Raw genomic sequence first — 72089 nt, forward strand, 5'->3', positions numbered from 1 at the left:
CTCTAGAAGTGGATTTAGGCAAGTTAGGGAGACTCGAGATGAGCCTAAAATTCGGCCCATTTCCTAAGGCATGATTCAGATGCGGCGACTTTGAGCATATAGCAAGAAACTATGGTGAAGGTACACATTTAAAGCTCGGAGGTGAAGAGAGGAAGGCTAGAGAACAAAGTGGGGATAGGAAAGTAGGGAATAAGGAAAATAATTTGAACTTGATGAAGGAGGGGAAAGGGAAGAAGGTGTTAGAAGCTGAGGGAGGGGGACAGGTTGAAGGAGGATGGATTAAAGTGACTAACAAATCTATAGAAAAGGCCAACATTAGGTAGATCAAGGAAGAAGCCAGAAGGGCAAAAAACAAACCTACATCTAGGGAAGTTAGAGGCAGTAAGTCTTAGAGTAGCTTAAGTCCTTTGATATACTCAAATCCCTTCAACCCTTTGGGTGAGGTAGATAGAGAAACATCCTTCAAAGATCAACTAGTTGATAGAGACGGCCTGGAAGGATATACAGAAAGAAACCCGAGAAGAGGGAGGGGATGAGGAGGTAGACATGGTCCTTGAAACTATCTTTATTTGAGTAGCTTAGTAAGGAAGTCAAAGGTTGTCCTTGGAATGTAAAGGGGATTAAAGATAGATAGAAGAATGCTGCTTTTTGGGGATTAGTTAAAGAATGGGGGCTTTCTACTATGGCTATCTAGGAACACAACCTTTTTGGACTGAAATCATTTAGGAGGGATGGTTATAAGGATTGGATAGTGTTGTATGGTGGGTTCATAGTGGGGTGATGACTATCATGATGAATAAAAAATAATCTATGTCCCTGCATCGTAGAAAAACATCCGAATGGTAGGATCCTAGTGGTTGAGGTTCAGATTGATAGTGATAGGTTGTGGGTTGCCCTAGAGCTTTGGGAGCTTTGGCCTTATATCTGATCTAGACAAGACTTTGCACCTTCTAGACACTTATAAGGTCTACCCAAACATCAACTCAAAACTTGGAACAGATTCCTTGTGCATCCAAGAAACCCAGACCAAGAAACCATCCTAGGAGGCTAGTTTTCCATGCCTTCTTCTGTATCTTTCTCTAATGATTCGATTTTAGATTAGAAGGCAATTACACCTTGCTATTTGCCACTAGCACTAGGCCCTTACCAAGTTTGGTCCCATTGTGACAAGTTTGGACTTCAACCATTCTAGGTGCCTTGGTCCACTTGCATTTCTGAGCCAAGCCAAAAAAATGCAAAAGGGTTTGTGAGAGAGCAACATAAAGTGATAGCAATATTGTCCATTATAAAAACTACGTGCCTACCAAGTTTGGTGCCAACCAACCTAGTTTTCTCCCAAAAATGGATTGGACCAGGAACCTTTCAATTCAACCTAGTTTCCTCCCAAAATGGATTGGACCAAGAACCTTTTGCATTTAACTATTGTTGGCTAAAAATTGGGCAACTTACATTCTCAAGGCAAATGGACTAATTTCCTACCAAGTTTGGTACTAATCTATCCTAGTTTGCCCCCAAAAGGGGTTAGAAAAGAACCTTCCGTATTCAACTATTGTGGTGGCTGAAAATTGGATAACTTGCATTTTTGAGCCAAGATAAAAATAGCAAAAGGCTTTATGGGAGAGCAATCTCAAGTGATAGCAGTATTGTCTATTATACAGAGTAGCTGCCTACCAAGTTTAGTGCCAATCCATTCTACTGTGCCCTCAAAACATATTGAACAAAGAACCTTCTCCATTCACATGTTCCCTGAAAATTTGTTTAAGTTTGAGTTATAATTCCTACATTTCCCCACACCTAGCCATAACTTTAAGCCTAAATACCCAAATTAAACAGAACTTTGCACCAAGTAGGCTCAAAACACATACACTGACCTAAGCTAGTCACTTTGCGGTGTTTTGAATCTAGATAGGAGGTTTTACATGGCTCCAAAATCTTTCAAATTCCCACACCTAGCTTTAAAACTCTCCCTCTAACTAGAAAAAAGTGTTAAGGATAGCTTGAGGTATCCTCACACCAAGTTTGGTCTCGATCAAACATTGTTAGGTCACTGCCTATTTTTAGCCATCCTAGTTCTTCATCAGAGATTGGATTTAAAGCATCCACAATATTGTAAATTCCTAGGCATCCGCATTTTTAAGTTCAAAACCATTCCAATGAGATCTAGAACACTTATAAGCCTTTTTTGGTCTCTTTTGAGGAAAAGGGCAAGAATTTTTCTAAGTCAAAAATAATTGGGAAAAGAGCATTTAATGCTTACTAATAACTCGTAGCTGATTGATCATTTTCAAATAAGGATTTGCACAATGCCCATACATCGTAGATGCTATCAACTCAAATTTCAAAGAAGGAGATGGAGGTGATTGATCGGGCCTAGCTCAAAAACCCATCAATTTTCCACGCCCACCTCTAAAATTCTCCTCTTTTGGTCTTTCTCAATTTTGAGTTTCCACATGTTATCTTCAGTGTGGATTACCCTCGTACCAAATTTGGTACTGAGAACAGACACACTGTCAAGTCATTGCCTATTTTTAGCAATCCTTGTTAAAATTGGCAGTTATTCTCAAAAAAGTGGGTTTGTAGCATCCATTGTGTACTTAACACTTTGAGAAATCCACTTGTTAAAATTAGTCTTATTTGAAATAGTTTGGACAAGTTAGAAGCCTTTTTGGTTTCTTTTTTAGTCAAGTCTAAATTGTTTTATCTGTGGAACTTAGAAAACCTTTCGAGAAGAGCACTTTTGGTAAGACTACAACAACTAACCTAAGAGTTTATTGCATACAAGGTTTTATATAGAGCTAGTCTATAATTCAAAGTCCAAATTTATCAACTTGCTTCTTTGAGAGGCAGGATTCTGAGAGCTTACATGGACTAGTCAAAGAAACTACCAAGTGAGGTTAGTTTTCTATGCCCAGCTCTAGAACACTCATTTTGTGAAAAATTGATGTTAAAAATTGAGCATAGGGGGGTGGTTGCAAGATGAGGGTACTCACTTTCATTCACTCTCTCCAAAATTGGGACATCCATGCATCTCAGGCAGAGTACCTCGATCGTGATAGTGCCGCGAATTAAAAGACGACACGTGCCTCCCGAGCCTAAATCGACATATCTCGATCGAGATGCCAACTAATGCCACGCTAGCAGGTCCGGGTTTCCAGGCGTCATCCATGTCACCAATACATGTCACCGCCACCACATTATCTCGATCGAGATATCTATGCCACTCGGATCCACATCAGGGCCACGATGTATCCCCCTAGGCATATTTGACTAGCACATCTCCATCGTCCACGTATCTCGAACCAAAAATTAACATCAAATCGCGACCATTCATTGTTTGAGGTAATGGGATACAATCTTCACCGTTCCCATATCTCGATCGAGATACTGAGATCGAATCTCAGCCGTCCAAATATCTCGATCGAGATACAGAGATACAATCTGCACTGTCCAAATATCTCGATCGAGATACGTAGATGCAATATCCACCGTCCAATTATCTCGATCGAGATACGTAAACGCAATCTATACCGTCCATTCACGTACGTTGGAAGATGCGATCTCGGCCGTTTAAATATCTCGATCGAGGTATATAATGAATCTTGACCGTCGAGATACCTTGTCGTGGTAATGCCTTTAAATCGTGGCTGTCCATGTACCTCGAACGAGATAGTAATATCAAATCTCAGTCGTCGATCCTTCCCCAACCCTAAAATTAGGTGTGTATCTTGGCCGTACGTTGCACTAACCCTAATATCCAGAGCGTTAATCTTGCAAACCCTAAATTGCATGATGTTACCGAACCTTGATCGAGGTTATAAAACCGGAAAACTTTTTTTTTTGCCCTCATTGTCACAAGTCGTTTTCACTCTCCTTGCTCTCTTGATTTGGATTAGCATTAGTGAGCCCATTAGCATTGTTTTATAGCTTCATTAGTGCTACTTAGCACTAAGCATTAGACCCTTCACATTGGACCCTTCACATTTGGCTTAGGTTTTAGCATGGAGTCACACGAGGAGGGCCACGAGGAGGGCCACTCATCTATTGCGGACCTCATCGTGGAGATAGACCGCGAGTTAGCGGCTATCCATAGGAGTGCTAGAGACACTCCGTCTACATTACATATCGTGGCAGACTTGGACGCGATGCTTGCGTCCCTTCGTAGCCTTCACGATATTGTTTATGTAGATGAGTGGATAGCCCACCATCGCGCTGCTCGTGTGTCACATGGCCTGACATATCGTCAGGTCTGTGGTCTTGCTCCTATTAGGGATGGAGCCTACCTAGATCTTTTCCTCGATAGTCGTGGGATGAGGCCTGGGGCGGGCAAGCCCCTCACTATTTCGCGGTGTTCGCATCCTCGTATGGCGGCACATATCTATAGTCGATATGTTGCCGCATATGGGAGGACGCCGAATAACCGCCAGATTCCCATATACTTCGCAAAGCAGTTATATGCGGAGTTTGTCTTAGGGGAGGAGGTGGATTACACCAGCCATCGTCCGGGTGGTGGTGCTGGCCGAGGCCGTCTCCAAGACCAGGGTAGGCGGCCTCCACTAGCCCTTCGTGTAGCACCTACCACAGATCCTTCATTTGTGCCATTGTCGACAGTAGAGGCTCTTGGCACCCAGGTCGGCATTGACGTACGGAGTACCATGGAGAGCATCCAGCACGTGGTGCGCCTCTTCTCACGATCTATACCGACGACAGATGTCGAGGTATTTACATATATATTACGTCTTAAGTTTTTTTGGTCATTTATCTTCATGTTTATATATACTTTTCTATATTTTTACATGAGCAGCATGGTTGATTGTGTCAGGTAGGTTCCCACACCTACCACTGAGAGGCTCACTCAGGAGTTGGTAGAGGCGAGAGCGGAGATTGACCACCTCAGAGCTGCATTACAAATGGCAGAGGCAGCTACTGCAGAGGCACAGCATCTGAGAGAGTCCGACATCCAGCAGGTAGGTTTCTCTTGCACGTAAAATAGTTATAATTAAGGTCCTAAGTTATAAATTCCTTTAAGTAATACCTAATGAGAGACTAATCAATTATTTTAATGCTTTACTTTTTTGCGTAGGCTCAGACCGAGGTAGAGAGCTCCAGAGCTGAGGCATAGCATCATCAGATTATGGAGCAGATTGCCCAGCACAGGGCAGAGTAGCTGATGCTGCATGTTCGAGAGTTTCGTAGATCCTCGGACGTGACAGTGCCTTACCTACCTTTATATCCACGGCCTACTCACAGAGGTTTTTCGACGACCTCTCCCACAGGATGCACCACCCTTCCTACGTGATGCGTGCTGCTCTTTATGTATCGAGGACATTGATAGTACAGGTGGATATGCCCTGGGATGTGGACATATTTTCCACTTGTCTTGCATCACCCAGGAGCTAGTCCGGTTCTCAGCATGCCCCTCCTGCCGTGCACGCGTCGACCTAGCGACATACATGGTATTGGGCATCGATGATCTTCACCCAGGCCTCGTTCGAGTAGATGCCAGGACTGGCAGGCCTGTCGACTTTACATCAGCTATGGACTTGGGACTCGACGCCTTCGACGATAGAGCCCAGGAGCCTGAGGTGCCTCCTGAGATAGAGTGGAGCTCACATGAGTTCAACGCTTACCAGAGAGTCCTACATGAGAGCCAGGTCACAGCATATGAGCGCGTGGGTGGTGCTGGCCCTAGTGGCACCTCGGGTGATGGTGCTAGCAGCAGTGCTGCTTGTCATGAGCAGCGTGTCCTTACAGCAGAGGAGCTTACACGAGCAGAGTGGCAGACACGTACCATTGCAGATTATAGATTTTGGGTTTACAGACAGAGGCGTCTTGCATTAGCACGACGTAGAGAGAGAGAGAGGGCCATAGCAGCTTTTGGGACTCGTGAGCTCCCGAGTACACCGGCACCAGCTCACGATCCTGCCTTTGAGGCAGACCTCCCTGCAGACATTGGACGACCCCCGCAACCAGCACAGCCTCCTTGACGTGCACAGCAGCCTCGACGCGCACGTCGACCCCGGCAGTTAGAGATGACGATTTTGATTGGGTTGCTGTTGATAGTGACTAAACTCAGACTAGCTGGGTTAGCTCACTTACATTGTACTTAGATTTTTGGGCAGTGACTAACCTCACACTAGCTGGGGTAGCTCATTTTCATTCTGATGTACTTATTTGATGTTTATATCATTATGAGTTTTTTCATTATTGAGTATCATTACATTTTAGTTGATGTTCTTGATTTTATTATATTTTTTAACACTTTGGCTATCATATTGTTTGTTGAAAATCTCCATGCCATCGTACCCAAACATGCTCTGATGGGGACCAAACTTTGCAAGCATGGGGGGGCACCCACCCCCACATGCTTGCAAAGTTTGGTCACAATCAGAGCATGTTTGGATTGGTAATTAGCGCCCAGTGCGGGTTTTTGAAGTCTCTTGGTGCTTAAGAGGCCATGGAAAATCCGGGCCTTCCCCATACCATCGTACCCAAACATGCTCCGATGTGGGGACCAAACTTTGCAAGCATGTGGGGGTGGGCCCCCCCCACATGCTTGCAAAGTTTGGTCACAATCAGAGCATGTTTGGATTGGTAATTAGCGCCCAGTGCGGGTTTTTCAAGTCTCTTGGTGCTTAAGAGGCCATGGAAAATCCAGGCCTTCCCCATACCATCGTACCCAAACATGCTCTGATGGGGACCAAACTTTGCAAGCAAGGGGGGGCACCCACCCCCACATGCTTGCAAAGTTTGGTACCCATCGGAGCATGTTTGGATTGGTAATTAGCGCCCAGTGCGGGTTTTTGAAGTCTCTTGGTGCTTAAGAGGCCATGGAAAATCCGGGCCTTTCCCATACCATTGTACCAAACTTTGCAAGCATGTGGGGGTGGGTCCCCCCCACATACTTGCAAAATTTGGTCACGATCAGAGCATGTTTGGATTGGTAATTAGCGCCCAGTGCGGGTTTTTCAAGTCTCTTGGTGCTTGAGGCCATGGAAAATCCGAGCCTTCCCCATACCATCGTACCCAAACATGCTCTGATGGGGACCAAACTTTGCAAGCATGTGGGGGTGGGTCTCCCCCACACGCTTGCAAAGTTTGGTCACAATCAGAGCATGTTTGGATTGGTATGGAGATTTTCAACAAACAATATGATAGCCAAAGTGTTAAAAAATATAATAAAATCAAGAACATCAACTAAAATGTAATGATACTCAATAATGAGAAAACTCATAATGATATAAACATCAAATAAGTACATCAGAATGAAAATGAGCTACCCCAGCTAGTCTGAGGTTAGTCACTGCCCAAAAATCTAAGTACAATGTAAGTGAGCTAACCCAGCTAGTCTGAGTTTAGTCACTATCAAGATAGAGATCTAGTCAGCAGCACCCTCTCTAGCTCTCAACTGCTCTAGAATGCTCTCATGGTCATCCACTCGAAGCCGAAAACGAGGGTGAGAACTGTGTTTTTTCGGCTCTGTACTCGAACAAGAGTGAGCCTGGTAGTAACCACTAGATGAGAGAACTGAAATGCCTCTGACTCCCACTTCCACTGCTGGAACTCAAGACTCCCCCGATGAAGTCGAATCTGCTGGTAGAACCGGCCTGCCACAATCATGCTATGGGCGTCATAAGAAAACCCATGATCATCCACTGTATCCTGGTCAAGCATGCACTTTGGCCTAGTGCAACTCATCAGATAGTAGTCTACTCCCTTGCTATTTCCCTCACTGGAAATAACAGCAAATACATCACCCTCCAGCAGATCTATCAGGTCATCATAACTGACCATGAACGCAGGACCTGTGTGCTCATCAGACACCACTGGGATGCGAAGGATGCTCGGGGGAGAGGAATGTCTGTATCCATGCATCTGCCCATCCTCTCGAGGCACAATGTGACCAATCGCCATCCATACATGCTCCACAGAAGCATGCAAACCGTCGTGTGTAAATCGTGGGGGCCGCCATGCACGTGCTCCTGATGGACTATAAGCCCAAGGTGCCAGGTACTGTGTCACAATCATGGGAGGCTCTACGGTCAATCATGCCACCATCCACATGCCAAAAAAATCTCCTGACAATCCGAGCATCACGTTTGGGGTACGATGATGCTGCACTCCCACACAAATGTTGGGAGCACCACTCGACTACGTGGCCCACATCTCTGAACCGCTGAGCATCCTGTCGCAGCTGATGACGCCTCAAGGCACGTTTCACACACGCGCCCGCACCATCATGCTCTCCCTTCCCGTGACCAGTCTCAAAGAATGACCAAATCACTGGGATACTAGACTGCACATGCCACCTATAAATCCATAAAAGATAGTCTTAGTTATTGTTTTCTTTAAGATGTTCTAGTGAATTTAGTTTAATTGTAAATGTAAGAAAGCCATAAGTACTACCTGTAGAGCCAATAGAATTGACGTGATGACTTGAACTGTGCGCCACAACCATCTGACCAAACCCATCGCTAGACATGTCTGATCCCACAATCTCCTAAAAAATCGTCATGGAGACGAAAACAGTGTTGCACAAAATGTGCATCATGTGAACGATCATCACTGATATAGAAATGATACTCTCGAATAATGACACGGGTCTCGGGGATACTCGCTATCCCATCTACATGAGCCTCTGCATGTCGATAGCTAATGTGGACCAAAATAGCAACCTGGTGAGGTAAGCAATACATACGTTTAGGACACAAAAAATCAATTAAGTAATGTAGCTCAAACATAAAACAAATATTACAAAATATAACCATTACCTGCTCTGAGAAGTAATACTCATATTGTATCTCCTCAAAAGGTGTGAAAGTGTAGTTCTCTGTAAAATCAATCACAGAGACGACCACACCAATAGGAAACTCTGCTAGGCATGCTCGGAACTGACGATCCTGCCACTTGGCACAATGACTGTGCCGTATGTAGGGGTAGATCTGCTCCCTAAATGTGGCTGTGAAGTGACAACGTGGTGTATGTTTGTCCACGAGCTGCAACTTCCTGGACTGTCCACCACTCTGGAGCTGGTGTGTCACATACTCATAACGTTGCCATGCCACTATCTCTTGGTCACTTGCATCAAGATCTACCATCTGTAGATGTGCAAGTGAACCACATGATGTGCACACAAGGCATCCTATGGAACTGGGCATCCTCCGTGCGTGCACACAAAAGAGAGTGGATGAAATCACGTGGACTACGAGGCAACTCTCTATGCCCACTAAGAGAACGGAACACATCATAAAAAAGTTTGAACTCAACATGGTAGCGACAACAACATGTGTCACGCTGACGAGAATACCTCACAAACCAAGGCTTACACCCCTCAAATGACCTTTGCCCAATTTTAAGCTCTGGATACGAAGCCACAAACTGAGAATACAACTCAGTTTGGGTCATTTCAAGAAAGCAAGCACCGTGCTCAATGAACACTCCTCTTGTCACTCTCTTACGCAAAGCTTTCTTGAAAACTGGCGATGCACGACAATTCTCCTCCCAAAAACTTTCTATCAAGGTTCTAGTAGTTTCATCTAGTAGGCGATCATGCCTAGCTACACGACCACTACTCGCCCACATAGCACCAACCTCATTGGCATCTAAACTTTGTCGCCTAATAGACCCAACTCTAAGTGCGTGTGGTGCTATGGAAAGGATGAGAGATGTGGCACTAACCTTACCCTTCATTTGGGAGCTACTTATGGCTGCCACAATAGCCCGTCGAGCAGCCAAAGCGTCCGCAAAGTTCCTCTTCTCGTTAACTATATAGGAATGACGAACACTTTGTAGCACCGCCATGCCAGCTCTCCTCTCTCTTCGACCTCCAATGTCGGAAAGTGCCCTGCAGTTGGCCATGTTGGGCAGATCAATCAAAGCATCAAGCACACATGCCTGTGAGTGATGAAGACGTGAGGTCTTTGAAATAGGAATGGAAGATTGCATGGGCACGACGATGTACCCCTGACTTTGATAGTTCTTTCCTATCCACACGAAGGGCGCCCAAAGGAGGGGGGGTGGGTTCTTGTAGAAGAGAGGACTCAAGAAGGGCGGGTTCATGTGGATTATCTAAACTAAGGGGTAGTGGGGGGGAAGAGGGCGAAGGGAGAGGAAGTGGAAGAGGAGGAGCAAGGCTTGGATCATCGCCAACGGAAGGTGTTGCTCGTTGACGTGCTCTCCACTCTCTCTTTCTCTCACGAGCTACCCTTCTCCTCTCCTCCTCTTGAACTTGGTGGATGGGGGGGAGTCTAGTCCTATCACGTTTCCGACTCCTACGACTTTGAGAACCCATTCTCAAGGAAGCTAAGAGAGAAAATATTATAAAGGCTCAATGATGGGATAGTACTAGAGATAAGTGTGGGATAGTACTAGAGATGTGTGATTATATAGGAAAAATAGGTTATCCACTTCAAATCTCATTGGATTTCCTATCTAAGATTGATTGGATAACTAAGATAAACATAAAGATAATTAAAGATAAACTATTATCCACTTAAAAATTAATATTATTTATAATATTTATTAACAAGTCTAAATATTTATCATTACTAGATATATAAATATATCTTTAAAGATATCTTTTATTTTATAATTATATAACTGCTTTTTTTAAATAAAGTATTTTTTTTAAATTTTATTCAAAGGTTTATTCTACATAAAAAAATTTCAAGAAATATAAAATTAATTTTTTTTTTAAAATTAATAATATGATCTTTAATAATATTTTTATTGATCTAATCCCAAAATATAATCCTTTAAAATTAGTGATTTTAAATTCTTTTATTTAATAAGTTACATATATTTTATTATTTAAATTTCTATATTCTATTTCTCTAAATTACTAAATTAACTTTTCCAAAAATATGTTTTTGAAAAAAGAGGGGAGGTGGGAAGGAGATGCCACGTGTCACAAGCGTGCATGACACGTGGCATTCTCTTGACATGTGGCACTATTATGGTTGATGTGGCAATTCCATGATGTGGCATGCCATGTCACCATGTGCGAGGTGGCATGCAAAGGTGGCAAGATGATGTGGCATTAATGATGACTAGGATGATGAGGTGGGGAGTCAACTAGGTTGACCATGTTGACATGGAGGGTGGAGGTGGCAAGCTGAGGTGGCAAGCTGCTTATGTGGATCCTCTCGATGCTCACGTGGACATAAAGTGGCATGCATATATAAGGTTTGTGCCTACCCAAGCCTCACACATGGAATGAAACCTAAGCTGTGAAGTTTACCAAGCCTAGATTTCCAAACCTAACTAGGATTGGTTTTAGACTTGAAAAGGGGAGAGTGGACACAATATGGGAATTTTTACTTGGGAGGATTGAAAATGGACCTTCCCATACTCAAATCAAGCCAAATTTTTTTTAATAAATTCATGGCAACAAGAGTATTGATCCCTTGAGTTTTTAGATTGAAATATTCAATATTTAATTTTCTAGAATTAAATTACTATTGATTTAATGGACCTCTAATAGTCATAATAAATTTTCCAATTTAAATCTACAAAAATCAAACCGTTAGATTTGTAATTTTACCTTATACCCACATTATACTAATCTTTTCCAATCTAATCATCACTAGATCCATACAATTTGAGCATTTTAAATGGTAGATGTGGTGGGAGGATAAAATAGTATGTTTTTTAACAATTCTAATATCTTTTAAATAATATAGAAAATAGTAGAACACATCAAAAATTACTCGATAAATCAAGTTAATCTCTATGTTATTTGTATTTGTGATATGAAAAGTGGGAACATCATATGAGTAATAATGTAAAAGTTATAGGCAATTTACTCACATTCACTATACCTGTCTAAACCTAGGATAGGGCCTGTATACAAACTTGGTTCCCAAAGAAAAGGGGATTTGCAATTATTGGATATTCGATTAGATTATAGTTTTAGGTAACCAACTTTGCATATGATGTTTCATTAGAAGACCTTGAAGTGAAACTCCTTGGCTAACTATGAGAGATTGGCTATTCTTCTTGAAAAAATGCCTGTTTTCCAGCTAAAGCCAAGGGCGCCCACGACATGAAACTAGATAACCTCATCTTGCAACCACCCAGGGGTATGCTTCTAACACCTTATAGTATCACACCAAGTTTAAGGATGTTCTGAAAGCTTTGGTATACTAGCTTTTTTTAGTAAGTCCAACACTATTTTTGTTTAAACTAGTGTATTTATACCCAGATCAACCTATGAGTGAGCCTATAGGCTAATTTTATTGAGAACAATGGTTTCATAGCTTCAAACAACACAAAAAATAAATATTTCTATCACTCGTCGCTATGAAGGTAGGCCCCCCTTAGTGGGACTCAAAGTTAGAAAAGTCCTTGGTCTTTTATGACTAGCATAAGTTTTTCAAGCTAAAATGGCTAGAGACCTTGGATTTGGACTTTCCAAAGTCATAACAAGCATGAGGAAATTTCCGTATAGTGGGTGAAGTCCTATGAGACTACTGTTTTTAGGTCTTTCTTTTTTACTCAAATTGAAAACTTTAATGGTTCTTGTTAGCTCACAGAATGGAGCTAAACGCTCACACACCCAATGCTCAAAGAATGGAGCTAGATTCACACACACACACAATGCTTAAAGACAAGAATACACATGTGTATAGTCTGAGAGATATTAGCAAGCTCAAAGGAGAGAGATGAAGCTCTCTATAGGTACAAAGAGAAATTATAAATGAGTAGATACCCTAAACTGTGAATGAGGTTTCTTATATACTACCTAACCCTAAGGTTCCCGTTCGCACCTAGATGGCCATGGGAAAAAAACCTAGTGGGACAAAAGTGCCCATGGCATAAGTACATGGCCTCATAGTGTAGTGCTACTATATATCTAATAACACCCCCTAGTAATTGAGATTTACAGAGATTACAGATTAGTCTATGAAAGGAAAGAGGCCCAAAGCTTTGTGCAGCTCGAAACTTTGTGGAAGGCCTCAAATTGATGACAAGTTTCAAGCTGCACTTTGTGAAAAGTGTGGTCTTGAATTAAGAAAGAAAGGCGGTTGTGGAGTAAGTCAGAAGCCCAATGTGAAACAATATGATAACTATTTTCAACTTGCCTTTCATGAGGGAGAAATTTTGGATCTACAAGATGATATTTTTAAGCTACATGAGCAGGGAAGTTAAAAGGTCAAAAGTTTAGTAAGTCGCCTGCAGCTTCCAAAGGCAAAGGTGCCTCAAGTGAAGAAGCACCAAATCCCATTCCCAAAGAAATGAAGATAACAGTGTGGAGACATTTGCAAGGAATTTGTGAGAAATCATTGATCATTGCAATTCTCTCACGCGTGAAGGGTGGAATCGTCTCTTTAGAGAAAATGGGAGAAGAATTTGAAAGGTTTGTTTGATAAATTGACTCTTTTGTTTTTTGAAGTTTTACTTATTTCATCAGCTCTAATTTCTTTGGTTGTCTATTAGGCAAAAAATCATGCTTCACATGCAAAGAATAATGATTGAAAAGTTTAATTTCTCTAATTGGGATGAGACAAAGCTCTACCATTCAGACTCAAGAAACCCTCAAGTGTTGGAGAAGTAAATGTTGTTATTTAGTAATACGGTGAGTTGTTCATCTTGCTCTCAGCTTTGTTTAAAAAAACTTTTTTCTCACCTCTCACGTCTTTCTTATTGGTTTTTTTAGAACAAAGATCCGCGCTGTCGTGCCATGGCACGTCTATGGTGTGAAACCATGCATATGATGCCAGATGCATGGGATTAAGTGACTTGAGTCATTATATGATGCCTGAGTACATATGTTCATATTGTAAATGAGCTTCAATAAGACGAGCTGAGGCTGAGCTAGGTCTCGAAGCCTCTGTACATGAGTGTGGTGTGAATTATGGAGTTTTATGCTTATGGTAGACCTTGTAGTAGGGAACACCCTTCTCAACATGTATGGAAATGTGAGAGCATGTATGATGTAAGGATTGGTTTTGAAGAATGCCCTTTTGAGATATCGTGTCTTGGAATACCATGATTTCTGTTCTTACTCGGAATGAGCAGAACAAGGAGGCTCTGGGTTTGTATGATGAGATGCAAGTTGAAGGCATTAGACCTAACAACATTACATTTGTATGTGCACTTAATGCATGTGCAAGCTTAGCAGCATTAGAGCAAGAGCAGAGAAATTCTAACCCAAAACCTTCGTTTCAGAGTTCGTGGCTTTAAGGCAGGATCTGTGTGCCGTCCCTTCATTTTGTCAATGCTAGTCTGCCCTGCTTCGCAGCCCACCATCGCTATGTATCTGAACCTCCGACTCTCTCTCTCTCTGATTCAATAGAACTAGGCAAGTTCTGTTTGTGAAATGCAAGATTCTGAAACCCTTTGGTTAATCTCTTGAAATGGCGAGTTGTTTCTGCTGCCCTAGTGAAGAAGAGCACTTCAAGTCTTTGGACAATCCTTATAGTACTACACCCAATGGTTATATGGGTGCCCAAAAGGCCAATCCAGCAATCCGAAACCCGGTTACACAAACCATCCATATCATTGGATGAATCGAGAGAGGCAACTGAAAATTTTAGAGCAAATGCATTGATAGGCGAAGGTGCATATGGGCGGGTTTACTTTGCAAAGCTGAATAATGGCAGCTCTGTGGCGGTTAAAAAACTTGATGTCAGCAGTCAGCAGGAGCCTGACAATGAGTTTTTAGCTCAGGGGTCTAGAGTTTCAAGCCTGAGGAATGAAAATGTGGCGGAGCTTATTGAATACTTCATTGATGGCAATCTGCGAGTGTTGGCATATGAATTCGCAACGATGGGTTCTTTACATGATATCCTACATGGTCGAAAAGGTGTCCAAGGTGCCCAGCAAGGACTTGACTGGATGCAACGTGTGAAGATTGCTGCGCTTAGCAGAGGCATTAGCTGGAGACATATTTGAAGGTGGCGGCTTGCGTGGCATGCGAAAGTTTTTTTTTTAAAAGAAATTTCTGAATATTAAGTAGGAAATAAGGAGGCGCAGTATTTCAATCTGGGAAAATGCGATTTTTGGGCTGCAAAAGGTGAGGTGCCCGATTCTCTTACGGGAAAGGGATAATAACTAGCAAAACGGCGCATACAAAAAAGAAATGCAGAAACGGGGAGGACCAGAGAGCAGATCGACCAGAGATTCAAAAAAGTGGAGGATATCTTCTGTTCAAGCCATGTAGGGATTTGAATTAGAGAAGAATTCAAGCTGCATCTAATGATATGCCTTCTGAAAAATTCAAAAGAAGAAATGATGCGCTGCTTAATTCATACAAGATGCTGCCTGGCGAGTGAATTCAGGACATTTTTCAGATCATGGGATTGAAAAATGTGAAGCTTTTGCAAAATTCAGATTATTCCTTATACAGAGATTTGTTTTTTTTTAAAAAAAACAAATATGATTTCTAAATCGTAAAAGCTTTGAGAGGATGGAGATCTGAGTATATAAGTTTTTTTTTATTCTCTTTTGTAATCTTAAATAACCATGGTTTTCGAGAACTTCTGGGATTTGTGATCTTTGAAAGTTGTAAGCAAAAATTCCGGTTTGGAAATTTAGTGGGCACATGAAGAGAATGAATATGTGTTACATTCTATCTATTGCTTCTTTGTGAGATGATTGAAATTATAAGCAGGTCTTTTCATCAAGTTCAATTTTCGTCTTGAAGTTGTGAAGATGGCAACATGCAAAATATGTGATGTGCAAGTTCACATGTATTGGGAACTTGTCGAAGCCTATGTGATGCCAATATGTGACATGTACATCGTATTTGGATAAAGGGCCAGGAGATCTATGCTTGGATCTGATCATGCTCTTGATACACAATTTATGTGCAATCATCAAGCTGAATTTGGGGATGTATTGAAGTGAATTGGCACATGTACATGTCATCAAAAATGGAGATGTCTTATGCTCCTTGAAGAGTTATGTGTTTGTGTTTCCTTGCTGGGATTAGAAGCTACTCTCACAGCCAGAAGCCTCGCACTTTCCCAGTGACACCGTCCACATCACGACAGCTTTTTGGTGAACCCGACGTGAAACTGCTGGGTTTTGTGGAGTGCTGTACATATTAAAGCTATGCGGAAGCTGAAATGTTTGCTCCAATCATCACCTACTCTAAGGAAGGCAGATTATGAGTGTGGCAGGCCTGTGATTGTTACAGTTGATACTAGTCCTACTGGAATAGGATGGGCAGTAGGGCAAGATGATGAGGATGATCACAGGTATGTAATCAGATTTGGAGCAAAGGTATTAAGCATTCGTCAACGAAAATATCCGCAGATCAAGAGAGAGTTATGGGGAATAGTCACTACTCTAAAATGTGAAAAAGAATATCTTATTGGGGCATCTGTACTTGTGGAAACTGATTGCTTGCCAATCCTTGGGATGATTGCAAGCTGCACCACTCCAGATATCGCTATGCTTAGGTGGATTGCCTATATCAAGTCACTAAATCCTGAGTTTGAGAATATTGCAGGAAAAGATAACCCAGTTTTGCAGATATGCTATCAAGAGCCAGGTATGAAGATGAAGAAGGGATGATTAGTGACATTGATGATGTAGGTACAAAATTCTATACTACTGCATATGCAAAAGGGGACCATACTTGCTTATCAAATGCACTTGTGTCTTTTACTGAGGAAATGTATGAAGGAGATTGGTTGCTTATTAGTCAATACTTGAGTACTTTGACAAGACATGAAAATTGGTCTGACTCAGAATTTAAGAGGATCCGCAGAAAAGCATATGGGTATTTTCTAAAGGATGGGTACCTGTGGAAGCATCCTAAGCCGAGGAATGCTATGCCACAGAGAGTCATATGTGATAAAGAGACTCAACGGAAGCTTGTGAGAGAATTCCATGAGAGTCTCTGGGCTGGACATTGAAGTGTGTGGGCCATCTTTACCAAAATAAAGGAAAGATATTGGTGGAAAGGAATGTACAAGGATGTATCCCAATATGTGGAAACATGCATGGTATGTCAAATGTACTCAAATGTGCGACACCGTGATGGCTTGCAACCAACCTACCTACCTGCCATGCACTACAAATGGGTAGTGGATCTAGTTACAATGCCTTTGGGAATTTGGCAGATGCGGTACATAGCACTTGCAAGAGAAGATTTGACAAATCAGGTGGAAGGACGTGCTCTTAGAACGAAAAGTACAGAAACAGTATGCAAATTTCTCTTGGAAGATGTGATTTGCCGGTATGGTTGTGTTGGGAAAATAACAGCTGACAGGGGTGAGCTAGATGTTGAAGAAGCAATGGAATTCTTCTCTAGAATTGGCATCAAATTGGCCCTAACATGTGCTTACAACCCTGAGGGCAATGGTAAAAGTGAGTGAGGACATCCTCCAATCATTAAAGCTTTGGCTAAGGCATGCAGAGAAAGAATGCGAGAGTGGCCAAGGCTGCTACCATATGCTTTGTGGGCTGACCGTACAACTCATAGCTCACTGACAGGATACATGCCTTCAAAATTAATGTATGGTCAGAAGCCAGTAATGACGGTTGAAGAAGTAGTTCTAACTTGGAATGTATTACGCTGAATGGAAGGATTGAACAGGGAAGACCTCCTTGCATTGCGAATAAGACAGTTGGAGAGGAGGCCTGAAGATGTAGAGCTTGCTAAAGCTCGTTTGAAAGATGCAAGGTTGAAAAATAAAGAAAGATTTGATAGAAGACACAGACTCCGGCCAAAACCTATTGAAGAAGGTGATTGGGTCCTAATGTATGATAGTAGCCTTGACAACCAGTTCACTGTTCAAAGAAAGTTTGCAAAAAGATGGTTTGGCCCTTACATTGTCAAGCATGTGCATGGAAATGCCACGTATACCCTATGTAAGCTTGATGGAACAGAGATAAAGAATCTCGTAGCAGGCAAAAGGATCAAGATGTTTAAAAGAAGGCATGACAGTGATCCTTTTGATTCACAGGAGACTCAGGATGAGAGGCTTGACAGTGATAGTATGGATATGGTTGAAGAGGAAGAGGATGATCTTCCTGGTAATGTAGAAGATGAAGACGACATCCAGATATATGTGGATCTTGATGATGTTTTGGCACATACCAGAGGATGTGCAGGTTTAGAGGGGGTGGATGTCGTGCCATGGCACGTCTATGGTGTGAAACCATGCATATGAGGCCATCAAATGCAAATCCAGATGCATGGGATTAAGTGCCATGACTTGAGTCATTATATGATGCCTGAGTACATATGTTCATATTGTAAATGAGGTTCAATAAGACGAGCTGAGGCTGAGCTAGGTCTCGAAGCCTCTGAGTGTGGTGTGAATTATGGAGTTTTATGCTTATGGTAGACCTTGTAGTAGGGAACACCCTTCTCAACATGTATGGAAATGTGAGAGCATGTATGATGTAAGGATTGGTTTTGAAGAATGCCCTTTTGAGATATCGTGTCTTGGAATACCATGATTTCTGTTCTTACTCGGAATGAGAAGAACAAGGAGGCTCTGGGTTTGTATGATGAGATGCAAGTTGAAGGCATTAGACCTAACAACATTACATTTGTATGTGCACTTAATGCATGTGCAAGCTTAGCAGCATTAGAGCAAGAGCAGAGAAATTCTAACCCAAAACCTTCGTTTCAGAGTTTGTGGCTTTAAGGCAGGATCTGTGTGCCATCCCTTCGTTTTTTCAATGCTAGTCTGCCCTGCTTCGCAGCCCACCATCGCTATGTATCTGAACCTCCGACTCCCTCTCTCTCTGATTCAATAGAACTAGGCAAGTTCTGTTTGTGAAATGCAAGATTCTGAAACCCTTTGGTTAATCTCTTGAAATGGCGAGTTGTTTCTGCTGCCCTAGTGAAGAAGAGCACTTCAAGTCTTTGGACAATCCTTATAGTACTACACCCAATGGTTATATGGGTGCCCAAAAGGCCAATCCAGCAATCCGAAACTCGGTTACACAAACCATCCAGCCAATAGAAGCACCAGCTATATCATTGGATGAATCGAGAGAGGCAACTGAAAATTTTGGAGCAAATGCATTGATAGGCGAAGGTGCATATGGGCGGGTTTACTTTGCAAAGCTGAATAATGGCAGCTCTGTGGCGGTTAAAAAACTTGATGTCAGCAATCAGCAAGAGCCTGACAATGAGTTTTTAGCTCAGGGGTCTAGAGTTTCAAGCCTGAGGAATGAAAATGTAGCGAAGCTTATTGGATACTTCATTGATGGCAATCTGCGAGTGTTGGCATATGAATTCGCAACGATGGGTTCTTTACATGATATCCTACATGGTCGAAAAGGTGTCCAAGGTGCCCAGCAAGGCCTTGACTGGATGCAACGTGTGAAGATTGCTGCGCTTAGCAGAGGCAACAGCTGGAGACATATTTGAAGGTGGCGGCTTGCGTGGCATGCGAAAGTTTTTTTTTTAAAAGAAATTTCCGAATATTAAGCAGGAAATAAGGAGGCGCAGTATTTCAAACTAGGAAAATGCGATTTTTGGGCTGCAAAAGGTGAGGTGCCCGATTCTCTTGCGGGAAAGGGATAATAACCAGCAAAATGGCGCATACAAAAAAGAAATGCAGAAACGGCGAGGACCAGAGAGCAGATCGACCAGAGATTCACAAAAGTGGAGGATTTCTTCTGTTCAAGCCATGTAGGGATTTGAATTAGAGAAGAATTCAAGCTGCATCTAATGATATGCCTTCTGAAAAATTCAAAAGAAGAAATGATGCGCTGCTTAATTCATACAAGATGCTGCCTGGCGAGTGAATTCAGGACATTTTCAGATCATGGGATTGAAAAATGTGAAGCTTTTGCAAAATTCGGATTATTCCTTATACAGAGATAAGTTTTTTTTTAAAAAAACAAATACGATTTCTAAATCGTAAAAGCTTTGAGAGGATGGAGATCTGAGTATATAAGTTTTTTTTAATTCTCTTTTGTAATCTTAAATAACCATGGTTTTCGAGAACTTCTGGGATTTGTGATCTTTGAAAGTTGTAAGCAAAAATTCGGGTTTGAAAATTTAGTGGGCACATGAAGAGAATGAATATGTGTTACATTCTATCTATTGCTTCTTTGTGAGATGATTGAAATTATAAGCAGGTCTTTTCATCAAGTTCAATTTTCATCTTGAAGTTGTGAAGATGGCAACATGCAAAATATGTGATGTGCAAGTTCACATGTATTGGGAACTTGTCGAAGCCTATGTGATGCCAATATGTGACATGTATATGGTATTTAGATAAAGGGCCAGGAGATCTATGCTTGGATCTGATCATGCTCTTGATACACAATTTATGTGCAATCATCAAGCTGAATTTGGGGATGTATTGAAGTGAATTGGCACATGTACATGTCATCAAAAATGGAGATGTCTTATGCTCCTTGAAGAGTTATGTGTTTGTGTTTCCTTGCTGGGATTAGAAGCTACTCTCACAGCCAGAAGCCTTGCACTTTCCCAGTGACACCGTCCACGTCACGACAGCTTTTTGGTGAACCCGACGTGAAACTACTGGGTTTTGTGGAGTGCAGTACATATTAAAGCTATGCGGAAGCTGAAATGTTTGCTCCAATCATCACCTACTCTAAGGAAGGTAGATTATGAGTGTGGCAGGCCTGTGATTGTTACAGTTGATACTAGTCCTACTGGAATAGGATGGGCAGTAGGGCAAGATGATAAGGATGATCACAGGTATGTAATCAGATTTGGAGCAAAGGTATTAAGCATTCGTCAACGAAAATATCCGCAGATCAAGAGAGAGTTATGGGGAATAGTCACTGCTCTAAAATGTGAAAAAGAATATCTTATTGGGGCATCTGTACTTGTGGAAACTGATTGCTTGCCACTCCTTGGGATGATTGCAAGCTGCACCACTCCAGATATCGCTATGCTTAGGTGGATTGCCTATATCAAGTCACTAAATCCTGAGTTTGAGCATATTGCAGGAAAAGATAACCCAGTTGCAGATATGCTATCAAGAGCCAGGTATGAAGATGAAGAAGGGATGATTAGTGACATTGATGATGTAGGTACAAAATTCTATACTACTGCATATGCAAAAGGGGACCATACTTGCTTATCAAATGCACTTGTGTCTTTTACTGAGGAAATGTATGAAGGAGATTGGTTGCTTATTAGTCAATACTTGAGTACTTTGACAAGACATGAAAATTGGTCTGACTCAGAATTTAAGAGGATCCGCAGAAAAGCATATGGGTATTTTCTAAAGGATGGGTACCTGTGGAAGCATCCTAAGCCGAGGAATGCTATGCCACAGAGAGTCATATGTGATAAAGAGACTCAAGGGAAGCTTGTGAGAGAATTCCATGAGAGTCTCTGGGCTGGACATTGAAGTGTGTGGGCCACCTTTACCAAAATAAAGGAAAGATATTGGTGGAAAGGAATGTACAAGGATGTATCCCAATACGTGGAAACATGCATGGTATGTCAAAATGTACTCAAATGTGCGACATCGTGATGGCTTGCAACCAACCTACCCACCTGCCATGCACTACAAATGGGTAGTGGATCTAGTTACAATGCCTTTGGGAATTTGGCAGATGCGGTACATAGCACTTGCAAGAGAAGATTTGACAAATCAGGTGGAAGGACGTGCTCTTGGGGACTAGTTAAAGACTGGGGGCTTTCTACTATGGCTATCTAGGAACACAACCTTTTTGGACTGAAATCATTTAGGAGGGATGGTTATAAGGATTGGATACTGTTGTATGGTGGGTTTATAGTGGGGTGATGACTATCATGATGAATAAAAATAATCTATGTCCTTGCATCGTAGAAAAACATCCGAATGGTAGGATCCTAGTGGTTGAGGTTCAGATTGATAGTGATAGGTTGTGGGTGGTGAATGTATATGGGGCTCACAACTACAAGGTGAGAAGTGGATTTCCAATCTTGATATTCAGGGTCCTTATGTCTTGTTGGGTGACTTTAATATTCAGGGCCCTTATGTCAAATAGGTGTGGGGGGGAATTTTTGATGGACCAAGAGAGAAGGAAATGGGAAGAGTTGAGGGAAAAAATGGGGTTGGCTAATGGGCAGAACATGGAGGACTGGGAATCTTACCCTAGACACACTTACTTTAATAGTCTGGACTAGTTTGGTTCTTCCTCTAGGATTGATAGGGTCTTCTTTTCAGCAAGCACTATGGGTCCCCCATACCTTGAAGGTTGCAATTGACTCTTGCACTGCTCTCTCTAACCACATGCCTTTTAAGAAGGAGATTGGCATGTGACTGACTAGAAAGAGGATAAACTAAATCAGTATCCTGCAAGGAAATTGAGGATTAGCAATCTATTGCTCAAGTATGATTTACTAACTACCTACACTGAAGAGGCCATTGGTAGACTAAGAAGGAAAGGGGGCAATGAGGAGTCCTAGAGATCCTTTGCCAATGATATGCAATGCATCATTAGAAGAGTTGGGAAATTCAGAGCTACTGAGAAGGCACGGAAGGAGGAGATGGAGTGAACAACTGGAGTCTCTTCAGAGGAAAAGGCAAGTTGGGAAATTCATAGAGGAAGAGGCCTGCCTCTTCCTCAGGTGTGCGAGACATGCCTAAAAAGTTAAGATGACAAGCTTGCTAGTGCGAGCTTAAGATGGAAATCATGTAGCAATAGAAAAAACCTGATAGATATCTTTTTAGGTTAGCAAACGATAAAGGCAATAGGGAAGTGGTGGGACTGAGCAAAGATGATAATGGGAAAGGAATAGGGGAGATTGACCAAGTGGCCAAGAAGTGGGTGGAGTTTTTGGGATCTACATTAAGCCTAAAGGAATACTATTTTAAAAAAAGGTTTGAAGCTGAGAACAATCTATTATGACAAATCAATCAAGGGTGGATGCTGATGGGAAGACAAATAGGAAAGTGGCAGCCTGGCTTACCAAGGAAAATCTATGTCTACCCTAGAGTGAAGGAGGCATTGGCATCCTACATTTGCTCATAGAATGGAGCTAAACTCACACACACCCAATGCTCAAAGAATGGAGCTAGATTCACACACACACAATGCTTAAAGACAAGAATACACATGTGTATAGTCTGAGAGATATAAGCAAGCTCAAAGGAGAGAGATGAAGCTCTCTATACGTACAAAGAGAAATTATAAATGAGTAGCTACCCTAAACTGTGAATGAGGTTTCTTATATACTACCTAACCCTAAGGTTCCCGTTCGCACCTAGATGGCCATGGGAAAAAAACCTAGTGGGACAAAAGTGCCCATGGCATAAGTACATGGTCTCATAGTGTAGTGCTACTATATATCTAATAACACCCCCTAGTAATTGAGATTTATAGAGATTACAGATTAGTCTATGAAAGGGAAGAGGCCCAAAGCTTTGTGCCGCTCGAAACTTTGTGGAAGGCCTCCAATTGATGACAAGTTTCAAGCTGCACTTTGTGAAAAGTGTGGTCTTGAATTAAGAAAGAAAGGCAGTGGTGGAATAAGTCAGAAGCCCAATGTGAAACAATATGATAACTATTTTCAACTTGCCTTTCATGATGGAGAAATTTGGGATCTACAAGATGATATTTTTAAGCTACATGAGCAGGGAAGTTAAAAGGTCAAAAGTTTAGTAAGTCGCCTGCAGCTTCCAAAGGCAAAAGGTGCCTCCACCAGTGAAGAAGCACCAAATCCCATTCCCAAAGAAATGAAGATAACAGTGTGGAGACATTTGCAAGGAATTTGTGAGAAATCGTTGATCATTGCAATTCTCTCACGCGTGAAGGGTGGAATCGTCTCTTTAGAGAAAATGGGAGAAGAATTTGAAAGGTTTGTTTGATAAATTGACTCTTTTGTTTTTTGAAATTTTACTTATTTCATCAACTCTAACTTCTTTGGTTGTCTATTAGGCAAAAAATGATGCTTCACATGCAAAGAATAATGATTGAAAAGTTGAATTTCTCTAATTGGGATGAGACAAAGCTCTACCATCCAGACTCAAGAAACCCTCAAGTGTTGGAGAAGTAAATGTTGTTATTTAGTAATACGGTGAGTTGTTCATCTTGCTTTTAGCTTTGTTTAAAAAACCTTTTTTTTCACCTGTCACATCTTTCTTATTGGTTTTTTTAGAAGAAGATCCGCGGGTTGCCATCAAGCAAATCCCTCTTGACTTTGAGCAATTTCTTTCCATTGTCCTCCAAAGAGGAGGAGGAGACAACCCCCTCAAAGCTTTGAAATCACCAGGGATTTCATTAACGTCTTCACAATTTCGTGATCACGTTAACAAAACCTGTTAGTAACATATTAAAACTTGTGATCACATTGTATATTCACATGACCTGAGCAATGACCTGCCAAAACCTACTAGTCTCGTGTCCTTGGCGGGCTTGTTGTTTTCCCAGCGGGCCCGCTGGGATATATTATATCCCGGCGGGCCTGCCGGGAAAACAAAAGAAGCCTGGCGGAGTTCTGTCATGTTTATAAACATTACCCAACACCCATCATGCAACTTTTGGGGAGGTAGTCCTTGTTTTGGGGGCGTGATATCTCTCCTCAAAGTACTTGTAGAGCTCTCGAGTTGCTAGAAGTGTCCTCTTGGGAAGAACGTCCTTATCTTAGGGGCTGTCGTCTTTCCTTGTAGGCACTCCTAAGGCTATTGAGCCACTAGTCCTTAGTTCTTTGAATTGGGGGGGCAGGGTGTGCTTCGTAGCTAATACTCGTGGAGATTTAGGGACAAAGTTGGAGTCATTCAGCTTTGCATTTGAGCTACGTAGGTAATCTACCTCATTCTGCTTCATGAATGGTTTGATGGAGCCAAGAGTCCTGCTTAGGGGCTTGTATTGGTTCTTGATACTTGATATAGTTTAGAGTAGACAAGGGTCTATTGTCCTATACTAGAGTATTGGGCAAGCATAGATCTTTGATTTTCTTTGTGAATATTAGAGAAGGTCTATTGTCCTATAATAGAGTATTGGGCAAGCATAAATCTTTGATTGTGTAAAGTATCCTTAATTGGGTACAAAAGGCATCCTGCATTGGGGGTGCAATGCAATGTGCATGATAGTTTCGAAGTAGTTTTGTAGTCAGACCTTGCAAGATAGTTTCGAAGTAGTTTTGTGTTATGTGATGATCTTTTGTGTTTGTCAAGATAGTTTCAAAGTAGTTTGTCTACTGATGTATGTTTTGTAATACGTGAGTGACTTTGTTGTTTTTTCATTTGTGTATTCATTGTTATATGTTTGCTTGAATAGGTTATTTGAGATGGAGGACAATGTTGGATCCAGTGATACCTCCAATAGAGTCCAAATTCCAAATAGTAGGGAAAAAAAGACACCTGGGATAGAGTGGCAATATGCAATTAACGTCAGTGATCGATTCAAAGATTGAGAGTGTAAGCTATGCCAAGCACTAAAATCAGGTGAGGCGCCTCGACTAAGAGAACACTTTTTAGGCGGAGCGAAGAAAAAGTCATGTACCCACCCCTCTGCACCTGCCAAACGCATAAGAGAAGAAATTCAAAAGAAAGATTCAAGAAAACATTACACTCCTACCGTTAATTTATCAAGGTAGCAAGAACACTGTTGTTCTAATCATCAAACTCTGGCTACATCGCCTGCTTGTACTCCGAACGTCAATGTGCAACCAGAAAGCAATGTGCAACCAGAAAGTAATCTACCCAGTGCATCTTCCTGCAAGTGAAACTTTGATGTAGGAAATATACCCATGCATCAAACTTCATTGCAAGAAAGCCTACGTCAAGGTCGGCTCAATGATGCACAACTTGCCCTTGTTTGCTGAAGCGATTTACGTCATGGATTGAAGAGGAAATGGAAACGGTAATTTAGAACTAAATCATCTTAATCTCCTTAATTTGCTTCAACCCTTTATATAATTACAACTCAATTATCTTAATCTTCTTAAAAAAGAGGAATTTTCCCATCTCACATGATTTGAGAAGGCTTTTTCGAAAACCTGGATTCTAACCTTCGCCCAGGGAAGGCCACCCATGAAACTTATTAAATTTTTCCAGGAAACAAGCAGCAACAAAAGATAGCTTATGTAATTGTACTACTTGAGACCAACTATGCAACATGAGAAGGCAAGCAAAGCGGGGAGTTATATCAACATGTGGCTTTTGCATGGTATCGTATATGTAAGGCAGGTGAACCGACTGTCCTCTACACTCCTGGTCTCACACTTTTCATTCACGAGGATGTAGAGGAGTCTCCAACTCATTGCTGTGTTCATGATTGATGAAGGCCGAGTTGAAGACATGGACACTTTTGTCATAGCACGTCGTTACACTTTGGCCATTACAGATTCTCCTTATGCTTTTTGTGCTCCAAACTCAGTCAATGATGATGTGAAGTATGGAGTATCTGCCTACAAAAAAGTCATAGAGGCTTTTAGCAAGGTCACTACTTGTGACTCTTGGGCACTAGTATTTTTTCATGTCCATTATCAAATTACAGCAGCGCAAAAAGCCTTCACCGACTCAAACATGACATGTCAAATGATGACATGGTACGTAAAGCCTTTGAATATTTTGATACTAGCATTAAGGTGTTATTATGTGTTGCTCTTTTCTTACATGTTAAATTTTGTTTTGTAGGACAAAGCCAAACATCCATGGTTATAAACTTGATTGTCTCTCTTGGGCTTGTGAGTTTGCTACAATTGGTTTTTATTCATCTTTGGATGTGTAAAGTAGAGGATCATACAATTTCACAAATGTGAAACCAAATTTCACAAATGTTTTGATGTGAAACCAAATTTCACAAATGTTTTGATGTGAACGATCGGGAGTTTGTAAGAAGTTTAAGCACACAAGTGCGGGTCTGCAAAGTAGAGGATCGTACAATTTTGATGTGAATGATCGGGAGTTTGTAAGAAGTTTAAGCACACAAGTGCGGGTCTACAAGGAGTCATAAATCCATATAAAAAACCTCAGCTTTTGATGATGGATTTAATTGATTTACTTCTATAATAAAAGGAGAGTGGTTGATGGATCTCTTTATGGGGACTGGTACCACAACTGTCAGTGCATTGAAAAGAGGTAGAAATGTGGTTGCAGTGGAATGTGATCCACTCCAGGTAAAATTTATCGAGAGCAAAGAGTGTCAGCTCTCAAGCAGTTACCAGATGAGTTCCAAGAGGTGGGAATGAAGAGCATGGAATATGATCCTTGTTTTTTTGATGCATTTGGAGAGCCACAGCCTCCAATTGGTAGTGAGCAGGTTGGGGAGATAGTTGACCTTGCGCGGTGTCGTGACATGGACGGTATCGCTGGGAAAGTACAAGACTTCTAGCTGTGAGAGTAGGTACCAAATTTAACAAGGAAACTCACACACAAAATTTCCCCAAGGAGCATAGGACATATCCATTTTTAATGACATATACATGTGTCAATTCACCTCAATACATCCTTGAATTCATCCTGATGATTGCACAAAATTGTGTACCAAGTGCTTGTCCCTTTCCAAGCATAGATTCACTGGCTTCTTTTTCCAAATCCTTCAAGCCAATCACATGTAGGTATAGCATAACCTTCAAATAATTCCAACATACATGTAACCATTTTCATTCCATACATCCAGTATCTCCAATCCCATCATCTCATGATGTTCCTTATCACCTGAAAACCTGCCTATAAATTCCAACAACTCACAAGCACAAGACGATATATGGCATAACTATAACATGCTCACATGATATTAAGAAATTCCAAGGCTTGCATTCCAGATCCACTAGGGTAGAAACAAATCAAATTTACCAAAATCCTTGCTGCATTTTCTGATATTTTGTTTCCACGTATTTTGATGCGTTAATATCACAACTCCTCACACCAAGTCGTTCTTGATTTACAAAACCTTTAAGGTTTTATGGACCTTACGATTTTCCAAATCGTGGGTAGGTAGAGTGGTGAAATTAAATAAAAGTAAATCAACACTTATCTGAAGGTAGGAAGGCGAATTTCACATGATTTTTTATTAACTCCATACGGCGCTTCGCTGCAGGCCGTGAAAGGCTGGAAACATATATATATATATTTGAAAATCCCTTCATTTGATAGCACTCAATTAGCTCATCAATTCAAGCTCCTACATGACATGAACAGTCGCCGCCAGCTTGCAACTGAAAACTCTGGTCGAAGGTGTATCTGCTCTGTTTTTTTTTTCTGCAGACTCCCCTCAGATATATGCTTCTCCCCGCACTCTGGTTTTTTTCTCATTTTCCCCGCAAGGGAATCGGCGCCCCCACCACCTTCTGCAGCTAAAAACATGTTTTTTCCATTTTGAAATTCCACGCTGCGCCTACCATTCCACGCATCTATTTTAGAGTGATAACCATAAAAAAAATCAAACTCCTTCAGACCACAACCTTTCTAAGGGTGTTTCCCACGCCACATCAAAAGAAGCTTCATTTGGCATCCTTATTACACATATGACCTTGCCATCAGAAGCATATGATCATGACCACGACCATTATATACCATAAAAGTTTTCTGTCTCAGTGTTAATATCAACTCAACCATGATAGACACGGCTTATGAGCATTTCACCATCTCATGGAATCAGTAAAAGGAGTCAAACCCACAAGCATAATCCAGTCCTATCAAGGCACAGGGTTTCTGCTATCTCCAAAATTCTCCATAAGCATAAAAAACTCCACGATTCACACCACACTGTTAGAGGCTTCGAGACCTGGCTCAGCCTCAGCTTGTCTTATTGAACCTCATTTACAATATGAACATATGTACTCAGGCATCATATAATGACTCGTCATGGCACTTCCTACGTCTTCAACTGGCATTACTGGCTTCTGACCATACATTAATTCTGCAGGCATGTATCCTGTCACTGAGCTATGAGTTGTACGGTCAGCCCACAAGGCATATGGTAGCAGCCTTGGCCACTCTCCCATTCTTTATCTGCATGCCTTAGCCAAAGCTTTAATGATTGGAGGATTCCCTCGCTCACTTTTACCATTGCCCTCAGGATTGTAAGCACATGTTAGGGACAGTCTGATGCCAATTCTAGAAAAGAATTCCCTTGCTTCTTCAACATCTAGCTCACCCCTATCAGCTGTTATTTTCCCAACACAACCATACCGACAAATCACATCTTCCAAGAGAAATTTGCATACTGTTTCTGTACTCTTTGTTCTAAGAGCACGCCCTTCTACCTGATTTGTCAAATCTTCTCTTGCAAGTGCTATGTACCGCATCTGCCAAATTCCAAAAGGCATTGTAACTAGATCCACTACCCATTTGTAGTGCATGGCAGGTGGGTAGGTTGGTTGCAAGCCATCACGATGCCGCACATTTGAGTACATTTGGCATACCATGCATGTTTCCACATATTGGGAAATATCCTTGTACATTCCTTTCCACCAATATTTTTCCTTTATTTTGGTAAAGGTGGCCCACACACTTCGATGTCCAGCTCAGAGACTCTCATGGAATTCTTTCACAAGCTTCCCTTGAGTCTCTTTATCACATATGACTCTCTGTGTGGCATAGCATTCCTCTGCTTACCAGAGGTACCCATCCTTTAGGAAATAACCATATGCTTTTCTGCGGATCCTCTTAAATTCTGAGTCAGACCAACTTCCTTGTCTTGTCAGAGTACTCAAGTATTGACCAATAAGCAACCAATCTCCTTCATACATTTCCTCAGTAAAAGACTCAAGTGTATTTGATAGGCAAATATGGTCCCCCTTTGCATATGCAGTAGTGTAGAACTTTGTACCCACATCATCAATGTCACTAATCATCTCTTTTTCATCTTCATACCTGGCTCTTGATAGCATATCTGCAACTGGATTATCTTTTCCCGCAATATGCTCAAACTCAGGATTTAGTGACTTGATATAAGCAATCCACCTAAGCATAGCAATATTTGGAGTGGTACAACTTGCTATCATCCCAAGAAGTGGCAAGCAATCAGTTTCCACAAGTACAGATGCCCCAATAAGATATTCTTTTTCACATTTTAGAGCAGTGACTATTCCCCATAACTCTCTCTTGATCTGCGGATATTTTCTTTGTCGGATGCTTAATACTTTTGCTTCAAATCTGATTACATACCTGTGATCATCCTCATCATCTTGCCCTACTGCCCATCCTATCCCAGTAGGACTAGTATCAACTGTAACAATCACAGGCCTGCCACACTCATAATCTGCCCTCCTCAGAGTAGGTGATGATTGGAGCAAACATTTCAGCTTTCGCATAGCTTTAATATGTACTGCACTCCACATAAATTTTTGATTTTTCCTCAAAAGTTGATAAAGAGGATCTGCTACATGTGCATAATGTGGGATCCAAATGACATAAAAGACACATGCTCCAAGAAATCTCCTCAGCTCTGTAACATTAATGCATGTCTCTTTCATTCTTTGTATTGCATCTATCTTGGCTGGACAAGGTCGGCGTTCACTAGTACTACAAAGATGTCCCACTATTAGCACTTCACCAACCCCAAATACTGATTTCAGTCCAGACAAAGTAAGATTCACTTCTTCAAGTCTGGATAGAATCATATTACAATCCTTTATATGATCTGCCACAAACTTGCGGCACCCCTTTGAATCCAAATCCTCATCTTTGTCTTTCTCATTACAGCCTTTTATTGGCACATCATCCAGAAATGGCCGCATAGTTATTTGTGGTATGAAGTCTCGTAAGACTTTATTCATTCCATTTATCATATGTGCCACCGATTTGGTGGCTCCCTGTGGTAAGGTACACATCCTTACTAATCCCAAAGGAGTTCTCATTGTGGTCAAGTCCCTGCTTTGTATATCCAGCTGGAACTGATCATATCCCGAATACAGATCACCCATAGAGTATATAGCTTTCCCTGTAAATGCTTCTGCAAACTCATCCACAATCGGACCTGCTCCCACATTCCTGATTGTGACTTTGTTTACAGGTTGCATGTCTTGAATAAAGCGCAATGTCCCATTTTTCTTTGGCACAGTAAACCATCTGTTGGAATATGGGGCACATGATGGCTCCAAGATTCCCATCCTGATCTTTTCTTTTAGTAATTCCATCAGCTTTGGCAAGAGAGCCTTTGGTACTGAAATTGGCCGCAGGTTCCAGGGCACATGTGGAACAGTAAAGATCACCATTGGTGCTGTTACACTTGGATCAATACAGCCTATCTCATGCGGCTGAAAAGCAAAGGCTTTCCCATGTTTTACAAGCATCTCCTCAAAGCATTCCCTTTCAACTGGCAACAGAAAATCCTTCTCACCAATCTTCAGCTCTTTTAGAGTTTCTTGAGTAAACTTATGCCCAATTTTCTTCTGATCTCTAAGATTTGGTTGCATAGAAGCTTCATCTATCTTCTCCTTGCTTCTTGGTGGCAAAGGCAAAGCAACTGGTTTCACCTTCTTTGCAACTGTTTTGTACTTTGTATCAACATGAGCATCCATCTTGCAATTCATGTTTTTACATTCCACCCCCTCAAATTCTTGGATTATATCATACATCTCCACAGATGACACATCTATTATCTCATTTCCACCCTGTAAGCATGCTCTTCCCATATCAAAAAGCACATCCATAGTATCTACAAATGACACCTCATCAAGCACCCCTGAAATAAACTCATTCTTCTCCAAAAGACCACACTGCTCAAAACTTTTTTGTTCATTTTGTACATGTCTTCGCATGCCACGCTTCAAATCCTTGCTTTTTACAAAAACCAGTGACCCATAGCTGGAGAATCCTTGAAAATTTGCTGAAAAGTTATTTACATTGATTGAGTCCTGCGAGAACTCATTTCCCCTTGTACCATTGGAATCCCGCTTTACAATGGCACCTGGCCAAAATCCCTCATCTCCCTGTAATTCATGAATTCTCTATTTATCTTTGGGAGTGACTGTGCTCGAAGAGACTCACGATTCCTTTCATGGTTAATGCAAACTGTCAAGAACTGAACAGCTTTCTTGCCATCTTTACTCCTTATTCTTGCATATGCCGAGCCATCGTCCAAAACTTTTGTTTCCATCCTCACAGCTGTAATGTAGGGTTGCCCAAGGATGAGGGGATACGATGACATCTCCTGAACAAAGAAGTTTTGATCATCTTTCACATCCCCTATAGTTACCCTTACATTTGGACATGCTGCATAAAGCTCTCCAGATGAGTTATTAGCTGCTTTAATCATCCACCCATGATCTACATCCATTGGCCACTTGCATTTGTTCTAGAGATTTTTAGCCATAAGATTTATTTCAGACCCATGATCAATTAGAGCGACATATGGCTCTTCCAAATCACCTATCTTGACAAGGGTTTCAGTAGTTGCTCTTGCCCAATGGCTCCTGGAGTAATGACTCTTTGTAAGAACTTCTTTTTCATCATCCTCTTCCACAAAGCGCACTTGTCGTGCCCCATCAGCAGAGTGATTACATTCCACCACATTTTCTCTCTCTTCCTTTTGCTGTACCTGTAGTCCATGAGTCTTGGAAGTGCTTGCTTCCCCTTGTGATGGAATAGATTCAATTATGGACTGCCTTTTCCTTCGTATAATATCAATTATCTCATCATGAAATTCTTTCTTTGCAATCCCCAAGACTTCCCCTAGTGTAAATTCCACCCTGCTATTTAGAATCCTCTCTTCAAGCACCTTTTTGAGATCTGTTGCAGCTTCAATATCAGATTGAAGCTTGTAGAGTGGACTTTTCCCTTTACCCTTCTCCTTCTCATGCTTCATTTTTGCTGGCACTTCTTCCATTGATACTTCCTGTGGAGGTCTGCTATGCGGTGAAGGCATATGTGATGGCCCAGGATCCTTCTTTTCACTTCCACATGTAACTCTTTTTGATGGCCCTCCTTCCTCATTTTCCCTTTTACGCTTCTCCTCTACCTGTGCCTCATTATTTTGGCATTTAGCAATGTAGGCATGAACAGATAAAGAATCCACAGGCTCCTCCCAGCCAGTCTCAAGACGTATACAATCACCTGCCTCATGCAAAGCTTGCTTAGACACCTTCTTTGACGCAATTAATTCCATTGTTGATGGCCAAAAATCCTCATTCTCATAATCTTCATCATTCTCAAATCCCTGCTTTGATTGACCAACCTTTAATCCATAGGTTGCTGCCTCAACCATAGAAATGGCATGACTAGCAACCATATCCTCAACCAGCTTTTTCATCCCTCCTTTCCCAAAGTTTGTACTCAATGGAAGACCAGTCTCTGTAAGATGGATTTTCCCATCTTTGAAAAACACAAGTTGATTTTTAAGAGCTTCTTTATAGCTAGCACAATCTTTCTTTGCATGTTCTGGGTCATCACACCATATGCATCTGTATGTAAACCCTTCTTTGCTTTGAGGCCTTTGCATAGAAGCCTACCCTAATGGTAGCCCCTTTTCTTCAATCCTGGACATCTTCAATTTTAGGTCACGCATACCCTTAATAAGCTCATCCATCGGCCCTTCTACCTTTGGGATTGTAGGAGCTGGTTTTGGTAGATTCTCAGGGGTAACAGCAGTTATAGGGGTTGCGGAGCTCATCACCATTTTATCCCTCCTTCGCTGCCGCTTTGCTAACATGGTGACCGCATCCTCAACATCATTCCAATCACTCTTTAGTCCCTGCTCTGTATCCTTATCCTCAACGAGGATTTCCAATTTCTCTTGGAGATCTTTCCCAGCTGCTTGTAAGAAGAGCTCTGTTTTTTCTCTGTCCAAAATTGTGCGCTCTATCCTTCACAGCTGGGCATAGCGCTTCTCAAACTCTCTTAGCAATTCTGTGGCAGAAATTCCCATTTTAGGTTTTGTGACCCATTCCAAGAAAGTTTGTTTGGTCACTCGCTCAGAATCCTCCATGAAATATTCGTCCTTTAAAGCAAGCTTGAACTCCTCCCAATTTCTGCCACCATGTGCTATCTGCAATCCTCTTATGCGCTCTCTTATTTCAGGAACACATACCAGCTCAAAACTTCAAACCATATCCTCCTCAGTCACCCTGTTTAGCTCCATTTCCTTTATGTAATTGCGTAGGTACTTTGTGATATCCTTCCCATAAAATTGATCCACCTTTTTCACAATTGATTGTAATGCTTTGGTCATGGAAATTTGTCCCCTCTCAGCAGCTTGCTGCTGTTGCATGTACATGGTAAACATCTAAAACATCTGCATAACTCCGGGGTCAAAATGAGCCCCCTGACCCTCAGAATTCTCAGCCATAGCTTCCCTGTATATTTCACCACACTCTCACCCCAGCAGCTTCACGTCGGGTTCACCAAAGAGCTGTCGTGACGTGGACGGTATCGGTGGGAAAGTACAAGACTTCTAGCTGTGAGAGTAGGTACCAGTTTTTAAAAAGGAAACTCACACACAAAATTTCCCCAAGGAGCATAGGACATATCCATTTTTAATGACATATACATGTGTCAATTCACCTCAATACATCCTGATGATTGCACAAAATTGTGTACCAAGTGCTTGTCCCTTTCCACGCATAGATTCACTGGCTTCTTTTTCCAAATCCTTCAAGCTAATCACATGTAGGTATAGCATAACCTTCAAATAATTCCAACATACATGTAACCATTTTCATTCCATACATCCAGTATCTCCAATCCCATCATCTCATGATGTTCCTTATCACCTGAAAATCTGCCTATAAATTCCAACAACTCACAAGCATAAGACGATATATGGCATAACTATAACATGCTCACATGATATTAAGAAATTCCAAGGCTTGCATTCCAGATCCACTAGGGTAGAAATAAATCAAATTTACCAAAATCCTTGCTGCATTTTCTGATATTTTGTTTCCACGTATTTTGATGCGTTAATATCACAACTCCTCACACCAAGTCGTTCTTGATTTACAAAACCTTTAAGGTTTTATGGACCTTAGGATTTTCCAAATTGTGGGTAGGTAGAGTGGTGAAATTAAATAAAAGTAAATCAACACTTATCTGAAGGTAGGAAGGCCAATTTCACATGATTTTTTATTAACTCCATATGGCGCTTCGCTGTAGGCCGTGAAAGGCTAGAAACATATATATATATTTGAAAATCCCTTCATTTGATAGCACTCAATTAGCTCATCAATTCAAGTTCCTACATGACATGAACAGTCGCCGCCAGCTTGCAACTGAAAACTCTGGTCGAAGGCGTCTCTGCTCTCTCTTTTTTTTTCTGCAGACTCCCCTCAGATATATGCTTCTCCCCGCACTCTGGTTTTTTTCTCATTTTCCCCGCAAGGGAATCGGCGCCCCCACCACCTTTTGCAGCTAAAAACGCGTTTTTTCCATTTTGAAATTCCACGCTGCGCCTACCATTCCACGCATCTATTTTAGAGTGATAACCATAAAAAAAATCAAACTCCCTCACACCACAACCTTGCTAAGGGTGTTTTCCACGCCACATCAAAAGAAGCTTCATTTGGCATACTTATTACACATATGACCATGCCATCAGAAGCATATGATCATGACCACGACCATTATATACCATAAAAGTTTTCTGTCTCAGTGTTAATATCAACTCAACCATGATAGACACGGCTTATGAGCATTTCATCATCTCATGGAATCAGTAAAAGCAGTCAAACCCACAAGCATAATCCAGTCCTATCAAGGCACAGGGTTTCTGCTATCTCCAAAATTCTCCATAAGCATAAAAAACTCCGCGATTCACACCACACTGTCAGAGGCTTCGAGACCTGGCTCAGCCTCAGCTTGTCTTATTGAACCTCATTTACAATATGAACATATGTACTCAGGCATCATATAATGACTCGTCATGGCACTTAACCCCATGCATCTGGATTTGCATTTGATGGATTCACATGCATGGTTTCACACCATAGACGTGCCATGGCATGACAGCGGATTATGAGCCAGATGGCGTAGAGGCTGAGGAACAAGCTACTAACACTACTCTTGCAGTCACTCCAATGGGAGAGGAGGCTATGAATGCGGAGGAAGATGAGCATCCCATTCAAGCATAGTTGTCATGACTTTTTAGATCACGTTAATACATACTTTTAGTTTCCAAAAACTTGTCATTTTTGTTTGAGAAGGTACTCGTTTATATTTGTAGTTTAAATTGTTTGTAGCAATTGTTTGCTGAAGCTTGCCATGTTTTGAATTTTAATGCACATGTGATGGAGTTTTATTTGTGGGTTATAAATTCATCAAGCTTCTTTGAAAATTTCATAAATTTAGACCTAGTATCCTGATATCTCTTAAAGTGTTTTTGTATATTCATTGAATGCCCAGCTTTAGAAGCATCAAAACCATGAAAGTTGTTTTTCTCGAGTCTCAAATTAGATTGAGACTGAGTTTTGCTAAGTTTTTAAAACATAGCTTTGTAGGTGGTATTTATGTTTTTTTTTGTTAGAAAAATAACTTGTTTGTCAAGACAGAGAAACGATCGAGTAATGCTATAAATTTCTTTTAAACGAATAGCCTTTTTTAAAACAAAATTACAATCTGTCAAACCATTACGAGCGCCCGTCCAAGTTGTAGCTTTGGACACCATTGCTTCATATCTTAAATGTATGATCTTTTGGTGTATCTACCTTGACTCCTTGATGTAAGATAATGGTGAAAGAATTTGACTCTCTTTTGCTTAATTTTGCCTTAAAAGAAGAGACCAAAATTAAGAGTCTGATTAATCTCTAATTATAAATTTATTTACACATTAATTGATGCACATAGCTTAGCAATGCCTTGCTCTATCCAATGATGTGCTCAATTATGTGAATTAATTAATGATTAGGGGTTAATTAGAGTCCTTGATTAGTCTGAAAGAGAGAAAGATTAGTGAAAGAACTAACCCTTGATTAATTTCTAATCACTTTTTTACATAACTCATTAAGGCTAATGAGCATTGAATGAGTAAATTCTCATGAGTTGTCAAATTGTCCATTTTGGGGGTCATTTATGAGGTGTGTAAGGGGGTGTCATAAAAAGGTTGACTTGCTTTTTTGGGAAGATGCCAATATCTCCCTAATTTAAAATTCAAAAAATATTCCCCCCAAACAAGAAAATTTAAATTTCCCACTAAACTCAAAAAAAAAATCACGTGAGCCACGTAGCTCATGCTGTGAACCGTTTCTACACTCTCACGCCGCCTTAAGGACTCACATCCAAAAAAAAAAATCTCGCCACCATGAACCGTTTCTACAGTCTCACGTAACCTTAAGGGTTCACATTCAAAAAAAAATCTGTGTGAGCCACGTGGCTCACACCATGAACCGTTTCTGCACTTACGCCTTAAGGGATCACATCCCAAAAAAAAAAATCTCGCATGAGCCACCTGACTCACGCCATGAACCATCTTGACACTCTCATGCCTTAAGGGTTCATGTCAAAAAAAAAATCCCCGTGACCCATGTGGCTCATGCCATGAACCATTTCTGCACTCTCACGCCTTAAGGGTTCAAGTCCCAAAAAAAAACAAATTTAATTTTTTCGTGAAGTCCGCGGAGTTCACGGTGTGAAACCTTAAGCATTTCACGACGTGAAACACAGCATATCACGGCATGAAATAGTCCATGCAAAAAAAAAAATCAAATCAAATCAAATTTGATAAAATTCGTGAAATCTGCTTCACACCATAAACTGCACCCTACTAGTTCACGCCATGAAAAGGGGTCCGTCGATCAAAAAAAACTTTGAAAAACAGCCATATTTGGAGGCTCATATGTCCTAAACTGTGAATCCGATTAAGGCGCTCTAATTCTCATCGAAAAGCCGACATTGAGCTTTTCGAAATTGGTCTTCACTATTCGAGGTCAAAATCGATCGTTTTGGCCTCTGACCAATAGCCTCAAAATTTGACCTCTGACCCCATCAGCCTTCGAAATTGGTCTTCACCGTCCGAGGTCAAAATCAATCATTTTGGCCTCCAACCAACAGCCTCAAAATTTGACCCAAAAATCGAGGCAAAAAACAGTCTGAAAAGCCCTGAAAATCACAAAAAATAGCATGAAAACAACTACGAACCATATTCGGGCTACTTTTAAGGGTCTAAACGACAAGTTTACGAACGACTCAAAGAGACAAAGTTGTAGTACTCCAAAAATACTACAACTCTCTCATACATAGTTTTCCAAATTCCTTTTGAAACACCTTCAAAAATGGGCTGCAAAACGGAAAAAATTTCCCGAAAAGAAATTTCATCTTCAGATAGTGATGGAAAATAGGTTTTGAGACCTCCTCTTCCATCTATGATGATACTAGCATGCACTTTTTCTGAAAATATGTCTAAGAGGTCATTCACGTACGTGTAATGCCTAAGCTAATTAGGACAAGTGGAAACTCATTTGACCCAACAAAGGGTACACCATGTCTCTTAAGGCTGTGTGACGGGCTATGAGAAAATCTAAAAAGCCAAAAAAAAAACATGTATGCTTTCTCATGAATGAGCAATTGATAGCGTCAGACATGGCAATGATAGAGGGACTAAAACCCAGCTGACATCTTTGAGCCAGTGAGATCCATGCCACAAATGCACCTCCCAATACCATTTGCCATGTCAACAACAAGAGTGTCATCGGGTTTTGCGTCCCCTGTTACTTCAATCCCACCACCGGGCTTTCTGTTACTTCAATCCCACCACCGGGCTTTGGTTCTTTACCTAACATTTCCACAAATCCTATAGTAGACCTGTACCAACCCTTTCCAACCCCTAGATGCCCACACCTTGGACATATTGACTAGTCTAGGAAGGGGGATTGCCCAAGGATTAAGTGAGTCCCTACCCACAAGAGCACACTCACATACAGCCTTAGTGACTCATACAAAAATATGACCGTACAGATCTCCAAAATCATGAGCAAATACGACAACTGATCATGTTCAATTCATTAAAATGTTTAAACAGAGGTGTGAAGCCTTTGGAAATCCAAACTGCCCCACCAAAGTACATGCGTTAAACCTATGCTTGGTGGCAAAGGCTAGTCGATGGTTCATCACATTGATATCGGCGATCAACCAACTTGAGAACGTTGAAGTCAGCCTTTATCCATGGCTTTTTAAGACATGGTGATCGGTGGAGTGTAGTAAGTGAACTATATTCAATTTAGCGTAAACCAAACAAAACCATTAGAAACTTTGTCCTTCGGATAAAACTCTTAGAATCACAATGTGAGTCATGGAAAAAATTAAACGATTCTCAATTGAATAGATGTTTCATGATGGACTTAAAGAAAAACAGCTTACACAACTTGATTATTGTATCCAATCCAGAAACATTTGATCAATTGTAAGATCCCTGTTCCCACCGAGCAACGGATTCGGGGTACTGGCAGCGGAAGTAGCGCTTCTCGCGCGGGACAGGGGTCCCACACTCGGGGCCTCGCCCACGGATATCCGGATAAGAGACTAATCCGTCGGTTGTTCCAAAACCGAACCCGAAAAAACTTCCTTTACCGGAAAGCACGGGCGATTCCACCAGGATAACTTTTTACTCTAACGTAGTCAAGATCATTTCTGATCGAGATGATCCGATTACATCTATAAGATACTTAGTCAGTTCAAGGAAGAAACTTGCACTTGGATCATGGGGATCAACGCTTTTTTCCCCATTCAAGAGGCACAGCCGTTGATTCCTATCCATAGAACAGTTACTGTCCGGGATTTATTTTTTTTTTCTATCGTAAAAACAAAAGTTTGAGTCTCGATTTACGGATCCATCAGTCCAGCCTAACCCCATCCAATCCCATGGGTTAGCCAACCGCCCAACCACTGTAGTGATGGGATCCAATTAAAAATTTGGTTAGGTTTTGTCCCGGGTACCAAGGAAAAGAGTTCCAAGGCCCCCTAGCCGGATGTTCATGCAAAATAAAACTAGTCACACCACTCACACACCCAATATGAAATTGCCTTTTTCAACCAGATTCAACCAGTTTAAAACAATCCTTTAATAAAACCATAGTATCATTGATCACCATCTTCCAATTTATCCACTTGATTCTTAATTTCCCATCATTCCTTCATCAGAGTATCTATGGCATCATTGGCAACTAGAACGCTCAGGAGCCGTTTCGATAGTTCCTAGCCCATAATACTTGGCAATATAATCACTTAACAAGATGGACTCTCGTTGAAGATCAGCAAGATCAACCAACAGATCCATATAAGGAGCCATGGACTCATCCATTGAAGACCAGCAAGGTCAATCAACCAGATCCATGCTCGATTTCAGAAAACAACTCCAACTCTGTTCCAATATCTTCCTCGACGCACGCGTGGGTATCCTAGGCAACCCAGAGCCCGAGCACCGTATGGTCAGCACCCTCTAGGATCCTTCGCAGGTAACCTAGCGCTTCACGCATAGGCCGCTTCCTTGGCCCCTCATCCACCGTACCGGAAGCTCACCATTTTAATCGCACCGAGGCTGGTCAAGACCTCGGCCGACCTTGCTACGCGAGACGTCCTTCATTGACTCCCCGTCAGCAGTTGCAACTTTACCATCACGACTTTAATCACAAGACGGTCAAAATGCTCCCCCCAGCATTCTTGACATAAAACAATCATTTACAAACAGCATTTACAAACAGTATTTACAAACAGTTTACAACACAATTTCTATTTTAACTTTCATTTTTCCACATTATCCTTCATCAATCTACATTACTTATTCCCTATTCCATTTATATGTATACTCATCCCATCACATCATTTCTATCTCATCACTTCAAATTCCCTCACATCGCATATTGTATATTCACATCCATACATCCACATCTATATGCGTACATTCACATCTACATGCATACATCTACATCTCTATGCATACATCCACATCCACATTCACATTCACCTCCATACATCTACATCTACATGCATACATCCACATCTCCATTCACATCTACATCTATACATCTACATCTACATGCATCCATCCACCTCCACATCCACATCTACATCTATACATCTACATCTATATGCATACCTCTATATCTCCATTCCCATCTACATCTATACATCGACATCTACATGCATCCATCTACCTCCACATCCACATCTACATCTATACATCTACATCTACATGTATACATCCACCTCCACATCCGTATCTATACATCTACATCTACATGTATACATCCACATCCACATCTATACATCTACATCTATACATCTACATCTACATGTATACATATACATCTCCATTCACAACTACATCTACATGCATACATCCATATCTCCATTCCCATCTACATCTATACATCTACATCTACAAGCATCCATCCACCTCCACATCCACATCTACATCTATACATCTACATCTACATGCAAACATCCACATCTCCATGCATAATAAAATTCTTTTAATTAATCTAGGATGATAGTTCCTAGAATATGGTAGGAAGTCCTCTTTTTATGCTTTGAATGAATTTATTTTATGCGTAATTTCTATAAAAATTTTGCCATAGCTCCGCTACTATGACTGATAAATCTCAATTTTTTTCTAAGGGATAAAGCTCATTATTAAAGAAATAATTAGAATGGTCTCTAATTGGATCATCAATCCATAATGGTCTCTAATTGGATCATTAAGAAAACAATTAGAATGGTCTCTAATTGGATCATCAATCCATAATGGTCTCTAATTGGATCATTAAGAAAACAATTAGAATGGTCTCTAATTGGATCATCAATCCATAATGGTCTCTAATTGGATCATTAAGAAAACAATTAGAATGGTCTCTAATTGGGTCATCAATCCATAATGGATTGAATCATCAATGTGCATAAACTAAAAGCATAGCAAAAAGCCATTAATTTGGCCTCAAGCATAGCTTAATCTTGGATTAAGGAAAAGCTTTATGAAAAGCTTCATTTGGGTTGAGAATGGGTCATGAGTATGACCATTTCTTGAGTGAGAGAGAGAAATTATAAAAACCATTAGAATTTAAATATAAGTGGAAATTAACTTCTATAGCATTTATTAAATTATGTAACTCTTCACTACTATTCACCAATTAACTTCAATAGCATTTAAAAAAACCATACCAATTAAACTTCTCAAGCTTGAGAGGGGTTGAGAAGAGAGAATCATTGAGAAATTATAGAAAGATCAAAATTCAATATACTTACCTTATAATTTGCTTGATTCTTTATTCACGGTAGAGGCCCCCAACCAATCAATTGGTTTAGTATGTTGATGGAGTCACCAATGGGGATTGAAGAAAGAGAGAAGTGTCAAAAACTAGTGAATTATTAAAGAATTCACAGTTCTTGGCTTAGGTGGGGTAACATAGCATAAGACACTATATATTTTGGCTTAGATGGAGTAGAGTAACAAAGCATAAGACACTATCTAATTTGGCTTAGGTGGAGTAGAGTAACAAGGCATAAGACTCTATCTAATTTGGCTTAGGTGGAGTAGAGTAACAAGGCATAAGACTCTATCTAATTTGGCTTAGGTGGAGTAGAGTAACAAGGCATAAGACTCTATCTAATTTGGCTTAGGTGGAGTAGAGTAACAAGGCATAAGACTCTATATTTTTTTTTCAACAAGGGAAGGCTTCTATTTATAGGAAAATTTGAGCTCCTAACCAAACAAACTGATTCTAGAATTTTCCAAGTCAGTTTGGTCACTTTTTGACCATTTTTAGGTCAGTTAAGCTAACTTTTTGGAACTAGACTTGAATGAGGAGAGAGGAGAGATAAAATATCTCAATTTTTATGAGTTTAAAACTCATTCAAGCATGTGAAATATGCACCTCCTTTAAAGAATTCCCCTTCCTTACATATGTGTCAAAATTGTATTGCTCATAGTTTTTTACTAATAAGCCTTGTACATTTTCAACTCTTTATCTTATGTGAAATATGCACCTCCTTTAAAGAACTCCCCTTCCTTACATATGTGTTTATTTACTAATAAACCTTGTACATTTTCAACTCTTCATCTTATGTGAAATATGCACCTCCTTTAAAGAACTCCCCTTCCTTACATATGTGTTTATTTACTAATAAACCTTGTACATTTTCAACTCTTCATCTTATGTGAAATATGCACCTCCTTTAAAGAACTCCCCTTCCTTACATATGTGTTTATTTACTAATAAACCTTGTACATTTTCAACTCTTCATCTTATGTGAAGTATGCACCTCCTTTAAAGAACTCCCCTTCCTTACATATGTGTTTATTTACTAATAAACCTTGTACATTTTCAACTCTTCACCTCATGCGAGCATTTACTCATTTTTGGGTATTTTCTTTTTACAATTTGGATTTATCTCCTCCCTACACATGGATTGATGCTATTGGCCCATAGAAACCTTAATTGGACCATAGTCTAAAGATTTCTGAAAATCTAGACCCTTAGGCTAAGGTTCTTTATACCTATTTCCAATTAATTCCAATTGCACATTGGAAAATTCTTTTTAAATTTCTGTTTCACGAAAACTCATCTGAATTATAAGAGATATTTTTCTATCCAAAAATATTCAAAATCTGAATATTCTCTCTCTAGAATATTTTCTCTCTCTAGGTTAAAACAGCCACAAACAAGATCTCTTATATTTTAGAAAAGGAATTGATTACAGGGGAATATACTAGACATCAAAAAGGGGTTGGGGGAGGAATCTTACATTCTACCCCACTTAAAAAACGCGAGATGTCCTCATCTCGCAACTTGGAATAATTTCGCAAGATGCACGAACATGAGACTTAGAGAAAAATTTTAATCACGATTAACCACCAAGAAGAGTCTTAAAGAGAGCAAGATTCAAAATAAGAACAAGATTTAAACTTTATTCATTCACGGGACTTATACAGTAAAGATAGAAGAACTCTTTACACTTCCATAAGCCCGTCCATCATATGGTCACAAAAGCAGTCCTCACAAGCTGCACAAGTATAGGGTAACTCATCTATGGGAATGATTCTACTGGTTATTGCCGCACCTATCTCAGTGGTATGAGGTGATCTAACAAAAGGACCTCTGAGAGGTAAGCCAAAAACGGGGTAAAGGCATATCTTCTCATGAGGAAGAAAACACGCCAGTAAGAAGACCCGCTCAGAAAACCCAAGATGCCTTGATCTCATGACACAGTAGTATCGGGGACCCAAACCCAAGGCTTCAATAACCATGGCCAAGCGGACATTGTTACGAAAGTGTTGCTGACCCCAGGGTGTTACCCTAGTTATGTTTTGATAGGTCCGCCATTTGGTCTGCGCTACAGAAGTTCCTAGGTGAGGAAAAAGTGAGCGCTCATACTGTTCTATAAAGTCTTTCTTCACAGACTCTCTTGCGTCTTGAAGGTGAGAAATCATCATGGATAAAACTAGTTCTTGTTGCCAGGCCATGAAAGAGATTAAGAAAGAAAGAAGATTGATGGGAGTAAGATTACTGTGAGGGACAAGTAAAAGTTATGACTTATATAGAGGAAGGAGCTAGCGTAACCTAGAAGCCAACGGTAACTTGCCACTGAAGTTTTACCGTCTTTCCATGATTTGTGTTTGACACATTTTTCTATAGAAGGCATTAAGAATTTTGAGATGAGGAGATAAAAGAAACTTGTAGGCTAAGTCACCTACTTTCATTGAATTCAGATATAAGGATCACAATATCTGGGGGATAACTTCTTATACTCCCCAAGAGATAAAGAACTTCTTTTGGGCCGTACTCGAATGAAAACCAAAACCTTGGTATCCAAAACACCGATTCTCACTTCTGGACTCATTGTTCTAAAGCCTTAAAACAGGTGGGACTCCTGAGAAGTATTCTAGGGAAAGGGTCTTCCTTTTTTAAACAGAAACTTTCTTTTATTTTAGAGAGGGAATAATTATAAGATCAGAAAGGAAGATTCTTACCCCTGTATGCTTCGAAGGTTGGGGAGGAATCTTACATTCTACCCCACTTAAAAAGTGCGAGATGTCCTCATCTCGCAAGGTAGAGGACAACTCTTTTTCTTAAGATCCAATTTTCATTCTGGGGTTGCTTATATTCTGGTCAACCCAACAGAACACTGGGATAATTATCCCTTATATAGAACTCATCATTAAATAACAATTCATTCAGATTATATCATTCATATCTTTAACATGATAATGGCCCATTAGACCGCAAGTTTCATTCGGAACATTCCTCCACGGAAATTTCAGTCAAGTAAGTTCTCAATTTGACATCCCTTAACTCGATCTACCGGTCAAGTATTAACAGTAGCAATCTGACAGCACAACCCACTAATCTCATAGTGATTTGCTGAATTCGTTATCATCTTTCTAGTTATGAATATCATCACAGGGACTCGTCCCATTCCCCCTCATTGAGGTTTCATTATATTTTAACTAATTTTTAAAAATCAACATTTTTCAATCAGCATTTTCAATCAGCATCCAAATCAATTCATCAATTCTCAAACAGAATTAAAAATCATATCAATCACATTCGAAATCATCATCTAGATAGCATTAACGCTTATAATTTCAAGTCTTAGATTTACTCGTATATACTGTCAGTAAAGAGCTGCAGTATACTCTCGGTATATACGGGTAATCACGGCCCTTGGAATTATAAGGTAAATACTATCATGTCTAGGCCTCAAGCAAGTCAGGGATTCTATATAATTGTGGTACTTCCATCTGAAGACCCAATTACCAAATTACGAGTTTCAGTTTGAATATCAAATTGTATGAATTATCTCACACAATTATAATCTTTTTGTGTCTCTTGATAAATTTTTGATATATTTGTCTTCTCAGTTGATCTTTATTAACCAAAGGCTCTGATACCAACTGTAAGATCCCTGTTCCCACCGAGCAACGGATTCGGGGTACTGGCAGCGGAAGTAGCGCTTCTCGCGCGGGACAGGGGTCCCACACTCGGGGCCTCGCCCACGGATATCCGGATAAGAGACTAATCCGTCGGTTGTTCCAAAACCGAACCCGAAAAAACTTCCTTTACCGGAAAGCACGGGCGATTCCACCAGGATAACTTTTTACTCTAACGTAGTCAAGATCATTTCTGATCGAGATGATCCAATTACATCTATAAGATACTTAGTCAGTTCAAGGAAGAAACTTGCACTTGGATCATGGGGATCAACGCTTTTTTCCCCATTCAAGAGGCACAGCCGTTGATTCCTATCCATAGAACAGTTACTGTCCGGGATTTATTTTTTTTTCTATCGTAAAAACAAAAGTTTGAGTCTCGATTTACGGATCCATCAGTCCAGCCTAACCCCATCCAATCCCATGGGTTAGCCAACCGCCCAACCACTGTAGTGATGGGATCCAATTAAAAATTTGGTTAGGTTTTGTCCCGGGTACCAAGGAAAAGAGTTCCAAGGCCCCCTAGCCGGATGTTCATGCAAAATAAAACTAGTCACACCACTCACACACCCAATATGAAATTGCCTTTTTCAACCAGATTCAACCAGTTTAAAACAATCCTTTAATAAAACCATAGTATCATTGATCACCATCTTCCAATTTATCCACTTGATTCTTAATTTCCCATCATTCCTTCATCAGAGTATCTATGGCATCATTGGCAACTAGAACGCTCAGGAGCCGTTTCGATAGTTCCTAGCCCATAATACTTGGCAATATAATCACTTAACAAGATGGACTCTCGTTGAAGATCAGCAAGATCAACCAACAGATCCATATAAGGAGCCATGGACTCATCCATTGAAGACCAGCAAGGTCAATCAACCAGATCCATGCTCGATTTCAGAAAACAACTCCAACTCTGTTCCAATATCTTCCTCGACGCACGCGTGGGTATCCTAGGCAACCCAGAGCCCGAGCACCGTATGGTCAGCACCCTCTAGGATCCTTCGCAGGTAACCTAGCGCTTCACGCATAGGCCGCTTCCTTGGCCCCTCATCCACCGTACCGGAAGCTCACCATTTTAATCGCACCGAGGCTGGTCAAGACCTCGGCCGACCTTGCTACGCGAGACGTCCTTCATTGACTCCCCGTCAGCAGTTGCAACTTTACCATCACGACTTTAATCACAAGACGGTCAAAATGCTCCCCCCAGCATTCTTGACATAAAACAATCATTTACAAACAGCATTTACAAACAGTATTTACAAACAGTTTACAACACAATTTCTATTTTAACTTTCATTTTTCCACATTATCCTTCATCAATCTACATTACTTATTCCCTATTCCATTTATATGTATACTCATCCCATCACATCATTTCTATCTCATCACTTCAAATTCCCTCACATCGCATATCGTATATTCACATCCATACATCCACATCTATATGCGTACATTCACATCTACATGCATACATCTACATCTCTATGCATACATCCACATCCACATTCACATTCACCTCCATACATCTACATCTACATGCATACATCCACATCTCCATTCACATCTACATCTATACATCTACATCTACATGCATCCATCCACCTCCACATCCACATCTACATCTATACATCTACATCTATATGCATACCTCTATATCTCCATTCCCATCTACATCTATACATCGACATCTACATGCATCCATCTACCTCCACATCCACATCTACATCTATACATCTACATCTACATGTATACATCCACCTCCACATCCACATCCGTATCTATACATCTACATCTACATGTATACATCCACATCCACATCTATACATCTACATCTATACATCTACATCTACATGTATACATACACATCTCCATTCACAACTACATCTACATGCATACATCCATATCTCCATTCCCATCTACATCTATACATCTACATCTACATGCATCCATCCACCTCCACATCCACATCTACATCTATACATCTACATCTACATGCAAACATCCACATCTCCATGCATAATAAAATTCTTTTAATTAATCTAGGATGATAGTTCCTAGAATATGGTAGGAAGTCCTCTTTTTATGCTTTGAATGAATTTATTTTATGCGTAATTTCTATAAAAATTTTGCCATAGCTCCGCTACTATGACTGATAAATCTCAATTTTTTTCTAAGGGATAAAGCTCATTATTAAAGAAATAATTAGAATGGTCTCTAATTGGATCATCAATCCATAATGGTCTCTAATTGGATCATTAAGAAAACAATTAGAATGGTCTCTAATTGGATCATCAATCCATAATGGTCTCTAATTGGATCATTAAGAAAACAATTAGAATGGTCTCTAATTGGATCATCAATCCATAATGGTCTCTAATTGGATCATTAAGAAAACAATTAGAATGGTCTCTAATTGGGTCATCAATCCATAATGGATTGAATCATCAATGTGCATAAACTAAAAGCATAGCAAAAAGCCATTAATTTGGCCTCAAGCATAGCTTAATCTTGGATTAAGGAAAAGCTTTATGAAAAGCTTCATTTGGGTTGAGAATGGGTCATGAGTATGACCATTTCTTGAGTGAGAGAGAGAAATTATAAAAACCATTAGAATTTAAATATAAGTGGAAATTAACTTCTATAGCATTTATTAAATTATGTAACTCTTCACTACTATTCACCAATTAACTTCAATAGCATTTAAAAAAACCATACCAATTAAACTTCTCAAGCTTGAGAGGGGTTGAGAAGAGAGAATCATTGAGAAATTATAGAAAGATCAAAATTCAATATACTTACCTTATAATTTGCTTGATTCTTTATTCACGGTAGAGGCCCCCAACCAATCAATTGGTTTAGTATGTTGATGGAGTCACCAATGGGGATTGAAGAAAGAGAGAAGTGTCAAAAACTAGTGAATTATTAAAGAATTCACAGTTCTTGGCTTAGGTGGGGTAACATAGCATAAGACACTATATATTTTGGCTTAGATGGAGTAGAGTAACAAAGCATAAGACACTATCTAATTTGGCTTAGGTGGAGTAGAGTAACAAGGCATAAGACTCTATCTAATTTGGCTTAGGTGGAGTAGAGTAACAAGGCATAAGACTCTATCTAATTTGGCTTAGGTGGAGTAGAGTAACAAGGCATAAGACTCTATATTTTTTTTTCAACAAGGGAAGGCTTCTATTTATAGGAAAATTTGAGCTCCTAACCAAACAAACTGATTCTAGAATTTTCCAAGTCAGTTTGGTCACTTTTTGACCATTTTTAGGTCAGTTAAGCTAACTTTTTGGAACTAGACTTGAATGAGGAGAGAGGAGAGATAAAATATCTCAATTTTTATGAGTTTAAAACTCATTCAAGCATGTGAAATATGCACCTCCTTTAAAGAATTCCCCTTCCTTACATATGTGTCAAAATTGTATTGCTCATAGTTTTTTACTAATAAGCCTTGTACATTTTCAACTCTTTATCTTATGTGAAATATGCACCTCCTTTAAAGAACTCCCCTTCCTTACATATGTGTTTATTTACTAATAAACCTTGTACATTTTCAACTCTTCATCTTATGTGAAATATGCACCTCCTTTAAAGAACTCCCCTTCCTTACATATGTGTTTATTTACTAATAAACCTTGTACATTTTCAACTCTTCATCTTATGTGAAATATGCACCTCCTTTAAAGAACTCCCCTTCCTTACATATGTGTTTATTTACTAATAAACCTTGTACATTTTCAACTCTTCATCTTATGTGAAGTATGCACCTCCTTTAAAGAACTCCCCTTCCTTACATATGTGTTTATTTACTAATAAACCTTGTACATTTTCAACTCTTCACCTCATGCGAGCATTTACTCATTTTTGGGTATTTTCTTTTTACAATTTGGATTTATCTCCTCCCTACACATGGATTGATGCTATTGGCCCATAGAAACCTTAATTGGACCATAGTCTAAAGATTTCTGAAAATCTAGACCCTTAGGCTAAGGTTCTTTATACCTATTTCCAATTAATTCCAATTGCACATTGGAAAATTCTTTTTAAATTTCTGTTTCAGGGAAACTCATCTGAATTATAAGAGATATTTTTCTATCCAAAAATATTCAAAATCTGAATATTCTCTCTCTAGAATATTTTCTCTCTCTAGGTTAAAACAGCCACAAACAAGATCTCTTATATTTTAGAAAAGGAATTGATTACAGGGGAATATACTAGACATCAAAAAGGGGTTGGGGGAGGAATCTTACATCAATGTTGTAAAGAAGCAATACGTTTAAATGACAACATGATGGAAGATGATCATGATACGAGATGTTCCTCATATCTAAACCAAGTGAAGCAATGGCTAAAGAACGATCGATCTCAGAATTTTCATTTCCTAAATTCTATGTAGCCTTGCTTAAAATCTTTCAATCGATATCTCTAAGAGAGGATGAGATCCTTCAGAACCAACCATCCTTAATGTCTCTACAAGTGACGAGAGAAATGTCTTCTGTACAATGCAATCACTATGACCATCCCAATCCCCATTATGTGTACAAGGCACCGGTTTTTCAATACTACATATATTGCAAAACCTTTGGTCATGACAAAACCCTATGTCCCAATTCATCACAATTAACTCAAAACCTCCATCTCTCGTGCAACAAGCAAAAACAGTCGAAAGGGTAGAAACTGCTCAGGAAGCAGTCAAGCAAACACTTCAGTGTTTCTATTGTCTCGTGGACCACACAAGGTGGTAGACTGCACAGTTTTGGAATACTTCCATGCCCATGATCACTAACACCTTGCAACCCATGTGTGAACGATGTGGCATTGATCTTCACATGTTCCAAGATTGCCAAGGTGATTTGCTTCATTGCAACTTGTCTCACAAAATACAACTCTTAACATCTAAAGTGTACAAAATGGCAGTACCCTTGAATGTGCTTACGTGATTGCAAGAAGCCAAGGCATGAGAAACAGTAAAAAAAGAATGCAAAAGATAATACTTCGAAATGGGTAGAAGAACTTGCTTTAAAGAAGAACCCAAAAGAGAAAGCAAAACCTTCTAAACCCAAGAAAAACAAGGGACAACAAACTATCAAAAACAAGGTTGAAAGAGAGGACAAGGAAAAGGAGCCTGTGGAGGACCTAACCAACCACAAAAGAGCCAAAAGCTACACATGATGCAGAAGCATCCACCTCAAAGGTTACTACACAAATCACAACACCCATATGTGCGACACAGAATACAAAAGCACGAAAAAAAATTCGTTCTCATCGTATGGGTAAACATAATGAAAACCTGACGATCCAAAGAAAGTTAGAAGATGAAACAAGTTCTAGTACATCATTTAGTGAGGATGAAACAAGTTTTGATTCGTCACTCAATGCACTTAAAAGACCAATCAAGAAACTAGAACCCGCCTAACCATCCCAAATTGAAAATCATGATCATATGACATACGGAATGCAAAAAGCAAGCTCAGGAGAGCATGCTTAACTTTGTTGAGTGTTATACAGGATCACCGATTGTCAGTGAACCTCATCATGTCAATCCTAAAAAAGCAACCAGAATACAAGAAATAGAGGAGTATCGCTTTCCCTTTCAAGAGGAATATATACTCTCTATAGAATAGTCAATAGAGGCAAATTGTACGAATTATGTGGTTGAAAAAGCACGTAAGGAATTCTATGAATCCCAAAATTAAAGCAATCTCTCAAAGCCTCATTTGGAGGAAACCTCTTCTCTCATGAGATGAAGCCAGCATAGCATTAGCACTTGCACCTTTAATAGCTAAACATGAGTTATTTAAAGACATCAAGAGCTACATAGAACGAGATTGTACAAGCCTCTTCCACGAAATCCCCTCTACACCATGACCTACCATCTGCCTCAACGATCGACTTCAATAAAGCATCTACTCCTTCAACTTCATCCTCACCAACAAAGTCCAATGCCAAAACCTTGCAATCCACTTCTATTCTTGAAGAAGTTCCCCAAGTGCAACCATCTAAACAAGGAACTCAAAGGAAAAGCCCTAGAGCAAACACCTCTTCCTCAACCAATCTTGCCAAAAGAGGGGGTTGCATGCTCAAAAGCCTCCACATCAATAACCATCACTCTACAGGAGACTCAAACCTCATTGTGTCAACAATGCCCATGAGTCTGAAACCTATAGCCTCAACGCCAATCAATGTGAAGGAGGGCCCAAAACCTTCCACTTCCACCAATAAGAAAAATCTACCAAGACAACACAAATCAAGGTATCTTAATATGGTATCAAAAGGTGGGTGGAGAAGAAACTACTTGTAGTCCAAGGCTGCTATGAGGGCACCAATCCAATTTGGGTGCCTCCATCATCAAAGCCTCTTCTTCAACGTAGCACTCAAAGCCCAAGGATAAATAATGTACTCCACAAAAGCCTCAAAGAACTCCACCTAGTCAACAAGTGTGGGTACTAAAGACTATTGCAAGCACAAGGGTACCACCAAGATAATATCAAAGCTTGGATTCCTAAGCGCATCGAAAAGTCCCCTAAGCCTATTCAAAGAAACAAACCTCAGCACCAAAGGCATCAGCCCCACCAATTTATAATGTTCATCAAAGATGAGTGCCTGTGAACGTACTTCAACAACATGGATACTATGAGGGTAATCCCATCATATGGTTGCCAAAATCGAACAAAGTGAACAAATCCTCACCACCGACTTCAACCCCAAAAGCTTCACCTAAAGTTCCACAAGAATGGAAACCCAAGCAGCACCAAGTAAGTCACTCAACCACTCTCGTGCGCATTCAGCACCCACACAAGAGCTTGTGTGTTCAAGCAACCCCAATGGTAACCAACGAGCAGTCTTACCTACCGCCTTGATAACATTTGAGCCAAAAATTCAATAATCAATTCCCACGTCTATAATGGAGACCTATGAGTTCATCAAAGACAAACTCACAATGCTCTTTTCACCCCTCTAGATGTGAAGTGTAAGTGCAGAAGCTACATGGAGCAAGACATAAGAATCTATTCTCTCAAAAAGGAGAGTAGCCACAAGAACCTATTGCTTACAAGGTAAAAACAAAAAAAAAAGCAAAACAAAACACAAACACAAGGGGGTCACACATATGGCCTACCTAAAAGTGGTAGAATATCAAAACAACTCCCAAGGATCTTAAATAGCCAATAAAATTTTGTTAAGCTTATATCTTACTATTCTTTGGATAAGTTAATGTAGCAGCTACTCCATGAGTACATATCCATACTCATGCACTAGAAGACATTTGCACCAACACCTCACCAATCAACAACTTCCATTGTAATGTATGAGAGAGCTTTGAGAGTCTCTTGGTGTATGTGCCTTTTGATTGTTGTGTGAGAGTAAGTTCTTGTAGGGAAGTGTAACTAACTTCTTACTATTGACAGCAAGAGGGAGTCTTTAGAGATTGAAGCTAGCAATCCTCTTGGATGTCAAAGAGATCTTGGGCTAGAAGCAAGGTAAGAATCGCATGACAACAATTTTAGTCTATGTTATAGTTTGCTAGAATGGGAGAGTTTGCTAGAATGGGAGAGTTCTTGAGAGAGAAAAAATAAGCCATAATAGGGTATCCATAAAACTCTTTGCAAGAAATATTGCTAAAAATTTTAAAGTCCTTCATGAATCACATATCCACAACCTTTGTTTCATGAAGTGAGATCTTTCGTATAAAGCCTCACATTACGTAAGGGGATCTAAAAAATATCCATAAGACCTTGGTCCATACTCACAAAAGAGCTTAGAATAATAGCAAATAGAGAAGAATATAAATTAAATATATATATATGTATATATATATATATATGTTTGTGTGTGTGTGTGTGTGTGTGTGTGTGTGTGTGTTTAGATGTGTGTATGATATATCTATCTATATATTTAAAAGTGACCACAACTTATCACCCATCTCCGCACATTAAAATTTAATCAAAATTAATTAAATTATGTCGATACTCCTTTGGGACCGACCTTCTAGTGATTTTGGGCCCCCTCTCAAACCTTCACTATGGTTTTTGCTTCACTAACACTCTCACTCTACCAATATAATCTAAATCTAAGTAAGGAACTAACCCAAGGGGATCTTGCATTAAATACTACTAGATATGCATATATTTTTAATAGGAATATAGAGCTAAGGGAGGGGCACTTAATCTATGTATATCCCTTGTATTCCTTGTATTCCATTGTTCTTATTTTTAGATCATGGTGTAGAATACTCCTTAATTTCACTAACCTTGCTGAGGGTGTGAGGAGCTAATAGAGCTCATGAAACCCACTAACTTTGAATCTTGTATTGCCCCCCTTCCCAAGATACAAAGAAGCTTTGAGTGGATGCTAACATATGGGTGGGTGGAGGCATGGGATACACACCAACATTTACTCTTACATAACAACCAAACATATCATTTGTATCGTGTTCTAAAACTTTTTGATATAATATGTTCACATTTCCATACCTTAATAGTGGATACACTTGTTTATAATTTTGACCAAGTGAACATAGAAAACCCAACATTTCATGAGGAGGAGGATCTTCATGCTCTTCACAACATATTCATCTCTAAAAATCCACTAACACCTTCCAAGAAAGTGGATAAGAAAGAAGAACAACCCACCTACCAAGTGTTTATCCCAATCACATCTTATTTATCTAGCATCTATGATAATAGAAATGAAGGGGAGGCTAACCAACCACTTCTTTTGGTTTCACTACTAACCCACTCGACCCCGACCATTGGCCAAACCTTCTACTTAGCACCGTCAAGAGGAGCTGATAGACTTCTACAACAAAGATACAAACTTAGATCTATCAGTAGAGGACTATTAGCAAATTCTCGTAATAGGTAATCCTTTGCTTAAGCCTCATCTCATGCGACTAGCCCTCCTACAGATAACACTCTCGAGGCTTATGCCAACACCCCATAAGTGCCATGTCTATTGGAATAACAAGTCATGAAAAATGATTTTTAAAAAATCGTGCTAATGCAACTCAAGTCCATTTTGGCAAAAAAAATATAAAAAAGGACTACTTTTAGAGATTGTTTGAAATAAATCACTTTTTTTGTAGGTGCTCTTTAAAAAATTTATAAATATTGCTATCTTTTTAAACATTTTAGAATGCATTGGATCACTTAAATAAAGAGAAATCTCAAAAACAGACTTGATTTGGACCAAACCAAAACCTTCACATTCCATGAAAATTTGAGTACAAAAAACATTACAAAAATTTTAAAAAACAAATACTCCTTTTTCTTCACCAAAAGAATGGGCGACTCCCATGGTGAAGCACTATGGCGAATGAAGCCCTTACTAAGGTAATCAGCAAGCTGACGTTCCACCTCAGCTGCTTCAGTCGCACTAAGCCTGTACGACGGCTTACTAATTGGTTTGGTGCCCGGAACGACATCAATGCGATGAGGCAAAGCTCGTTCGGGTGGCAAACCCTCTGGTAAATCATTAGGAAAAATATCTTTAAATTCTTGTAACAGTTGTTGCAAATTAGACAAAGCATTAACTGGTTGCTTAAGATTATTTAAAGAGATTTTAGAAGAAGGTAAAGAGAAAGAAGGCATCGCTGAGGAAGATTCATTTGAAGAAGAAACATCATGCACATCAAACCCACTAGTTTGAGACACACAATAACAAAAATAGACTTCTTCTATTTGATTACTATGCTCCAAAAAAGAGAGTTCGGCATTACATATGAGTGGTGTTGGGGGTACATCACGTTCCCCAATAAGTAAAACATGCTTACCATTGGCCTCAAACGTAAACGTATTATGTTCATAACTCCTTTTGAGTGATGACCCTAACCCATACAACCACTCCCGTCCTAAGATGACATCCGCACGAGACATATTCATCACTTGGAAGTCAAGAACCATAGTATGTTCTTGCACAAACACAGGCACTTGCCGTACTAGAGTATCCCACACATCGTGATCATCCCCCTGAATGGTGGACACCACATAACGATGAGAACTCTTTGTCTCCGGCAACTTTAATTTCTTAACTAATGCATAGTTCAAGAAATTGTGCGTGGCACCATCGTCAATGAGAATACGTACTCGATGACCATAAATGGAGCCATGCATACGGACCAAATCATGTGGTCCAACTGTCTCTTGCCACAAAGATGCAGTGAGATTACACTCATGTATCTCGGCAGTGTGCGAAACCTCTACCACAGAATACTTAGGATCAGCGTCCAAGGGAAGCGTTTGCACCATGTGTACAGCCTTCTCCTTGACCTTATCCTTATTCTTGCGAGGCAACTGTGGACAATTTTTCTTCTCATGATCACTACCTAAGCAATGATAACATAGTTTCTCCTTCTTGGCCCGTTCATAGTCTTGTGGAGACAACGGGCCACTTGACCCTTTAGACTTCTTTGTGTTTTCAGTAGAATTGCTGGCAAGTTTACGCTTATTAGCATTAAATTACGAGCCATTGAATTTGGCCGGTCTATCCATGCCCTTCTTATCCATGGTGTCATCAAAGAGCACTTTGGATAGCCGCTTCCAAAGTTTTAGGATACTGGGTTTTAACCTTTGCCTGATATTCTTTATCAAGGCCTCTAACAAACCCACGAACCTTTTGAAAGTCGTCCAGACTGTCTAGCTTGAGAATGACTTCACGGTATTTGGACACATACTGATTAAGTGTAAGACCTTCCATCTTGCACTTGTCCCAGGCTGTCCAACTCCGATCTTTCTCGTTTTGCGGTAAGAACTCCTTTTTAAAAGCTGCCGCAAACTCCTCCCAAGTCTTAGGGCGAGTTTCAATAGGTAGACTCATCCACCACTTGTAGGCTTTACCTTCAAGTGTGAGACTCGTCTCAGTGACCATAACAGCAGCGGGAGTGCGGCGTAAGCGATGCAAGTCCGTCCACTTGTGTAAAAATGTATGGACCGCATCCTTGTTACGATCGCACTCCTCTCCCTTAAACATAGGCGGCTTCACGTTTTTCAACATAGCCCCTTCCTGCATTGCAGAGGGTGCAATAGATTCTACTGTAGGATTTGGAACAAGAGGAGGAATAACTATCGGAATAGGCCCTCCACTTGCCGCCAATCCACCAGCAAAAACGTGCCATAAATTCAGTAAAAAGTGTGCTCATGTTTGTGAGATTAGTATTGACATTTGTTACAGTGCGCTCAAGTGCAACTACCCTTGAAGTGAGACGCCCAAACTCTACCGTGTCTACCAAACCATAATCATCTATTGGACTCGCACCCCCTTCGGCATCGGTCATGTTGTCATCCCGATCAGGTGCAACGGCCTGTCGCGAATCACCCACACCACCACCCAAAGGATGTGCCTCACTAACATCATGCATATCATTCTCAAAATCGAAGTGAACATGAGACGGTTCCGCTGAGGCCATGGTATGCACGTGCTTACAAATAGAGAACGGATTACCTTCAAAAGCAAACTCCAACTGAAGCGTCGTAGAAGAATTCCTCTTGCATGCACGGAAATCGAGAAGAAATCACCACTCGAGTCGTCAATCAACACATGCATGCAAAAAAGTGTGTTGCATGTAGCATGTCGTTGAAGATCCGTCCACCAAAAACTTCCAAACTTGGAGCATAGAAAACTCCTCTCACAAATTGAAAGAAGGAAAGTTGAAGGTGAAAAGGTCACTTTCCTTGTAGTTTGTGTCACTTTCCTTGTAGTTTGTGTCCTCCCTTGAAAGAATAAGTAGAGCTCTTTTGAAGAGAAGAACAACACAAGTGAAAAGGTGAAGTGGCTAGCACACTTGCCTTGGAGCTTGAGGTTGTGGGTTCAAAACCCCACTCCTTGGATGGTGAAGCCTCCCCCTTGTGCCACTCAAGTAAGGGAGAATTCTCGCGCGCTCGCCAACAGCGCGCCAACGATCACTCACCGATCGCCTTCGAGGACTGCCCGGTCTGCCTTGGTTGCTGCCTTAGGCGTCCGCTGTGGGCTGTTCACGCACACGCGTGTAGGCTGCGCTCGTGCAGGTCACCGTACGGGGCGACGGCTGTGCTCGTTCCTTTTGCTGCAGCGTTGAGCTCTTTCTCGTGTAGGTCACGCCTACCGCCGCTGGCTCTGATACCAGTGTAACGCCTCCGCTACGGCTGCGTCTTCCTCAAGCCGCCATAGCCTAGGCGTGGAGAAGAAGAGAGGGTGGAAGTCGGTTCACCTCCCAACTATATAATGACGAGTTAGGGTTTCTCGTTGGGTTTTATACCAAAACCCTGGCCTGTGTCCACACCTACTAGCCCGGCCGCCCATCTTACTTAAGAGCCATGCTAACTTAGATGTGTATACACATCGACCAAACCCTAACGCCCATTAACCCCTGAACCCCACTAGCACTAATAATACTCTCGATATTCCGAAAGCTATTAACTTATGCTAGGGTTCGACTTCCGTAGGACCATAGTCCTGACAATGAGTATGCATGAGGATGTGACCCTCAAGCAAGTATATTTGTCATCTTTGTCTCATGCTTTGATTGTTATATACCTTGTTGAATGCACTGTACTAAATATAATTATTTTTTTTAATGTTAGTACAGAGGTAGAGGCAAAAGAAAGATGAAGAGGATGAGGATCCATACAAACCCCTTTTAGTCAAACTATAGGAGATGGATAGGTCCAGAAGAAGGGCAGTTATGCTTGAGTTAGAAAAAGGTGTTCTGCTACTATGGGATATTGGCAAACCGTTGGCCCACACCATGGCTTCTAGTCTACTTCTAGAGCTGGGAAACACTGTCGTGCACACAAACTAGCGGAGTATAAGAGGATTGAGTTCTATGTTAGAGAAAGTCAAAGCTTATTTGGAGTATTCGAACAAAAAGGAATACAAAATGGAGGCCTATGTCTATGAACGGAGCATCCTCTCAGCCCAAATAATGGAACAAAATTATTATATGTAGGCCTCCACCAACAAAATACTCAAAAGGTATGTAAGAAGCTTGGAGAAGGAGAACAAGAAGGCTAAAGAACAGGGGGACTAGGCCAAGAAAGAAGTTGATGATAATAATAGGTGGACCAATTAAAGAAAGAAGTTGATGATAAGAATAAGAAGCTTGAGGAGAACAACAAGAATCTAAGCAAGAAGATCAATGGATCTCATGTAAGAAAAGGAGCACCATCATTGAGAGTCACAGCTCAAGGTTGAAAGAATCATCAAAGAGATACATGAGGTGGAAGTCAGCCAAAGCTTAAATGGACTTGCTTGTAGTAAAGAACCAGCTCAGCAATGAAGGGGACATCTGCAAAGCCCTTCAAAAAAGGTGGAGGAGAAAGAGAAAGGGCTTCAATCCATAGAGAGTCTGACTTGAAGGCTTAGGTTGTAGCTTTAGAAGGCTAGAAAGTTAAGCCAAAGAGATCTACGAGCTAAGCTATGGGAATTACAACATCCAGGTCAAGGAGGTCTTGCATGCTTTGCAAATAGAAAATAGTGAGTGTGCTCCAGAGCCACCCAGAAGATGATTGCTCCAGAGCCACCCCAGAAGATGATTGATCTCAAGGAGGTCTTGCATGCTTTGCAAATAGAAAATAGTGAGTGTGCTCGAGAGCCACCCAGAAGATGATTGCTCCAGAGCCACCCCAGAAGATGATTGCTCACTTGAATGACCAAATCATAGATGCTCACACGGTCACTATGGGACTCAACCAAGATGAAAGAAGACTTAACTACTAAGAACTGGCAACTCACTAAAGCCAGACAAAAGTGTGAGAAATATGTGGCTAGGGCTCTAGAAGCATCATAAGAAAAAGTGACAACTTTACACAACAGCAGCTCAGCCCACAAAAGTGAGCTCACTGAAGCCAAAGATGACACATATAACAAGCTAGTAGGCAGCTCCTTTGGGACCGACCTTCTAGTGATTTTGGGCCCCCTCTCAAACCTTCACTATGGTTTTTGCTTCACTAACACTCTCACTCTACCAATATAATCTAAATCTAAGTAAGGAACTAACCCAAGGGGATCTTGCATTAAATACTACTAGATATGCATATATTTTTAATAGGAATATAGAGCTAAGGGAGGGGCACTTAATCTATGTATATCCCTTGTATTCCACTGTTCTTATTTTTAGATCATGGTGTAGAATACTCCTTAATTTCACTAACCTTGTTGAGGGTGAGGAGCTAATAGAGCTCATGAAACCCACTAACTTTGAATCTTGTATTGCCCCCCTTCCCAAGATACAAAGAAGCTTTGAGTGGATGCTAACATATGGGTGGGTGGAGGCATGGGATACACACCAACATTTACTCTTACATAACAACCAAACATATCATTTGTATGGTGTTCTAAAACTTTTTGATATAATATGTTCACATTTCCATACCTTAATAGTGGATACACTTGTTTATAATTTTGACCAAGTGAACATAGAAAACCCAACATTTCATGAGGAGGAGGATCTTCATGCTCTTCACAACATATTCATCTCTAAAAATCCACTAACACCTTCCAAGAAAGGGGATAAGAAAGAACAACCCACCTACCAAGTGTTTATCCCAATCACATATGATGAATGAGCTCTTCCAAGAATGTTTCGTCTTGCAGATTTCAAGGCATGAAAATTTGCTTTTGCAAAACGTTTACAAAGTCTGTGCAAGGCAGCTCCAAAAAAAAAACAAAAACAGCTATCCCGAAGAACACTGTTATATGTGGCGCCATTGACGCACTGCCAGTAGCATTCGAAAACTAATGGGAGATAATAGTTCCTCAAACGTTTACAAAGTCTGTGCAAGGCAGCTCCAAAAAAAAACAAAAACAGCTATCCCCAAGAACACTGTTATGTGGCGCCATTGACGCACTGCCAGTAGCATTCGAAGGGGACGACGGTGCCCACGACGGGCCTGTTGGGGTAGGTGGTGATCCACGACTCGAAGGGGGCGAGGGTACCGCCGCCTTTAGGGACGCAGAGGTCCAAGGGGGGCTGGTGGTTAGGGTCGATGCCGCCACAGTCCATGTCGATGTTGATGGCGTTGCACATAAAGCAGGTGTTGGTCACCTTCAGATAAATACCCGTCGGATCAGCGAACATGTTCCGGCCCGTCTCTGCCAGGATGTTGTTCTCTACCGTGCATACATCGCCCGGATTGGCAGCGCACCGGCACTCGTTCACTGCCGCACATGCCATCAGTACTCTCATTAAACAGTCAGTCTTCACGAGACGAGTCCTCAGAGGAATTAAGAACACGATCGTGTGATGATCATACAAGCAAAGCGACTAGACGTCTACGACGATCATACAGTCACGAGCTAGTACTCATCATGATCAACGCAAGAAAAAACGCAACGCAATAATCATACAAGCAAAGCTACTCTATATTATTGATGATGATGATCACGAGTTACTCAATGATCTCGACTCTCAACCCTGGCCTTACGTTGCAGTGGAGCAGTGGCGGCGCTATCCGAAGCTGTTGCACGACCGCATGCCCCGTACACCATCAGGAGCACACCCAGACTCAGCGCCGCTTGGCGATTAGCTTACGGGATTGCAGTGTTGTGATAGAGCAGGTACAGCTCATGTATTGACACTGTGGGAGCTTTATGCTCATTGACAGATTATCTCACGTTTGGGTTGATCTGTGGACTCATTGTGCAATCAGTTATGGCATCTTGTAGTGAAAGTTCATCATTGGATACACAGGCCAGTGTATTAGGCAGATCTTAGAGGCGTAGACATGTGGTTTGCTGGCATTGTGGCAGACTAGGGCACATGAGGAGACGTTGTTTTAGGCGTTGGAGACAGCGGAGGACTCCATTGGCTCAGAGTACGAGTGTGGTTGACACTCTTATGCATGATGTTTCGCTTACTGCTGAGTGGACTTTGTCTCACAATTGGCACAGCTGGACAGTAGTGCTATGCGTCATGTCACTCCACACAGGGAGTGGTTTAGCACGTTTTCTACTCTGAGACAGGATGATGTTCGCGGTGTAGGTGAGATTCATTTGCAGTTTGCCAGTGGGAGTATGCTTGTGCTCCATGATGTTCAGTATGTGCCATCTTCTCGTAGGAGTTTGATCTTGATCTCGTAGCTCACGGATCATGGGTGCCAGGTTCATTTGACAGATGAGTCTTACATAGTGCGGAGGGGTTCATTTGTGATAGCGCGAGGCAATCGTGGTTCTCGTTTCACCCTTCTTCACGTTCTTGGTGTTAGAGATGCCGTAGTCTCTATGAGTCCGTTGCCATGCAGACGTTCGTAGTCTAGGCGAGTGTACTTTGCAGATGAGCAGCGTGACACTTTGCTCGTTGCTGTGCAGGTGTCATCAGACAGACAGTTAGAGCACGATAGCTCTATGGTTGCACAGTTAGAGCAGTCACTAGTGGTGGTGTCAGATTTAGATGCTTTGCTAGTCACAGAGCAGAGCAGTGAGTCTGTTGTGCATGTGCTAGATAGACAGGTAGAGCGGTTTTGCTCTAGTGAGACACGACAGGAGATAGTTGTGCAGGATCCGTGCACACCCCGAGGTCCCTTTAGTCACATAGCTTGTGTAACTGGCTGCATAGGGCTTGACTGGACATGGAGCCTGATCCGCTAGAGTGCGATTCACGAGCGATGGTGTCTGGGGTTAAGGGGCGAGGTGCTTGGGTTGACATGCCACTACATAAACTCGACAGTGTGGATGCTTATCCACACTCCTCTAAGTTTCTGTGGTGAACAAGAGCCCTCATCTTCTCCCTCGTCTTGGTGGCTATGGTGGCTTCCTATGGGCAATGCAACAAAAACCATCACCATTGAACCTTGAGTTAACTTCTATATGCTCCACAATGAGAAGGGATTATGTCTAATGCAAGGGAGGACTAGATAGGCAATGCAAATGATGAGCTTTGAGCTTTAAAAGAACTTAAAAGTATTAATGAAAAACCAAAGATTAGAGTTGGTTGAGGGTGGTGATTAAGCCATCATGTTAGCTTAACCATAAGCCTAATGATATGTAGAAAAATGCACAGTGTACAATTAGTGAGAGAGACTAAGTGAGGGTTCAAGTGCAAATGAGGATGTCCCAAGGTAAAAAACTACCCAAAGATTCCAATTTTTAAGCTCAATCACTTCAAAATTTACTAATTAAGCCTTAATGATAGTGATTAGCAAGCTAAATTAGAGTTTAGTGAATAAAAAAGTGGAGGCTACAATTGAGTTTACCAAGATGAATTTTGATTTGGGTGTTATTGATTTCCTAGCTTGCCCTTAATAGAATTGAGTTCCCCAAGCTCAAAAAACTAGCTTAATAGTGCTGAAAAACATAGAATTTCTACAGAGAACCGCGACTGGATTTTTCTTCTTCCAGGCGCATTGGCTCTTTGGTTCTAGTTCCTTTACTAAATCTCCAAGGCCATCCATATGGAGGTCTTTCGGAATCATAAGAGGAGCTCCTCATTATTTCTCCTCTCCCCTTTTCACCTAGCATGATCCATTGCTGATAACCCAACATGCTTGGATATTTTACTGTTGCCGTGGCTCATATTTTAAGATTTCCTTGTTGTGGTTTTTTTCTACTTTTGCCTCCCTTTTCTTTCAAGGACTCCTTTAGCATCTGGATCTCCTTGGGGCCTTTTGTTACACACATCTATAGTTAGTTTGGTGCCCCCCTGAGCCTAGTGTGTATCCACTCTTTCTGAGAACTTTTCTACTTTTGCCTCCCTTTTCTTTCAAGGATTCCTTTAGCATCTGGATCTCCTTGGGGCCTTTTGTTACACACATCTATAGTTAGTTTGGTGCCTCCCTGAGCCTAGTGTGTATCCACTCTTTCTGAGAACTTTACTATTCTATGTTGGGAGTCCGCATAGCTCCAGTTGTTGTTTGTTGTGATAAGGGAAGAGACACTTCTGGTTGCTTGATGGTTTTGAGGAGATCATTTGTAGTCTTCACCTTTATTTTTGTAGAACTCAGTACAAGGAGGTCTTAAAGTGCTTGGTATGTGGTGGGCACTTCCATTATGTGGGTTTGCTCTGTCTCTAGCTTTTTGCTTGGTTGGTTGCTTGATTTCTTGTCTCCAAAATTAAGCTTCCTTTTCTTGAGAATTTTTCTAGTGGTAGCTGTTGTCTGACTTGTAGTTGGCTTGGGTGGCAGGGGTTTTATCCCTATAGGCTCAATGGGCATTGTCTTTGATGTGCTTTGCCCTTCCTTGTCCTGTTGTGTTGATGCACATCTTGTTTCTGAGGGCATTCTAGTCCTCAATGGGCATTGGCTTTGATGTGATTTTCCCTTCCTTGTCCTGTTGTGTTGATGCACATCTTGTTTCTGAGGGCATTCTAGCCTCCCATGTCTTCTTCCTTAATATTCTTGGCTAACTCTTGTTCACTTGCTCTTATGTCTTCTTCTGCAAATGCACTTGGCCAAATCTTGTTCCTTTGTTCTTATATCTTCTTTTGCAATACACTTTGCTGACTCTTGTTCCTTTGTTCTTTATTTTCTTATACAATGTTCTTTGCTAACTCTTATTTCTTTGCTTTCCCCTGTTTTTCTAGAATTGGACCTCCTTGTGGATTAGAGCCTTGAGATATCCTCCAATCTTAGTTTTGTTTTTCGGCTTTGTTAGCTTCACCATCTCATCCTTGTATTCTCGTTCGCGGTGTAACAGGGGAACTGTCTCTCGGTCGGTGTGGTGAAATAGATAGGTTATTATATAGAATTTCTACCTAGGTTGATTTGAATCCTCCCTCATTTTCCTGGACATGCAGTATGGTTTGTGTGGACGCGGTTTATCATTTCCACTATGAACCTCATTTGCTATTTTTTGTCCTCATGTGGGTTGCCTGTGATTTTGTACTCATTGGCCCTTCCTTCCATAGCTGCCTGAACTACTGGAAGAGATCTTCCTCATTTTATTCCTTGATTCAATCTCACCCTCCATGGGGAGCTTGAACAGTTCTACTAGTAACATGGGTGATTTTTTTTCTTGACGGCAATTTTATTACATTTGATTTCTGTAACTTAGATAGTTGCCGTTCTATATGAAAATTAAATGGAAGCTCCTCCAATGGCTTTTGTGAATTCTTTGAGGCCTACTCTTTGTAGCCATTCTACATGCCGTTTAGCTAGCTACCCTTTAGGATAAAGTAAAGCTCAAGGGTGGAAGCATGAAAGAGTGGAACAAAAAGTATTGATTTTGGCCAAAATTTGGGGGGTACTTTTAGTACTTTTCTACCAACAAAGCACTTGATTGCACAATCGTTTAAGCCCTATATTCCCTCCAAGTCACATGGCACGACTTAATGTATATGCTAATTATGAGGCACTTGTTTCCTCTGTCTCTCTCTCTCTCTCTCTCTGTGATGGGCCCCTGTACAGCTCCCTGTTTCTTGTTGAGCTCTCTGTCTCTGTCTCTGTCTTTCTCTCTCTCTCAGCCATGGTGCACGTATTATTTTCTGATCCAGTAGAGTTCTCTCTCTCTCTCTCTCTCTCTCTCTCTCTCTCTCTCTCTCACACACACACACACACACACACACACACTAGTTCAATAGGAAATTTCTGATCCAGTAGAGTTCTCTCTCTCTCTCTCTCTCTCACACACACACACACACACACACACGAGTTCAATAGGAAATTGCTATGTATCTCTCTCAAATATCTTTGAATTCATGTACCTATGAATTCAATAGGAAATTGCTCATTACCCATGCAAAGGTTTAATAGGATTTGTTTTTGAAGCAAGACAAGGTTGCAGTGGAGGGAAATCTTTTTTTGTAGGCGCACAAGAGCCGGTGTTTTCTGATTCAAGAAGCAATATGGAACATGTAGGTGCTTTTGACCTCGTGGAAGAATCCAAAAATGTTATAATTGAAGGTGTAGTGGATACATCCAGCAACATATAAAGAGTCGGCTAGGAGTATTAGGCGCCACACGCTACATGTTGTCCATGAATTGCAGCACAAAAAGCCTTCACCGACTCAAACATGACATGTCAAATGATGACATGGTACGTAAAGCCTTTGAATATTTTGATACTAGCATTAAGGTGTTATTATGTGTTGCTCTTTTCTTGCACGTTAAATTTTGTTTTGTAGGACAAAGCCAAACATCCATGGTTATAAACTTGATCTTCTCTCTTGGGCTTGTGAGTTTTCTACAATTTGTTTTTATTCATCTTTGGACATGCAAAGTAGAGGATCATACAATTTTGATGTGAAACCAAATTGCACAAATGTTTTTGAACGACCAGGAGTTTGTAAGAAGTTTAAGCACACAAGTGCGAGTCTACAAGGAGTCATAAATCCATATCAAAAACCTCAGCTTTTGATGATGGATTTAATTGATTTACTTCTATAATAAAAGGAGAGTGGTTGATGGATCTCTTTACGGGGACTGGTTCCACAACTGTCAGTGCATTGTTGAAAAAGAGGTAGAAATGTGGTTGTAGTGGAATGTGATCCACTCCAGGTAAAATTTATTGAGAGCAAAGAGTGTCAGCTCTCAAGCAGTTATACCAGATGAGTTCCAAGAGTGGGAATGAAGAGCATGGAATATGATCCTTGTTTTTTTGATGCATTTGGAGAGCCACAGCCTCCAATTGGTAGTGAGCAAGTTGGGGAGATAGTTGACCTTGCGGATTATGAGCCAGATGGCGTAGAGGCTGAGGAACAAGCTACTAACACTACTCTTGCAGTCACTCCAATGGGAGAGGAGTCTATGAATGCGGAGGAAGATGAGCATCCCATTCAAGCATAGTTGTCATGACTTTTTAGATCACGTTAACACATACTTTTAGTTTCCAAAAACTTGTCATTTTTGTTTGAGAAGGTACTTATTTATATTTGTAGTTTAAATTGTTTGTAGAAATTGTTTGCTGAAGCTTGCCATGTTTTGAATTTTAATGCACATGTGATGGAGTTTTATTTGTGGGTTATAAATTCATCAAGCTTCTTTGAAAATTTCATAAATTTAGACCTAGTATCCTGATATCCCTTAAAGTGTTTTTGTGTATTCATTGAATGCCTAGCTTTAGAAGCATCAAAACCATGAAAGTTGTTTTTCTCGAGTCTCAAATTATATTGAGATGCTTAGTTTTTAAAACATAGCTTTGTAGGTGGTATCTATGTTTTTTTTGTTAGAAAAATAGCTTGTTTGTCAAGACAGAGAAACGATCGAGTAATGCTATAAATTTCTTTTAAACAAATAGCCTTTTTTAAAACAAAATTATAACTCTTTGTTACAAATGGGTTTACATGTTTGAAAAAGTGGCCATTTTCCAAGTTGTGAAATTTTGGATGAGCCCTTGCAAAGTCACTCACGACTTGTGCTAATTTTTCATGACTCACTGTTGACCCCACTCAAGTCCTATGTAGAAGCCTTTCATGCTTTTGTTCTTCTTGCATCGACGAGGAGTGGGAAAAGTGCTCTTCATTGGCACATTATCGAGCATTTGCATTGAAGAAGCTAGAACCTATAAGTGCAGTGGATTACAAAAAGTTGAGAGAAATGCAAGCAAACATGGCAAAGAATGTGGATAGTGTACATGAGAAAGGGGGTGCAGTTGAAGAGGATGAAGACATTATGAACCTTGAAGAACATGTAGAACTAGCAGACTAGTTGGAAGTTGGGGACAATTTTGCAGTATTGACAGTAGATGAGGACTCATGTGAAGAATATTTCATTTTTCTATGCAAGCAGCCTAAGTGTGTGCTGGATAAATTTGTGAAGGATGGTTGGGGCAATGAATTCAGTCCCAAGAGATGAAGTTATTTATGGTATGTACTATGAGAAAGTCCCTTCCTGCAAGATTAGTTATGCACTTCTCTCAAATCCACTAGATGCTATTATCTATGATGAAGCTATTATATCAATCAAGTTTCACATGGTGCAAGTTAAGCACAAGGTGAAGGGTTACTCCACCTTGTATCAAGTACCCACAGAGTGCATGGGTTTGGGTATAATGATTCAATTTTGACACCTTGGTAAGGAGAAGGGGGCTCTTCAAGGAGGCATCTATTTCACATGTGTGGTGGAGTTTAAACTCAAAAATATTGTGATATTTTTATCTCTCCTCTCTCCTTGATCAAACCAAATCAAAAGGGAGCCAAACTAGGTCCAAATCTTGTCCAAATTCAGCCAAACTGAACCTGGAAAATTCTAAAAACTAGTTGGACTTGGTTAGAGGCCTCCCTCACCTATAAATAGATCCTTATCCCTTTGTAAAAAAATAAGAGAACTATACCATGCCAGTATTATATACTGAAATAATGATATTTTCTATTATCCTCTAAAAATCCTCTACAAATTGGAGAGATTGGAGTTTCTCTCTCTCTTCAATCTTCCTTGGAGTCTTCATCAACATACCAAACCAATTGATTGGTTGGGGGCCTCTACATTGATTAAATAATCAAGAAGTCTAGGAGGTAAAGTGTGGTTTATGGTCTTTTTTTTTTAATCTCCAAATGTTCTCTCTTCTCAACCCCTCTCAAGCTTGAGAAGCATTCAATTGATTGGCTTTTTAATACAATTGAAGTTCTTTAATGAATTGTAGTGATAAAACACATAAATTTTCATTTATGCTTAAATTAAATGTTTTTTATAAAGCATATCTCTCTTCCCCCCAAAGAACGGTCATTCCTATGACCTATTCTATATTCAAATGAAGCTTCTCATGAAGCAATTCTCTAATCTAAAAGTAATTTCTATGCTTGTCAAATTGAGCCCAAATAAGTGGCTTTTTAATGCCTTTATGCTATTTAATTCATGGAAAAATTAGGAATCAAGTCCATAATTGGATATTGATCCAATTAATGGTTATTCTATCATATGATATTACTAAACTTTATGTTTTCAAAACTATTGAGAATTATTAGTAATAGCAGCGAAGCTATGGCAAAATTTTTAAAAAATTAACACATAAATCATTTTCATTCATAATATGAAAAGAGGACTTCCTACCATATTCTAGGATTAATCATCCTAGATTAATTGAATGATTCTCATTATAATCATGGAAAAATTGATTTTATATTTATGCCTAAATAGTTAATTAGAAAAAAGAGAATTTTCTAGTAATTTATTTTTATGTTAAAAGAGTAATCCCCATGACAATGGAAATCCATGTATTCCAATGAAGTAAGAGAAAAATTGGGATGCTAAAATAATGTATATTTTATTTAAAAAATTAAAGAAGTATTTTAGTTAAATTTATCTTTTTGTATAGATAAATTTAAATGTTAAAAGAGGAATTCCTATGACATTTGGAACTCCATCATTTAGATGGGAAAAGAGAAATTCCTAGCATATTGAAATTAATGAGTATTTTATTTAAATTCAAAGATAAAATTTTAGATAAATTTATTTTATCTATGAGAAATATTTAAATGTTAAAAGAGGAATTCCTATGACATTTGGAATTCCATCATTTAGATGGGAAAAGAGAAATTCCTAGCATATTGAAATAATGGATATTTTATTTTAGATAAATTTATTTTATCTATGAGAAATATTTAAATGTTTAAAGAGGAATTCCTATGACATTTGGAATTCCATCATTTAGATGGGAAAAGAGAAATTCCTAGCATATTGAAATAATGGATATTTTATTTTAGATGAATTTATTTAATGAGAAATATTTGATGATAAAAGAGGAATTCCCATGACATTGGAATGCAAATAATTAAATGCAAAAACAAAAATTCCCATGGTATTTGAGATCCAAGAAATTAAATGAAAAGAAGAGAAATTTTTAGTATAATTCAATTTATGATTATTTATCAAAAGTGAAAATATGGGTAGAATTGATTTATGTAAATCCCATGAATTCTTTTATTCAAAAGAGGAATATTGAATATAATTAAATTGAGGAATTGAGAAGGAATATAGAAATAGTCGTTTCGAGAAAAGGAAACTTTAATTAGGCCAAGCAACTGGTAGAAATTTAGAAAAAGTCCCATTATCAAAATCAAATTAGAAAAAGCTACTAAATGGGAATAGCATGTGAACTGGATGTGATAAGATGTGAATGGATGTGATAAGATGTAAATAGGATGCGATAAGATGTGAATGGATGTAATAAGATGAAAATAGAATGTGATAAGTTGTGATGTAATGGAAATGGATGTGGATGTGGATGTGAAAGAATGGATGTGGATGTGTATGTGAAAGAATGGATGTGGATGTGTATGTGAAATAATGGATGTGGATGTGTATGTGGAAGAATGGATGTGGATGTGTATGTGGAAGAATGGATGTGGATGTGTATGCGAAAGGATGTGATGTCAATGTGAGTGAATGGATGAGATGTAATGTGATGTGAATCAGGATGTGAATGAATGAGATTTGATGTCATGTGAATCGGATGTAAATGAATGATATGGGATGTGAATGGATGAGATGTGATGTGATGTGAATCGGGATAAGACTGAATGAGATGAGATGTGAAATGAATTTGATGAGATGTGATGTAAATTGAGATAGATGTGAATGAATGATATGTGAATCGGGATAAGAATGAATGAGATGAGATGTGAAATGAATGTGATGAGATGTGATGTAAATTAAGATAGATGTGAATGGGTAGATGAAAGTGGATGAGATGTGATGAGGATAAATGAGGAAAGATGTGATGGGATGTGAATATGGGTAGATGCGAGTGGATGAGATGTGACTGGATGAGAATAGGAATAAATATGTTTTTAAATAACTGTTTTATGTCAATAATGCTGGGGAAGCATTTTGATTGTCTTGAGAATGAGGTCGTGCAGACCTAACTGCTGATAAAGTTGCAACAGCTGACAGAGAATCAATGGAGGTCACGTAGCAAGGTCGACCGAGGTCTTGACCAGCCTCGGTTTGATTTAAATGGTGAGCTTCCGATACAAGGGATGAGGGACCAAGAAAGCGGCCTATGAGTGAAGCGCTAGGTGACCTACGAAGGATCCTAGCGGGTGTTTACCATACGGTGCTCGGGCTCTGGGTCACCGAAGATACCCACACGTGCGTCGCGGAAGATATTGGAACAAGGAGTAAGAGTTGTTTTCTAAAATCGGGCATAGATCTGGTTGATTGACCTTGCTGGTCCTCAACGGATGAGTCCATGGCTCTTTTATATGGATCTGTTGGTGTTGATCTTGCTGATTTTCAACAAAGATTCCATCTTGATTTTTATGAGTGAATATATTGTCGAGTACTATGAGCTAGGAACTATCAAAAAGGCCCCTGAGGGACAGGTGGTGAGTGTTTTGATTGCCAATGATGCCATAGGTATACCGATGAAGGAATGATTGAAAATTAGGATTCAACCGGATATTTTGGAGGATTATGATCAGTGACACTATGGTTTCATTAAATGATTGTTTTAAAGATAGCTGAATCTGTGAAAAAGACAATTTCATATTGGGTGTGTAAGTGGTGTGACTTGCATGAAATTTATATGAATATCCGGCTAGGGGACCTGGGAACTCTTTTCCCTAGTACCCACCACGACAAAACCTAACCAAAATCCTAATTGGATCCCATCACTACAGTGGTTGGACAGTTGGCCAACCCATGGGACTGGATGGGGTTAGGTTGGACTGATGGATCTGTAAAATGAGACTCAATTCTGTTATAGTATGATAGATGAAGTAAATCTCGGATAGTAATTGTTTTATAAAAAAAAGAATCAACGGCTGTGCCTCTCGATGGGGGAAAAAGCGTTGGTTTCTATGATCCAAGTGCAAGTTTCTTCCTTGATCTGATCAAGTGACTCACAGGTTCGGTCAAATCAGTTTGGTCAGTAATGACACTGATTATGTTAGTGTACAATTATCTTGGAGGAATCGCCCATGATTTTTGGTAGGGGGAAGTTTTTCTGGGTTCGGTTTTTGAAGAACCAAGGGATTAGACTCTTGTCTCCGGATATCCGTGGGGAGGCCCCGAATGAGAGATCCTCCCCCGTGCAAGAAGTGCTACTTCCGCTACTAGCACCCCCGAATCCGTTGCGTGGAGGGGGCAGGGATCTTTCAGAGACAGGTTTTTATATCCCTCAACTGCCTGCATTCACTCTGAGAGTAGCAAAACTTCAAAGGCAACCTCTCTCCTTTCCATCCCTTCCACTGCAACTCCCGAAGCATGGCTATGAGAAGTTGTTCCAAGTTCCATTCGGTCATAGAAGACAATACTTCCACATTGAACTTCTCAAAAATTGCATGAAGGAAATCTTCCAGACCTGGTCTAAGCAACCACATGTGTGTCCACTTTCACTGTTTGAGATGTATAGTGAGGCGGAGGGTGATGAAGCCAACGTTTGAGAAGAAGACTATTTACGTCTAGAATAATTAGTCTTCTGTGGGGTACCTCGCTGGATCATCCACACTGTCAAATTAAACAAGCACACATGTCTCTTAAGTATTTTGAAACATTTGAAAGTAATTAGAAAAGAACAAGCAAGTCAAAAAAATACAAAATTGTAGTACAAGT

At 40.3% G+C, this 72089-nt stretch overlaps 2 pseudogenes; both read left to right on the top strand.

Moving 5' to 3' along the window:
• The first annotated feature begins 14430 nt into the window (after positions 1-14430).
• On the top strand, positions 14431-14892 carry LOC147614776 (protein CYTOSOLIC ABA RECEPTOR KINASE 7 pseudogene; annotated as a pseudogene).
• A 3886-nt stretch (positions 14893-18778) lies between these two features.
• LOC147614777 (protein CYTOSOLIC ABA RECEPTOR KINASE 7 pseudogene) lies at positions 18779-19336 on the top strand (annotated as a pseudogene).
• Positions 19337-72089: the final 52753 nt, after the last annotated feature.

Source organism: Cibotium barometz, chromosome 41 (assembly GCF_041138505.1).
Source record: "Cibotium barometz isolate CiBa-2024 chromosome 41, ASM4113850v1, whole genome shotgun sequence".
NCBI classification, from domain to species: Eukaryota; Viridiplantae; Streptophyta; class Polypodiopsida; order Cyatheales; family Cibotiaceae; genus Cibotium; species Cibotium barometz.